This window comes from Megalobrama amblycephala, linkage group LG12 (genome assembly GCF_018812025.1).
Source record: "Megalobrama amblycephala isolate DHTTF-2021 linkage group LG12, ASM1881202v1, whole genome shotgun sequence".
Classification (NCBI taxonomy): domain Eukaryota; kingdom Metazoa; phylum Chordata; class Actinopteri; order Cypriniformes; family Xenocyprididae; genus Megalobrama; species Megalobrama amblycephala.
Window position 1 is genome coordinate 30,737,282 of NC_063055.1, and position 72,089 is coordinate 30,809,370.

The window sequence follows — 72,089 nt, forward strand, 5'->3', positions numbered from 1 at the left end:
AACTGACGTCATTGTGAAAAGGACCTATTGGGTTTCACACAGACAGGCACTTGTCAGTACGGCGGCATGGGTATAAACTTTTCCACAGCATTGAAGACTCTGACACAGCACGAGTCCCCTCAAAAGGGAATGTCTCAGGTTACACATGTAACCATGGTTCCCTGAGTAGGGAATGAGACACTGCGTTGCATTGCCATAATTCCTGCATGTCTGTGATCGTCTTGCGTTAACTTCTAAAAAGCTGGAGCAAGGTCTGGGTATGCTTTATAGTTTCCTGATCATGACATCACCTGCCTATGATGTTCTGTCACGCCATTGGACTAATTTTACACATGCTTCAAGATGCAATCACGCAGAGGCATTCCCACAGCATTGAAGACTTGATTAAGTCGTTCTCTCAAGTGGGAACCACTGCTTACTTCCGCTTCTTAAACACTGACTCATTACTTCCGCCTACGTTAAACGTGACCTTTTCAACATAATTGCGTATTACGTGACGTCACAAACGCGCATCGCAGAACAGAGCAAGGCGACCATTTGTGCTTATAAAACTTAAACCTTCTATAATTTTAAATGACCAATCGTTTCGCTAGATAAGACACTTATTCCTCGTCTGGTATCATTTAAAGCCCTTTGAAGCTGCACTGAAACTTTCATTTGGACCTTGAACCGTTTGGTGCCCATTGAATCAAAATGCAGTCAAATCAGAAAGATCATCTTATTTCTCAAGGATTATATCACAAGGGGTGAGCAGCCCTAAAGTGTTGTTTGCTACCATAGATAAGGTGTTAAACCCGCCTAAAAGTGTACTTGTAAGACCATCTCATGACTTATGCCAAGCTTTTTTGAAGTTTTTTTGTGGACAAAGTGGATCTGATCAGGTCAGATCTGATCAGAGGCATTCCCACAGCATTGAAGACTTGATTAAGTCGTTCTCTCAAGTGAGAACCACTGCTTACTGTACACTTCACATTTTGACATATTTAATAGACCCTCCGGGTATTCAATGCATGCTGTGTAAATCGTTAACACTCACATAACCTGTGCACAGTATACAGTAAAAAGCAGCAATTTGCAGTAAAAAAGCAGTAAAAACATTTTGTCACACTCACTATTGTTAAAAAGTGTATTTGTTGCTTACTACTGAAAAAACTGCACTATTTAAAAGGACTGTCAGTAATGTTCTAAATTTTATTTTAATTAGTTACTCTTCAACAGTTAAAATAACAGTCAATTCAAAGCACATCAATCTTTTTTGCATTTTTGTTCTTACACTTGCATATTTAAAGAATCATAACATAAGATTAGCCAGAAGCTTGGCAGCTAAAAGAGGAAAAACTTTTATTCTTCCTAGATACAGCAGCATAACAGTGTCTAGTCAACCTCTGAGTGGATAAACGCCTTGAGAGGAAATAATTATTTTTTATTTTTTTCACCTCAGTTAAATATTCCTCTGATGTTAGTTCATCTGTCATCTATCAAGATGGAGCTGCACAGAACCATTCTCACCCTTACCATTGTTCTCTCAAATAGTGCTGCATGTAAGTTTTTTAAATTAATTGCTTGTATTATTAATTAGAATTATTGTATTAAAGTAAGTGTTAAAATAGCAAACGTCTGTTGTTACAAATGTTCAGTTACTAGTCATTCATCAAATGTTGTGGATTTGAATGTTTCCTTCAGACTGTCATTGTTTAAAAACAGGTTATTATGTAGGCAAATGTAATCAAAATATTTGTATATATTTTTTAATCACTTTGGTGTTATCCACAAGTAAGTGGTACTTTTTAAAACTCTCAGTATAAATATGTAATGAGAACATTAGACTTAATCAGTAAAATGCAATAGGGAATGAAGTTCATTCAGTTTAATACGGAGCCCCGCACGTCACCCATAGGAGAAAAAAAAAACAATCCGTGCCGACGGTTTTGCAATCCGTTCCCTCAGTTTATAAACCGTGCTCACGGATTCTTAAACTGTTCCCTCGGTTTAACAAATCGTGCCCACGGATTAATAAACCGTACCCACGAATTTCCAATCCGTGCGCTCAGATTTCGCAAACCCGTACCCTCTGTTTTTAAATCCGTTCCCACAAATTCATAATCCGTGCGCACGCTTTCACAATCCGTTCCCACGGTTTTGTAAAAACTGCCGGATTTGTGGCCCCGCCTCCAATCTTTGCCGGCAGATTCAACCAGGCCACCTATTTAGGTGCGGGATGCAATAAACTTTATTTTATTTTATTTTACAAAATGGAGAATTTCCTGAACTTCCATTCAGAATTCATTTGAGAATTTCCGTTATTTTTATCTTTTAAAGTCCATTTTGGGTAAAAAGCTTAGTATAATAAAACCACCAAAACAAGTCTTCATGTTCAGACTGAATAGTACACAAACATTTCTAAAACTGTAAAAAGTTTTTTTTTTTTTTTTTAAATAAAGCATTCATTAATTATTTTATGATAAACATACTGTCTTAAGTGCACTCATTTATAGTCATAAATAATAAAAATAATGAATGAATAAAAATAATTAATAAAAAAATACATTTAAATAATAAATACAATAAATAATAATAATAATTGTTGTTGTTGTTATTATTATTAGCCTACTGTTACATTTAGGCTACATGCATTTAGAAGAAAAGAGGAACAAAGAAATTAAAAGTCAGTCATAATACACAATGCCAGGTTTATTGGGCGATAATAATAAAGTGCTAAGATTATCACAAATAAACACAAGATTTTGAAGCACAGTTAATATAATTTGATGAATAATACACAATAAAACAATAAGATTCGTTAACACGTACCTGGCCCAGGTGAAAAAAATACTATAGTAATTTATAGTAAATACTATAGTGTTTTTTAACCATATATAGTGAAGTACCTGAATTAATTTATCGTGGTAATTCTATAGTTGCTGTGATAATATAACAACTATAGTAATATAAACAATTACTTTACCCAATATTGAACTAAGTTTTCTACAATATACACTGCAGTTTACTGTAGTAAAGTAGGCCTATACTATGTTCTTCTTCTAAAATGAATCCGTGAGTACAGTTTTTACAAAACCGTGGGAACGGATTGTGAAAGCGTGCGCACGGATTATGAATTTGTGGGAACGGATTTAAAAACCGAGGGTACGGTTTGCAAAATCTGAGCGCACGGATTGGAAATTCGTGGGTACGGTTTATTAATCCGTGGGCACGATTTATTAAACCGAGGGAACAGTTTAAGAATTCGTGGGTACGGTTTATAAACTGAGGGAACGGATTGCAAAACCGTCGGCACGGATTGTTTTTTTTTCTCCTATGGGTGACGTGCGGGGCTCCGTAGTTTAACAATTACAACAATCAGGTTATTCAAAAGCAGTGCAATATCAATGCAAGATATACATTTTAAATCTATTAATTGTGCCCTGTAACAGAGGTTCAATTCACTTAGTTTTGTTGTGGCCATGACATATTAACTTGTGGGAATGTGATGTGAAGTCATGGCCTTAATTATGTAATGCCAGGTGTGCCTAAATTATAAATAAATAAATAAATAAACAAACAAACAAACAAAGAAATGTAAAAAGCAAAAACAAATAATACATAAATATACAAAGAAATGTACAAAAATAAATTATTCATACTTTTATTTCTTTATGTATAAATGTATTTTTTCCACATTAATTTTTTCATTCATTCATGTATGTAAGTATGTATGTATGTGTGTATGTATGTCTATATTTATTTATTTTCATGTTTTTTCTTTTACCTCAGATAGAGCTCAGAATGGCATTTTTTAAAATGACCAATCGTTTCGCTAGATAAGACACTTATTCCTCGTCTGGTATCATTTAAAGCCCTTTGAAGCTGCACTGAAACTGTCATTTGGACCTTGAACCATTTGGTGCCCAATTGAATTATCAAAATGCAGTCAAATCAGAAAGATCATCTTATTTCTCAAGGATTGTATCACAAGGGGTGAGCAACCCTAAAGTGTTGTTTGCTACCATAGATAAGGTGTTAAACCCGCCTAAAAGTGTACTTGTAAGACCATCTCATGACTTATGCCAAACTTTTTTGAAGTTTTTTGTGGACAAAGCGGATCTAATCAGGTTGAGTATATCAGGAGTAGGGCACACAGTGTTTAATATAATAGAGAGATCTTCTCTCCCAGTTTTGAGACAGTTTAAGTTGGTTTCCTTGGAACAGTTGGAGAGCATTGTCTTGCATTTAAAATCTACTACATCCATTTATGATGACCTCCCTACTAAATTGTTAAATGAAGCAATGCATGTCCTTGGCCCTAGCATTCTTTTAATTATCAACAGTAGCCTACAATCTGGCATAGTACCACTTGAGTTCAAGCGGGACTAACTTGGATAGTCAGTATCTCAAAACGTTTAGGCCGATATCGAAACTCCCCTTTATGAGTAAGATTTTAGAAAAAGTTGTCCACACTCAACTTATAGATTTTTTTAACTGACAATAATATAATGAACATTTTCCAATCAGGTTTCAGGAGAAACCACAGTACTGAAACAGCATTAATAAGAGTCGTAAATTACATTTTAATGGGAAGAGATTCTGGGAAATGTGTTGCTTTGATAATGCTGGACTTGAGCGCAGCTTTTGATACTGTTGATCACGGCATTTTATTAGCATGTCTTAGAGATGATGTTGGTATTAATGATGTGGCCTTGAAGTGATTTGGTTCCTAACTAAGGGACAGAAAATGTTCAGTTAGGATTGGAGATTGTCTTTCTGACACTGTGGATGTTTTGTGGATCTATTCTTGGACCAACCTTGTTTTCTCTGTATTTGTTGCCTCTGGGGTCTATTTTTAGATGTCACAATATTAATTACCACATCTATGCAGATGATTTGCAATAATATTTTTCTTTGGATAAGCGCGCTGCATGGGACAGCTTCGACATATGTTTAAATGAAGTGAAGGTATGGTTTGCGAGTAATTTTCTGAAATTAAATGAGAATAAAACTGAGATTATAGTTTTTGGAAACAAATTGTCTATGGGAAATCTGTTTGTGAGTGAGGATTTTGCTCCCAGCATAAATGGTTATGTTAGGAAGCTGGGTGTCATTTTTGACACAGAACTTTGCTTTAACCGACAAGTAAATGCTGTTGTGAAATCATCCTTTTATCAGTTAAGGAAGTTGTCCAAGCTGAAATCTATTCTTTCTAGAAAAGATTTAGAATCTGTTGTTCATGCTTTTATTTCTACGAGGTTGGACTATTGAAATGTCCTATACTTGGGGTTGAATGCATCTCTCAGGCTTTTAATGAATGCATGAATGCATCTCTGCTAGGCTTTTAACTGGCACTAAGAAGAGGGATCACATAACACCTGTGTTAATTTCTCTACACTGGCTTCCGGTGTTATATAGGATAGAATATAAGGTCCTGGGCTCTCATTTATAAAACTTTGCGTAGATTTCATCCTAAAAGTGTACGTACGAGCAAAAACGAGATTCTGCGTACGCACAAAAAATTTCAGATTTATAAAACCATGCGTACGCCAGAACCTGCGCACAAATCCTTTTATAAATACCAGTCAGCGGGAGATTGTGGGTACGTGCTTCTCCACCCCGTCTCCTCCCCGAAATCACCATATATGGATCTTATGACGCCTAGTTTTACTATGCATAACCTCATCTGCATATCATTTCCATACACGTTCCCAACCACGTGACACCATGGTTAACACCGTCAAAGGTACAAGACATTGGAAAATATTAGATATGGACTATAAATGCCATTTGTTTAATACACTACATTGATAAAAATCATTCAATATCCTCTTTATGTTTTCCAATAAATATATCAAAATATCCATAAAAACAAAATTGTATAAAATGCTTCAGATAAAGGTTTTAGAATAGAGTTGATTCATTAATTTCCACTGGCCAAATAGTATTTTAATAGTTTTAAACAATTCGAATCAAATTTATGCAGTTTTGCTGATAAGGTGAACATATCTTTTTAGGAAGTTTATAGCTATTTTTAGTGGAAACAGATTGGCCTACTTATTTATTGCAGTGTAACTGTCTCGGCGCGTCACTGACAAAGTATTTTAAAAAAGGAAATGTGCAAATCTTACTGTTTTCCTCAAATTATATCCTTCAAATATAGTGGTATTTGTTTGAAGATCCTTCACATGACATCAACACCTCGTGCAGCTGCGGTTACACAGTAAGATATTATCATTGGACCTATTCAAACTGGACAACGGACCGTTTGACCACCAAATCCAACAGTGTCTTCCATAATGTGAAGTTAAGTGTGCAAAGCTTACGGTGGCTGGGGGATTATGGCAAAAAAGGAACCGTTCGACAAACAATAATAAATAATCCCGGCTGCCGGCCAATAGAATTGTTGTGAGTTGATATTGTTTTCAGACACCAGTTCACAAGGAGGCATTCCCCAAAGCGTTTTCTAACGCAGTGTTGAGTTCCCTTTTGAAAGGGAACTTACTGGAAGCTAATTTCTAGAGATATCAACCTAAAATTTGGAACATAACTTGTAAAATATATTATATATATATATATATATATATAATATAAAATATAATATTTGTACATTTTCATAAACTTAAACTTCTATATTTTTTTGTTTCTCTTACATAATTTATCAATTGTAGAAGTGAAATAAAGTATTATATGAATTACAACCAACCTAAGTATGGATAGTGCATTTTCATGTCTAGAAAAAAAAGTGGGGGTGACAGTTAACAGGTTAAAAGAATCAAAGACTTAAAGTACTTCAGTCTGTGTGCATTAAATTTATTTAATACATGAGTTCCACAATTTGAGTTGAATTACTGAAATAAACTTTTCCATGACATTCTAATTTATTGCGATGCACCTGTATATGCGGTCTTCCATAACACAGGACAGTATGTGAGTCAACTGAAGCTTGATATACTGATTGCCACACCGGAGCCAATTCATGTGCAAAATTCTTTAAAAGACCTGCACTACACCCATCTGGACCAGCAGATTTTTTCATATTTATAGACTGAAATGTTTTCCTAAAATCCTCAACCTCTATAAAAAATTTGTTCCAATGACAATGGAGCCACAGTATCTATTATTTCATTGCATTTGACATGTTTACCTATTGATTCAAATCTGGTAAAAAAAAAAAAAAAAAAAAAAAAAAAGTGTTTAATTCATTCCCAAAACAAAATTCATTATCAATAACAAAATATTCATTTGAAGATGACAATACAGTCATTGTTTTCATGATGTCCCAAAACTTTTTCGTATTTTTCGTCTTAAAGGCTTCCTCCAGATGTCTCTTATAAACTTTTTATTGTTTCTTTTAATTTTAATTTTAATTTTAATTTAATTTTAATTTAAGACCGTAGTCAAATAGGCAGTAGGTCGATCACCAGCAAACAGTAACAGGAAGGCAAGGCAAAAGAGTAATCCAAAAACACAGGCAAAAGTAAAGGTAGGCAGCAAATGATCAAACATTGAACAGACAGGGTCAAAACACAGGCAAGGCTAGGCAAAGACAAGGAATACAGAGACAAGGAAGAACAAAGGCTATATATATATATATATATATATATATATATATATATATATATATATTTTATTATTATTTTTTTTTTTATGTATTATATTTTTTATATATTTTTTTACTTCACCGCGTGTATTTATGAAAATGAGTAGCCTTTGTGTTACATGCTTTGTCAATGTTAAGATTATTTTTTATATTCCAATAAAAATACTGCAAGCTTTCTTCAGATTATCACTTTATTAAAATTAAGCAAAACAAACTGTTTACTTTCACAAGCCGTCACATATTTTCGAGCTTGTAATGGGAATCTCATAAGTGAGAACAAGAACTTTAAAGCTTACAGGTTTTCCGTATGTCGACCGACCGCAGCGTCTTCTGGGATTTTTTTAACGGTTCGATTCTCTCAAGTTTGCATTCAATACATCCTCTATATCAAGAACACATCCGGGTACTTTCATGCATCCTCTGTTCTTGCGTTCTTGAGTACTGGAACTGTACTTCGACAGTTGATGATGACGTAGAGCAAGAACACAAGGACGCAAGATCGCTGAAGAACGCATTTTGAGAAACAGCCAAAGGCTAAACAATACTCAGCCATGAGTGTGTGTTTGAGTGCAGCTTATAAAGTGTCACTGATGGGAAACAGGTGTGAGTGTGTGATTAGTTCCTAGGTGGGGAATTTTGAGAAATGGAGTCCATATAATCAGAATAAAGCACATGACAAGGGCACATGTAACAAATATCCTAATTCCTAAATGCTACAGTACTTTACTCAAATTATTTTATCTAATTATTTAATATCATTAGTCACATATGGTTTGTTATTAGGATACATTTTAATCTCTTTGTAGGTATGAACAACTCAACACAGAAATGAATATAGTCATTTAACATTGTAGTTCTTTCATCCAGTGAGCCTTCCTCAAAAATGTCCTAATTTGTCCAGTAGAAACAAGCTTTCAGTTGTTGTATACTTTTGTTCAATCTCAATCTAATCAATTTCTTTTCTGTTGTTTTTTTTTTGTTTTGTTTTTTAAGTTTAGCCCTGTAAATAGGAATCATATGTGCTACATTATTATAGGTGTGTGTATATATATATATATATATATATATATATATATATTACTTTTACCCAAAACTCTGTCTCTACCTCAAAGAGCGAGTCAGGCATTGTAGACTGCAGCCAACTTTCCATAAATCAGAGCAGAGATGCCTCACAAATTACAGTACCTTGTATGTGATCTTATCATATCCAGTTTGTCTTTTAGAGAACGCAGATTACTGAAGATAATAGACGGGAGAGGAGGCCGATTAAATTTTCTTCACGGTCGACTCCGAATGCCACCTTTTCTTCCTCTTTTCTTTCAATTTGTTCTCACCAGCTTGTGAGGAATGTTTTCAAACAAATCTCTGAATTGGCCTGTTCTCATCTCTTGAGACATCATAAAGTTTAGCTCCAGCAATGTTTCCTGCCTGTACAGGCATGCAGACGGCACTGTGACTTTGCATATTGTCAAAGGTCCATGTGCAGTTGGAGACTGCATCGCCAAACATAATCCATAGAGGCCTTTTGTTCCCAGAGTCCAAATCAAGAGTGAAATTCTCCCAGCCTTCATATTTCCACTTTAACAGGACCACTTTTAAAAGACCAAACACTTAACAAACCATGAATAAACGTTGGACCAAATAAACCAAATAAACCGCAAACATAGTATACTGAGACACAGTGCGCCACTGAGCAGCACACTGGAATGTATCAGTATCCTTTCAGCTTTCCTTTTTTTAGGCCTTTGATACCTAAGTTCCATCTCCTTTTGTTTATCTTTCCTGCTCTTTACACTTTTCTGTTTACTTCATTTTGTCAACTTGCCGTTCTAACACTGTTTTGTTTTTGTAATTTTGTTTACCTTAATATTCTGCATGGAGGAACAATATTAAAAATGCCTATTAAGGGGTGACAAGGGCTAAACAAAAAGGCTACCTTGGTTCCAAATGCTGTAACTGTTTGGTTACTTTATGCTGTCACCACAAAATTTGATCCAGATGCAGCTCACATGTAGGAGAGCTTCATTAAAAAAAGATATTTACTTGTAGATATTAATTTGTAGATATTACTGTACTTGCAGCAGATGTTTAAACCTCCTTTGTAGAAAGACAAAATGGGGGTAAGGATGTCACTGAGTACATCACCTGGTTTATGACAGTACATACCCATAATGACAGGGTGGACAGCAATGCTCCCTCTAAGCTGCGCAGGTGTGCGACCACGCACTTCTGATGCCGCTGCCATGCAGAAAGAATAAATGCAGCGCAGAGGACAGACGCAGAACCGAAATGTGTGGGGAAATCACTTTAATTGTAGTTTAAATGAGAAATAATCACAGTGCTCTGGTCAACCGCTATAGAGTTATTGTCGCTATAGAGTTAGAACATTTTACAGGTTTCATTTATAGAAAGAAAATGATGTGAGCGCGTGTGAGCAGGCCTGAGCCAAATCAGTTGCGGTAATAACATTTCAAAAGTATGTTATTTTGTGTCCTTTTTTTCTTGTGCCCTACTTTTTACACTCACTGAAGAATTACATAATTACATTTGAGTTACATTAGAGTAACCCAAGCATTGTTTAGAAAACTAGCGTATCAGAATAGGGCTAAGGACTGTAATTGGCTCATAGACCTTATGTAGCCCCGCCCCTTTTCCACGCTGCGCTCGTTGTCTTTTGACTTCCGGCTTGTATTTCCGAAGCGATCTTGTATTTATGAATGAACTGCTCATTTTAAAATCTTCCCGGTCTACTGACATTTGTTAAGACATCTGCTTTAAACATAACAATGCTCGTGATAACTTTCATTTACTCTACAACAGGTAAATCCACTTCACCAGTTAATTATTCTTATTCTTATTTCCATAGAAATATACAGGGCTACCGCAAAACCGGAAGTTCAAAGACAATATTCTAAAGATGGCGGCGCGCTTGTTTCTCTGGAAAATAAGGTCTATAGCCAAGTACAAAAGTTACCATAGCTTGAAAATGCCTTAAAGGGGTGGTTCAGTGTTTTTTTTCTAGGCTTGATTGTGTTTTTGGGGCACAGTTTAACATGTCTTAATGCTTCGTTTCTTTTGAAAACGCTGTATTTTTCATATATTTTATCTTTATTCTACACCTCTCTTTCCACTGTCATAAGAACAGCTCGTTTGACTTCCTGCTTCTATGAAGCTGCTCCCTCCAAAATACACAATGTGCTCAGATTGGTTAGCAGGTTGGCAACTGGCCCAGTCTATCGTGATTCGCTGAAGCGTCCGGAAACGCCACGCCCCTTACCATCCGTTGTTACGCGCTAAGGTCGAGATGTAAATAGAGTGCCCCAGGGATGACGCGTTTTTGTAGGCCAACCCGGAAGTTAGCGGCGCGCGGGTTCCCTCGACTGAAAGCCTATTCATTTTTCCCATAGACTTTTGGAAAATCGCAGAAAATAAGCTCTGTGTTTAACAAAGGGTTATGACACTTACACGTTTTGTCTATCAAGATAATCTTTACAAGTTAACACAACATTTATAGATTTTGAAGCCTAAATAAAGTCGTCAGATATAAAAGGCTAACAGTAGGCTATAAACGGACTACAGCACACCATGGTCGCGGATCAACGTCGTCACCACCAAGCGTCCTCAAACTTTATTTAGAAAACAACTCTATTTAAAAACATGCTCACTGATTATGATCTGCGCTGTGTATGAATACTTATCCACTTTTTCATGAGAAATGCTGTCCAAATGTCCCGTTTTTAATGATGACGTCTAAAGTCCCCGCCAAAGGAAGTAGTCCCTTTTAGCAATTTGTTAGCAACCGCCGATTTGAAGACGCAGTAAAAGTTTAAAAAATCACAAGTGGGTTATATCTGGTGTGTTTTATGTCATAGATCAAAACGTGAAAGTATTTAGAGGCTTTGTTTACCACAGACCTTATTTCAGGCGATTTCGCAAAAACCCATTCAAAAAACCCATAGACTTTATGGCGTTGGAACCGGAAGTCCTAAAATGCTAACTCGCTTCCGGGTTTTGCCTACAAAAACGCGTCATCCCTGGGGCACTCTATAATAGCGCCTATATTGCTGTATCAAATTGAGACGAATCAGACCCAGATGAAGAGGAAAAAGCAGAACCTCTGCAATCGCGTCTTTTAAGGGAAGTTTATGCATGGTATTTCATTTAGTATTTGTGTCAAAGTGTTTGGATGCTGTCACTGTTGTTTGTTAGCTTTCAATATACGGTTTTATCCTGATTAAAGCTTTATTGTAGCCGAATGCATGACTGAGTAGTCGCATTTTTGTAAAGGTAGCGTTTAATTTATAGCATGAACAACTGTTTGTCTATGAACATAGAAGTTTGTTGGTGTTTGTTGCACTAGAATTTAGCTAACTGGCTAGCAGAAACGAGTTGCTCTTTGTATATGTCCTTGATGCATTAAAAATAGCAACAGAACTATAACATTACGTTTAAAAGACAAACAATAAAACGTACTTACAGTTTGGGGCCGATAAACAGCATCTTCTGCTTTTAAAGTGGGAACTGCTTCATCTTTCAGTAAAAGCCTTTGTGCAAATCCAGCATTGAACTCGTGTAGATTCTGGAAGCTGTCTTCAGCGCCACATCCAGTGTAGAAAATATCACAGATTATTATTATAATGGGTCTATATCTTTTGATGCGTCGCGCCGGTATAATGGAACTCTTCCGCTTCCATTATACTGTGCAGCATGGCCTCGCCCACTTTGTTGCGTGTTCCCGGGGGCAGTGTTTATGTTAATAGCAAGGGTTTATGATGTCACCAACCCGGGAAGAAGCTCGTTGTAGTCCAAACCACCCGTTTTTGTAGGCAATAAACTGCCATAACTTTAAAAGACAATATCTCCGTTTGCACTGAACTTTCAGCGCTGTAACTTTGCAGATACTGTTTATGCTCAAGCAGCAACATCACACACTAACTAAAGTTAAAAAAGTGAAATCGCATTGAACCACCCCTTTAATTCCTCTAATTTTTACATGATATATATGGGTGGGCGATATGAGCAAAATCTTAAATCCCAATATTAGTAATTTTACTAAATGATATATGTCACAGTGTAGCTGGAAACATAGGGCTGTTAGGAAATCAACATTTTAGATAGGCCTACCAGTGAAATTCTCAATACCAGACTAAAAAATAATACTAGGCTAACCAATGAAAGTATAACAAATACATTTTCTCCTTTAACCATGTTTCTCACAAAAACGTTTCAGTAACTTTAAGAAGTTCTACCTATTGCAAGCTGTGCAGATGTATTTCATATCGCAATATTGCAAAATTATATTTACATGAAATTTTCTCAGATGTTTAATGTAACTAAATTGTTAACCTCAAAAAATAAGTTTGGTGTTTTATTTATATTTTATGATGCTCAATCTATTTCAGTTGAACATGAAGCTTACCTATTTGAAGCATGCGCTGATACAGAAGAAGAGGTTTACATTGGATATGATGAAGAGGAGATGTGGCACATCGACTTTGATCAGAAGAAAGGAGTAGTGACATTCCCTGAACTTGCAGGAAATATGACATTTCCTGGATTTTATGAACTCGGTGTTAGAGATATAGCAATATGCAAAAGTGACTTACAAACTTACAAAAAAGTTTTCAAGAACCCACCACCACAACTGGGTAAGACATTAGAATGTGCTAGCAACTTCTACCATTTTTTAATGAACATCAATACTGCTTGTGTATTAGACATGGGTAACACTTTAATGTTCCCTTTATTATATTAGGGGTTTATAAAGAGTTTCCATAAACAATATGCCAACCATTTGCAAGAGCAGTGATGATATGCAGCCATTGAGGACAGGGGAAAATGTTGGGTCCTGTTGCCCCATCATATTTTTTATTTTTTTTTTTTTTTTACTCAGCACTTAAAATTTATGTTGCTGAAAAAGCTGTGTGATGTGGCACAAAGGTCAAATATGTCCATCGTAGCATGGCCACACAAATAATTTAAAGTTTTAGTTTGGGCACCAGGCAGTTTAAATAACTGGGAAAACCAAAAATGTTCCAAAAATAAGTTATTATTTCAGTTCGTTCATGCATACAGATAATGAAAGAACTCTTTCAGAGCAAGAGCAAGAGCAAAAAAAAAAAAAAAAAAAAAAAAGGTATTTAATTTAAGTTTTTATAAGGTTGGTTTCTTTTGTATAGGGCTAGACTAGGGCCTATAATCTTTGTATCTTTGTAAAGGAATGAGAGATAATAGTATATGGAGGACCAAATTACTCAAAATGAAATAACTGAATAAATAAATAAATAAATAAATAGTGAATTCAATAAAAACAGTTAAATCTATCAGTTTATTCTGAAATAATTTATTTTACTAATTATTAATTAAATAAATCAACAAATAAATGTATATATTTATTTTGTAAAATTCCATGAGAAAACAACATTTATTGTTTAATATATTTCACAGTATCCTCTTTCACACACTATTATTGTCTTTAAATATCTATTTTTTCATAATTAAATGTTCTTTTTCAAAAAGCTGTTTTTCATAATAATGTACTGCGTTTATGAATGGCACCTATTTGACAAATCATGTTTTTCAAAGCACTATTTTCCCAAAGATTCTTTTCATAATAATAGAGGACATTTCACAGATGCCAGACAACAGGCAGTGGGCAGTGCTTGGCGCTGATTGGTTGAAAATTGAAGAGCGGACAGACATGACATGACAAAACGATCTTCATGTGGCTGGTGACATTAGTCACTGAATGCTCCACCCTCATATAGTTTTTTTCTCCTCATTAATATCAAAGATGTTCATTAATGATTGTTTTTCAAGAGCAGTTACACGTTTGTGTGCATTTTGTTTTGTGATTTTACCAGAAAAAATAGACCCTCCGCAACGGCATTAAGCAATAGATTCACGCGTGTTCATCTGAAGGCTGTGAACAAGCCAAAAAAGAACATCCTGTCTGATAACGGCGGCAACAAGCACTCAGCATTATTTAAAAAAAAACAACACATTCCTGCACAAGATCACCTCTTATTGTAAGGGAACACTCCTTTTTTTTGAAAATAGGTGCAGCAGGCGCAATGATATTACACAGTGCCTCTCTCAATTGTCTCCATGGTTGCAAGGCACACTCCCTGTGCAAACAGGGGCTCACAGGCACTGTGTAATATCATTGCGCCTGCTGGACCCATGGTACGGCAGCAAAGTTGCTTGATTATTACGCCAGAATGAGAGTATAGTTCCTAGCCATATCGGCCTAGAAAATCGCAACTTTTCATTTTCCGTCTATATTAGTACATGATGTAGCTACAGAAGAGTCAAGTTTAAAATAGGAAAAATATCGAAACTCTTTGGTCATTTTTGAGCAAGATGCTATTGGTCTCATCAGATTCAATGAACTATGCTAAGCTGCAGCTAAAAGTGCTACCACCAGACCCAGAGATCGCCTGAATGGATTTGAAAACGATAAAATTCAACTGTTTAACTCTAGGGGAGTTTGAAAATGAGCCTATTTTCAGTGGAGTGTTCCTTTTACGATAAATTAATGTCAACTGGATATGTTTCTTTTGCATTAGGTAACAGATATCCGTACAGCGAGATATAAAAAAAGGACATTATCGACCGTGGGAAAATGTGGTGGAGACATCACGCAAATTACGCATGCCACATAACTACTCATCTACAAGAACTCTGCGTTCAGTTGCTTGTAAAGTGTTCCATATGTAGTCATCAATTTCTAGATCCCCTGATGCACTTATTTGCAGGTCCTTTATGTCGTCTAATCCAGATAACAGAGCATCACTAAACAAAACATTCCCTTCTACTTCATTTGCAAATGAAAGCAGTGCGTTTTTTTATTGAAGTCCCCATTCTATACTCAAGTCTTACAGTCATATTTGTTTGCAATCTTTTAGTTCACATCACCAGACCTAAGTAATTCATCAGAAAAGAAAAGTTTTTTCATAGTAGTATGCTGCGTTGTTCTATTGACACATTCATAAACGTAGCATATTATTATGAAAAAAAGCTCTTAATTATGAAAAAATAAATATTTAAACAATAATAGTTTAAAAGACAATGTGAAATATATTAAACAATAAATTTTGTGTTGTGATACATTTAATTGCTGTTTTATTGAATTCATTATATATTTAATTTTGCATAATTTGGTCCACCATATTATGAGGATTTAAAGACATAGAAATAGTGCAGTTTGATCTCTCATCAAGAATAGTTATGCCAGCATTCGAGTTAAAAGGGAGTAGAAATAAAATCCCCAAACCTATTCAATGTGTCCTTGAACTTCAGTATATTCCATTTCAATAGCCTTAACTCGTCCTTGTGCATGATACATCCAAAGATTCCAATGTGATCTTCCTGGTGTATCCCCCAAGGTTTGAAACTCAAGCGATAATAGTTAAACCCCAAAGACAAACACAAACTCAGTTCCACCATTTCCGCAGGGCTCTCACTATCTGCGACTCCTCACCTCTATGATTGTCTCCTTTAGCAGACCACATCCTTTTTTTCATCTTATGATTTTTGGTCAGATAAATAATGAAGATCATAATTAATTGGTTTAAAATTCGTTAAATACTCTGCTTACTCATTCATTTGAAGGTGACGGCAATGATAGAAAAATCAGAATTGCCGTTAAAGTGTAATGGCCCATTAAAGGATTAGTTCACTTTCAAATCAAAATTTCCTAATAATTTACTCACCCCATGTCATCCAAGATGTTCATGTCTTTCTTTCTTCAGTCAAAAAGAAATTAAGGTTTTTGATGAAAACATTCCAGGATTTTTCTCCATATAGTGGACTTCAATGGAGCCCAAACGGTTGAAGGTCAAAATTAGTTTCATTGCAGCTTTAAAGTGTCTACAAGATCCCAGATGAGGAATAAGGGTCTTATCTAGAGAAACCATCGCTCATTTTCTTAAAAAAAAAAAAAAAAGAAAAAGAATACGTTTTAACAATAAATGCTCATCTTGAAATAGCTCTCTTCTTCTTCTCCTTCTTCTTCTTCTCCTCTATTTGAATTCTAGCAGTGTAGACACTGCTAAGTGTATTACTGCCCTCCACAGGTCAAAGTTTGAACTAATTTCTATATACTTGCTGTATAAAAGGCTCCTGGAGAAATTAAAGGGGACCTATTATGCCCCATTTTACAAGATGTAAAATAAGTCTCTGGTGTCCCCAGAGTGTTTATGTGAAGTTTTAGCTCGAAATACCTCACAGATCATTTTTTATAGCATTTTAAAATTGCCACTTTTAGTGGTTGAGCAAAAACGAGCCATTTTAGTGTGGTCCCTTTAAATGCAAATGAGCTGCTGCGATGGCCTAAGAGGGCGGAGCTTCAAGAGCTCATTCTCGGGTGACAGGATTCAGTTAGGACGCACTATAATGTCAGAAACTGCTAATATATGCTGCATGGAAATAGAACAGGTATAGTTTAGTTAAATTACGGTCATAACTTATATTGTCTCCTTGTTTTTAATCCACTTTATTAGTACAAGTCTGTTGTACCGTCCGAATGATGGCCAAAACTATACAGATGAGTTTTATGATGTTTATTGTACTTAACAGAAAAGATGAAGCGTCTGTTTTCAGAAAATCTCTGTAAGAGCTTAATAAAACACAGTGCAAGTGTGCAATAAAATGTTATCCATAAACTCTCTCTCTCTTATCCTTGAATTATCACCAACACACATTGCGAAGAACACAGAAACACTCGTTACAACTAACAGTAAACAAATATATAAAGACCTTATGCATTTCGGGTGGTGCTTAATAAACTTTATACCCGTAAATAAACTCAGATGAACTGTAATAAAGTGCCCTCACCTTCATTACTGTCATATCCAGTATCATTCTGGAGACTGTAAGCTGGATCACGAACAGTGTTTACTTGTACAGGTATATCCTTGAGTAGCACATTTTTAGCACAGTCTCTGTTTTGTATTATCCCTTTGTATTGATATTCGTTCACAAAGCAGTCCGGTGTGGAATGATTCACGCAGACATAAATGAATTTCGGCAGAACTGAGGGAGACTTTTCTGGAAAACCAAGTTAATCCACCTCGTTTTCAGCAGCTCAGATTTAGGTGGTAAATGAAGAGAACTATGTGGATTAATCCATCCAGCTACGGAACACCAAACACAAAACTCTTGGGAGAGATTCTCGTCAGTGCAGCAATGGCGGACTCAATGGCTGTGAACGCGCTTAGGGCGGTTCTATGTTCAAACGGCAGTGTCTGTCAACATTCGTGGACGGGGCCTGTGGCTTTTGTGACGTTACACTGCCAGGGGATCTGGAAACGGCTTGTTTTGAGATACTGCTTATGATTTATGGGGATTAAAAAAAAAAAAAAAAAGGAGTGGGTGGATTTTTATCACTATAGGGTGGTTGTGTGCACACGCTGCCAACACACTTTTATGTCCAAACACCATGCAAAAGTGAATTTTGCATAATTGGTCCCTTTTATTGATGGACTCCTAGAGTGTATTTCCCGATGCATCCAGTAAGAGGCATTATTGTTGAAGTTTGCCGTCTGCTGAGTCTGTGCGTCATCATATTATTACTGAGAGAACGGTGTTATAAAATATTCGGTGTCTGAGATTTTCGGTGATACTGGGCGGAGCTTACATGAATATTCACGAGTTTTCTGTTTTGTGTCAAAGCGCCACTGAAAATTTTAGTGGACTATCCTTGGAATACAGAACTGTTTTCTGTAACGTTATTGTGTTTCCGCGTCGAATGAATTTATTATTCTTTTTTATTAATAACTGTTTATGTATGCTCAATAGTTTGTAGGTTACATTGTGTCGTGAGATATACTTTAGTAGTGATTACAGCCACTGGTCTATCGTTAGGAAATGAGCCAATATCGAGTTTGTTTGTTTTAGTAGGCTATAACTGTTTTGATTTTATTTTAGTTCGTTTGAGAAGATAACTTATATAAATGTATATGTGGTTGCATAATAAAAGTTTCAGTTGTGATTGTGTCATTCCCTATTGCTTTCACAGATAGCCTGCATAACCTTAACCAGAGATTATTATTTTTAAAACACATTGAGAGTTAGATTTATGTTCCATTTATGTTTTTGACATGCATGAATTAATGTAACCTTCTTTATCCTTTTCTGCAAAACACACAATGCTCGAATAGAAACATGAGACAGTGATATTAGCTTCCCTGCAGCACTTTCACAAGGTTTTATTTTAATGCGCTTTCCACAACAATTAAAATGTTAAAACTGATTTACAAGTGGTTAAATTGATCAGCTACAAAACTAAAAGTGCAGGTACTAATGCAGGTTATTTAAAAATATTTAGGCTATATGGAGAAGACAATTGTCAAAAGTATGAGGAATATTATTGTTATGTGGATAATCAGACATATATACATACTGTGATTGTTCTGTCATTTCTTAATTGCTTGCTCAGTTGGTAAATATTTTTAAAGAGACTTTATTATACCCTAAAGTTAATTGTTATTTTTTTCATATTATTAGGAAACATTCTCAATCTTTTTTTTTCCCACAAAATGATGCATTTCACTGACAAAAAAACATTTTAATGTGGAAAAGTTTCACACAGTGTTGATATGAAACTATATGGAACGTCTAGGTTACTATTGTAACCCCCATTCCCAGAAGGAGGGAACGGAGACGTTACGTCGATACTGACGTAATGGGGTCTCACCAGGGAGCCCAATCACCTCCAAGGGTACAAAACAAGCCAATGGGAATTGGCCTGTGAGATTTACATGCCGGGCCCCTCCCCCGGCATCCGGGTATAAATAGGGCCGGCATACTCACCTTCATTCATATTTTTGCTGAGGAGCCGAGATAGGTATCTGGCCGCTCAGCGGTGACTTAGAGCTATGGCAGGGGAACGTAACGTCTCCGTTCCCTCCTTCTGGGAACGGGAGTTACAATAGTAACCTAGACGTTCCCATTCAGTCAGTCACATTCGACGTTACGTCGATACTGACGTAATGGGGTCCCGTGGAAAACGCCATAGCAACTGAACCACGTTACGAGTGTTAGGGAGGCAGATGCTGGCAGGCCGTAGCGTGCCAAATGCAAGTGCGGCCCATACTCGCAACCCTCCAGCGCCCAGAGTAAGCCCAGGAATGTCTTCCATACCAGTGGGATGGAGAGGACAGGGCGTTACAATGGAACGGTCGAAGCTGCTGTTCCTTACCCACAGGGAAGAGTGCTTCGGAACTCAATTCCCTCGTTTTTCAGCAATGACCAAAACGCCAGGAAAGCGTTCCCCGAGGAGGGGAAAGCTACGGAGACCACACCCTGCCCGAAGGGAGGTAATGTGTGGAAGACACATATGGACTGGTCTGAGAACAGTAACGCATATGGAAGATCTCTGATGTAGGTCCTACCTTCCTTGAGGAACAACTAGCAATCAGAGACAGGGCAAAACGAAGCCGCCCAGGGAAAGACACGGGTTTACCATCAGGGAAACCGTACCGTGGACAAACACATATGGGATTACCTGCGGGGAATCACAGCATATGGGCATCTAGTCCAGTACAAGGGCAGACCAATCGGGCATACACACGAGTACTGGACCTAGCGCCGGACGCCTCCGCCGCGTCCAGCTGCCGCAGGATGCAGGAGGAACTCCACAGGGTTCACCATTACGGGGAACTGAACTGAGGAGCGGGAAAAGTGCTCGCATTCCCTCTCCCGAGGGAAATGGCACAGCAAGCGAACACCCATGGCTATCTACGAGTAGACAGCACACGGGTGGACTACGGTTCCACTCTGAGATTATAATATCTCGCGAATGTATTCGGTGTCGCCCAGCCTGCAGCTCTGCAAATATCTGCAACAGAGGCACCGTGCGCCAACACCCAGGAAGAAGCAACACCCCGAGTGGAGTGAGCTCGCAACCCGAGGGGGCACGGCTCGCCTTGGGACTGGTACGCCAAAGCGATGGCATCCACTATCCAGTGGGCCAACCTCTGTTTGGAGACAGCCTTTCCCTTCTGCTGACCTCCAAAACAGACAAAGAGCTGCTCAGAGCTTCTGAAGCTCTGCATGCGGTCCACGTAAACGTGCAGAGCACGAACGGGACACAGCAGCGCAAGGGCTGGGTCTGCCTCCTCCGGGGGCAGTGCTTGCAGGTTCACCACCTGGTCCCGGAAGGGAGTGGTGGGAACCTTGGGCACATATTCAGGCCGGGGTCTCAAGGTAACGTGAGAGTAGTCCGGCCCGAATTCCAGGCACGAATCGCTGACCGAAAATGCTTGCAGGTCCCCAACCCTCTTGAAGGAAGCGAGCGCGGTCAGGAGCATTGTCTTGAGAGACAGATGTTTTAGCTCGGCTGACTCAAGGGGCTCGAAGGGAGCTCCCCGAAGGCCCGAGAGGGCAATGGAGATATCCCAGGAGGGAATGAGGTGAGGCCTAGGGGGATTTAACCTCCTGGCGCCCCTGAGGAACCTGATGATCAGGTCGTGCTTTCCTAGTGACTTGCCATCGAGCACATCGTGATGCGCTGCGATGGCGGCCACATAGACCTTCAGGGTGGAAGGGACAGCCTCCGTTCCAAACCCTCTTGAAGGAAGGAAAGCACAACACTGACCGGGCATTTCCGGGGGTCTTCCCGGTGGGAAGAACACCACTCAATGAACAGACTCCACTTCATGGCATAAGCGCGCCTCATAGAGGGGGCTCTGGCCGAAGTGATGGTGTCGACTACCGCGGACGGTAGGCCACTCAAGTCTGCCTCGTCCCATCCAGGAACCACACGTGGAGGTTCCACAGATCGGGACGCGGGTGCCATATGGTGCCCTGCCCCTGAGAAAGGAGGTCCTTCCTCAGGGGGATGCGCCAGGGATGGGCTGTCGCGAGGAGCATGAGTTTCGGGAACCAGGCCCAGTTGGGCCAGTACGGCGCAACTAGCAAGACCTGCTCCTCGTCCTCCCTGACCTTGCACAGTGTCTGTGCAAGGAGGCTTACTGGGGGAAATGCATATTTGTGTAGGCCCCGGGGCCAGCTGTGTGCCAGTGCATCCGTGCCGAGGGTCCCCTCTGTCAGCGAATAAAACAACTGGCAATGGGCGGATTCCTGAGAAGCGAACAGGTCCATTTGCGCTTCCCCGAATCGGCTCCATATCAGCTGGACCGCCTGGGGGTGGATTCTCCATTCCCCTGGGAGCGTGAGCTGTCGTGAGAGCGCGTCGGCCACACGATTGAGCTCGCCCGGGATGTAGAAGGCATGCAGCGACCTGAGTCGGCGCTGACTCCACAGGAGGAGATGGCGGGCGAGTTGCGACATGCGACGGGAGCATAGACCACCCTGGTGGTTGATGTACGCTACAGTCGATGTATTGTCCGTCTGGACCAGTACATGCTTGCCCTGCAGCAGCGGTCGAAACCGGCGCAGCGCAAGGAGTACTGCCAGCAACTCGAGGCAGTTGATATGCCAGTGCTGAAGCGTGAAGCCAGTGCTGAAGCAGTCTCACATGAAGCAATCCGAGCGGCGTGACTGCGGCTGTGGATGCCATATGCCCCCAGGAGCCTCTGAAATTGTTTCAGTGGGACCGCTGTTTTCCGCGAGAACGAGTTCAGGCAGTTCAGCACCGACTGTGCATGCTCGTTGGTGAGACATGCTGTCATGTTGACCGAGTCCAGCTCCACACCGAGAAAAGAAATGCTCTGCACGGGGCAAAGCTTGCTCTTTTCCCAGTTGACCCGAAGCCCCAACTGGCTGAGGTGACTGAGCACCAGGCTGCTCTCGGGACTGGGCCAGAATAAGCCAGTCGTCGAGGTAGTTGAGGATGCGAAGGGCCCCCCTCTGCGACTTTGGTAAAGACGCAAGGAGACAGGGACAGCCCGAAAGGTAGGACCTTGTACTGATATGCCTGCCCCTCGAACGCAAACCGTAGGAACGGTCTGTGTCGAGGAAGGATCAAGACATGAAAGTATGCGTCCTTCAGGTCGATTGCTGCAAACCAATCCTGGGTGCGAACGCACGTGAGAATGCGTTTCAGCGTGAGCATCTTGAACGGGAGCTTGTGAAGGGCCCGATTCAAGACACGCAGATCCAGGATTGGTCGTAACCCCCCTTCTTATATGACCCAGAGGTTTCGGAAATTGCTCTTTTATTGACAAAAAGAAAACGGAACACAGGATTCTACCCCGGGCCCTCTCCCGGGGGAAGGAGCGGTGCGGTCACCGTCTCCCGTAGAGCAGCTCCCGAAACAACTGGGTCTCCCGTCTCAAGGCCGCTTCTTGGCCTTCTTCCTTTTGGAAGGAGGCTTGGCGGACTGGGCGGGGGGTGTGGCCTTCCTGTGGGTGGCTCTAGGAGGATGGGAGGGTTCCAATCTCACAGGAGCCTGAGCCGCAGGAGGACGCCCTCGGCGAGGAGCAGACAAAGGCACGGCCCGTGGCGGATTGGTGGCATCATCACGCCGGGGCAGGATGTGCTTTATGGCCTCCGTCTGCTTTTGCACTGCCGAGAACTGCTGAGCGAAGTCCTCGACAGTGTCCCCGAAGAGGCCGGCCTGGGAGATGGGGGCGTCAAGAAAGCGAGCTTTGTCGACATCCCTCATCTCAGCCAGGTCCAACCAAAGATGCCGTTCCTGAACCACCAGGGTGGACATCGTTTGACTCAGGGCGCGCACCGTGACTTTCATCGCCCAGAGGGTGAGGTCGGTCGCCGTGCGCAGCTCTTGCAGCAACCCTGGCTCAGCACTACCCTCGTGCAACTCTTTCAGAGCTTTCGCCTGATGGACCTGCAAGATGGCCATGGCGTGCAGGGCAGAAGCCGCCTGTCCAGCGGTGGAGTGAGAGCGGCCGTGGTCTTACCCGCCTTGGACGGGAGACGTGGACGATTCCGCCAGGTGGCCGCGGACTGCGGGCACAAGTGCACCGCAATCGCACGCTCCACCTGCGGGATGTCCACGTACCCCTTGGCGGCTCCACCATCGAGGGTAGTGAGAGTGAAGGAGGCAGAAGACTGTAGTCTGGCAGTGTGAGGTGCCAACCATGTCTTCTGGAGCTCCTCATGCACCTCCAGGAAGAATGGTACTGGGGCGGGACGCGGCTGGGAGCTGCGCCCCGGACACAGAAACCAGTCATCCAACTGCGAGCGCTCGGGACATGGTGGAGGGTTCCACTCGAGGCCGATGCCCGCGGCGGCCCGGGCAAGCATGGCTGTTAGCTCAGAGTCCGCCTCCGACTGAGCAACCATCACAGAGGGCGGAAGCTCGGAGTCGTCGTCGCTCTCTGAACCGTTCAGCCCACTCCCCGATGCAGCGATCGACATCCGATCCTCCTCCGGAGTGCCGAAAGTGACGTGGGGCACCCCCGAGGAGGGCCCCGCAGCAGGCGTCAGCTCGATGGCACATGGTGTTGTTGTGGAGGAGTGGGAGGTTCGTGGGGACGGACCCGACGAAGTGGCTCCCACTGTAATCAGATCTCCCAGAGCACTAACCGGACCGGCGGCCGCTACAGCCGCCGGCGCTGGGGTAGTGACAGAGGGGACCCTCGCTTCTGTGTTAAAGAAGGAGAGTCGCGATCTCAACATCAACATGGACATGCCCTCGTAATGAGGGCATGTACCATCCACGAGCGCTGACTCAGCGTGCGGTCTACCCAGACACGTGAGACAGTGGTCGTGGCCGTCAGAGGAGGTCAGGAAACGACCGCATCCAGAAACACACGGTCGAAAAGACATCTTGAAAAAGACGCTGATCGCCCGTGCTTGCTCTTTCAGTATACCTCACCTGCCGAAGCACCCAGGGATGAGTGCAGCACCGTCCTGTGGGCAGCGTGCCGTCACACCCACCGCTGAGCGTGCCTTCCCAACCAGCTGGAGAGACTCGAGCAGCCACCGGAACAAACAGTCGATAGCAATTAAAATGGCTGTTTTTCAGGAACTTGTCCTGTAGCAATTATAATTGCTGTTTGCTCTTTTTATGAAGAAATTCGCTCTCTTGAAGAGGTGAATAGTAGATCCGATCTGATCGGTATCGAAGTATGAATGAAGGTGAGTATGCCGGCCCTATTTATACCCAGATGCCGGGGGAGGGGCCCGGCATGTAAATCTCAGAGGCCAATTCCCACAGTTATCACATGCGTAATTCACCATGGCCTATTTGGATAATAAATAAACTATATTTAAAGTACATTAACATGTTTTCTTGCATGTGTGCAATTTTTGAAACATATTACATATAGAAATTTAAGTCTACCCAGATTAGAAGTGCTTCTGCAAACTATTAAAGTTCACTACTGCCTTCACCACAGGAGTTTACAATTAATATTATTATGCTACCATACATTTTGGCAAACTTTCAAAACTATATGCTTAAAAGACTCAAGTTAATACAGAAACAACAAAAATAGGCTACTTAAAACGCTATTGGCTCGTTTAGCGAATCCTAACGACACATCTGGCGAATCATTGGCTGTGTTCATATCAAACATAGCTAACACATGACACAACATAACACAATATAGCTTATATATAAAATCTTGTGCATCAATAACAGTTAGAATATAAGCTTGACTTCGTTTAACGCTGAAACATAGGCTAATTATTACCTTTAATGTAAGCCGAAGAGCGTGCACTAAAATTTTCAGTGGCGCTTTAACACAAAACAGGAAACTCGTGAATATTGTGTAATGTAATGTAAGCTCCGCCCAGTTTCACCGAAAATCTCAGACACCGAATATTCCTGCCTGTTATTTCGGATTATTTTATTTTTTTTGGCGTTTGGTGTGTTAGTTGTGCATAAAGTAAGTTTTCTTCGATTTATATATGTTTTAAATGCGTTTGAAGTGTATTATTTAATTTTGTACATTTGCACGGGCATGCACGGACATGTAACGTTTCACGTGTGCTGTTCGATAGACAAACAATATATGCTATGTAATTTCTACTAAATACAGATTCAAATGTTACAGTTTACATAGTAATCGATCTGTAATCGCTCATGTTTTGATACTTTGGAAAGATTTAACCCGTATTACTGCCTTTTGAAGGTTATTTGGGAAATTGCATTGTTTGTTAATGTAACTGGATTTATTAATATATTAATACCGAAGTCATTTCATGGGACCAGACCAGTAGTTATATTGTCTTCCTTTGCACATCCTCTGCATATTTAACAGTCATTTAAAGATTATATTGGAAATGTTAGTATTAAGGAATGTCTGATTTATTTGTGATTATGTACCTATTTCCACTTATACTGTTATGTTTTGTTATTTGTGGACTAATATTCAATACACTTTGGAAAGAAGCTCCAGTCTCCTCATTCTTTGTGTCCTGACCGACACCCCAGGGGTGTATACTGCTGATAGTTAGAACCAGAGCCTAGCAGTCTCCTTTCCTCTCCAACACTTGCACTAGAATATTGTATATGACAATTTAGTTCAAACTTTGACCTGAGTAGGGCAGTAATACACTTAGCAGTGTCTACACTGCTGGAATTCAAATAGAGAAGAAGAAGAGAGCTAGTTCAAGATGAGCATTTATGGTTAAAACGTATAAAAAAATTTAGAAAATGAGTGATAGTTTCTCTAGATAAGATCCTTATTTCTCGGCTGAGATCTCTGTAAACTGTAATTTTGACCTTCAACCATTTGGGCTCCATTGAAGTCCACTATATGGAGAAAAATCCTGGAATGTTTTCATCAAAAACCTTAATTTCTTTTTGACTGAAGAAAGAAAGACATGAATATCTTGGATGACATGGGAGTGAGTAAATTATCAGGAAATTTTAATTAGAAAGTGAACTAATCCTTTAAAATCTAACGCAAATTTTTAAAGAAAAAACTATTAAAAAGCAGTGACGCTTACTGCGCAGTATTCACATCATCTCCATAAGAACTTTGTGCCCAAAGCAGATTTTTACATCAACACATTCTGACTTGTACATGCTTCTTTTTTTCATACAAGTAATTTACAGTTTATTGGTATTTTTGAAAGGTCCTATTCACAAATGAATTCCTTTATAACACCTTAACAATATAGCTTAATGTGTGTAAAGATATCTACTTTTATTTGAATTAACTGAAGAATGAATGAATAAAGTTTCTATCTGTTATTAAGTTCTATCTGTTTCTAGATGCACCTCAGACTTCCATCTATCCAAAGGATAATGTACAGCTGGGTGTTCAGAACACCCTTGTCTGTCATGTGACTGGCTTCTACCCTCCATCTCTCAGCATCTCATGGACTAAGAATAATGTTAATGTGACAGAGGGTATGAGTTTAAGTCAGTACCATCCAAGGACAGATGGTACATTTAACATATTCTCCACTCTCAAGTTTACACCTGCTGAAGGAGACATTTACAGCTGCACGGTGAACCACAGAGCCCTCCAAGGGCAACCTCAGACCAAAATATGGGGTGAGTGTGATATTCAAATAGAATCAACAGACATTATATTTCAGTACAGTCCAACATAACAATAATAATAATAATAACAGAAAGCTTTTATCATATTCATGCACCCTCCAATATCCTATGCATGTGTTGTCCAGATGTTGAAGTTGCCCTCCCAGGTGTTGGTCCAGCTGTGTTCTGTGGAATGGGTCTGACTCTTGGACTGTTGGGAGTCACTGCTGGAACATTGTTTCTCATTAAAGGAAAAAGCTGCAACTGACCTATGGAACCATGGAAGCACACTTTGAAAAGTTCCAATGGTAAAAGTTTACAATAAGGTTTCATTAGTTAACAATAGTTTTCGTCCCATTGACATCCTCCAGAAAGGGAACGTCTAATGTAACCTCTTTTCCCTTAGAACAGGTAATGAGACACTGCATCTCCCTGCCATGCCTTGGGGCTGCCTGCTGAACAGTCTATACAGAAAATAAGCAGATGACATGTTCTCTAGGCACCCCTTATATACTATACGATTGCCGTGATTTGATAAGCATTTCAGACACCAGTTCACATAGAGGTGTTCCCCAATAGTGTCATTAATGCAGTGTGTCATTCCATGTTCTCAGGGAACAGAGGTTACATTAAAGGGTTAGTTTACCCAAAAATGAAATTAATGTCATTTATTACTCACCCTTACGTTGTTCTACACCCGTACCTTCGTTCATCTTCGGAACACAACTTGAAATCCGATGGCTCAGTGAGGCCTGCATAGACAGCAATGCCACCAAACTTCTCAAGATCCAGAAAGGATCTGAATCTAAACAAAACATTCAAAGCAGTGTTTTAATATCGGCCATCACCAAATATTGTTGTATTATAAAGCAACAAGAATACTTCTTGTGCCAAAAAAGTATTTATTAACTTGTCTTAATGTTCATGTTAATGTTAGCTCACAGTCAGAAACAACTTTTCTAACAGCTTTTTATATAACAGCTTAGAATATTTTTGTTATTTCATGTTAGTCATAGCATTTACTGCATGTTTACAAATGAGACCTTACTGTAAAGTGTTTCCAATCTATTAATGGTGTAATCAACTGAGCAATCTGAAAACAATGCTATATTTCACTTTTGTGTCATTTCAAACAACAGGTGACATTCTTGATGTTAAAGATATAAATACATAGAGGCATAAATCTGGATTAAATCTGTCCTAGCATTTTATTGTATCTTTAATACTTCAAGAAGCATTACCACCTTTGCTTTCTATGTAACACCAAACATGCATGTTAAACCTTATTTCTTTAAGAAAACCTTATTAAAAACATCACATTTGCAATTCAAATTATTCTTTTGAAAAAAAAAAAAAGTGAGATTATCGATGTATCCTATCTTACTAGTTTCTTTCTGGGTGGATTTAAATATTTCATGCAATATTATATATATTATATAATATGTATGTATATGTATATACATACATACACAAATTAAACATTTATTTGAAAATGAGGTATAAATGAATACTAAATATTATTACAGTATGTAATGGTAGTAATCCAATAAAATTAATTTACTCTAAATATACTGGCATTTGTATTTTATGATGCACTTCACATAAAGGAGAATGGGTGCTGCAGAATGTTTCTACTTCTACTATGTACCTTTGTTATTTTGATAAAAACAATGTAAAGATGTATTCTTTTACTACTTGACTATGATTTCTGTTGCTATATTTTCAGAAGCTTTTTTCATCTTCCACAAAAAGACCTTCCACAAAAAGACCATCTAAAAACTAATTGTCACATCACAGAAAGGAACAGACAGGTGAGTAACACAAAAACTTTATTTAAATCAGAGGCACAGATCTGGACAGAGGAGATGAATGGTGAGTATAGAAAGCATGTTGAAGTATGACTTAGCTGAAAGAAACACAATGTCTCTTTGCAAGATTGTTGAGAAGACTGAAGGCTGACAGATGGATCAGGTAAGTAGCAGGGAAGTGGTCTTGAGGTTCGTATGGATGTTGTGGTAACATGTAGACAAGACCAGACAAGGATGGTGACTGGAGATATAGGGAGTGCTGATGAGAAGTGTAGGTGCAGGTGATTCCATATGACGAGCTGACTGGGTGCAGGTTTGGATCAGGTGGGATTCTGGGAAATGTAGTGCAGGGAAGGTGACTGAGCTGGTGGCTGACAGTACTCCTCCCTCCAGGGAGGCGCGCCCTCACACCGTAGATGGTTCAGCCGGGGAGGGAAGAAGGCATCCTGGAGTCGTGACAGGTGATCCGAGTGATGAGGGTAGGTCATCTCCAGGAAGGTACAGGGAGCTTGGATGGATCTGGCAGTTCAGGATGACATGGCAGTTCAAGGGGCCATGGTGGATCTGGAAGTTCAGGAGGTCATGGAGGTGTTGCCCATTCGGGAAGCCATAGCGGTTCAGGCAGTTCAGGACCCACCCCCCCTACGGTAGTCAGGACCTGGAGCCGGCACTGGACGATAGTCGAGCTGGAGTCATTGTGTGCGAATTCTGGGACATGAAGCGGGCTCATTGGCTAGAGCGGGCTGGAGCTGGAGCCATCTCAGGGCTCTCGACGAGGCAGGGAGTTTTCGAGGTGGCCCACAGCAAGGTCTGAGTGTGCATCGCAACACTTACCTGGTTCCACGATTTTTGTCAGTACATCCATGAAAAATTCAGTTATGTGTCGCCACAACACCCCAGCATAAACGCTTCTGATAAAATATTTATTATTAAAGCATAAACATTCACAAACCACAGTTTTAACCAACAAGAAAGCTGCAGCATGCATGGTTTGGTTTGGCAGAGCGCTTCCTTTATAAGGCCGGTTTCACACCGCAACCATCAGCGGCGCGTTAGCAGAGCATGAACATGAACTGCAGCTGCAAAGACATGCAAGTATTCACACTGGAAGCATTTGTACAGCGTCACAGCAGCGGCTCCAAGCTGCATATAAAGTGAGCATTTCTTTAAAAAGACAGCTATAAATGATTTTTTACAAGTTGGTCATTTATAAACTTGATAGTCTTGAAAGTTTGTTAACATGGGGTTGAAGGGGTGGATTCTGGAATCCACTGGCGCTTCAATATATCTTTTAAGTTATTAATCAACATTTATATTTCTGTTAAAATATTTGAATGACTTCTTCAATGTATGTTAAAGCATCTATTTTCCTCTGTACCTCTCACTGAGAGAACAGAACATGTTATCAGTATGTGTTGGGAAAGTTTCCTGCTCAGAGCAGATCTCAGATCAACTTGAAGAAGCTGTGAATCGTGTAAGTGTTTTGTGCAGGTCCCTTTGTACTGGACAACTGGCATTCTGCTTGAGACCAGCAGACACCATGTCATGACCCCAAAAGGATATCCGGTACCTAAATCCAGGGTCCCCCTCGTCATCACCGTGACAAAGGGAGATATGCTACTTACTATCTGTCCATGTGTGGAAAATTTCTAATCTTGTCTATTTTTCTTAGCCAATCAGAATCATTCAACCTGAAGTAATGACGTAGTTAGTTGACTCTGTTAGAGTATAATTGTTGTGGAAATGTGAATGTACGGAGAGCAGCCTACGAACTCCTTGTGAGACTTGAAGCTGGCTTCTGCTGATGAAACTGCAAACTATTCTTCATTAAATTTTTCTTCAATTTATTAATTTTTTTTTAAACTTTGACTCCGGGTCTTTATTCAACATATCTGGTTTCAAGGGTCCTAAACTGTTTATCCCCAACAGTTTATGGTGGAGGAATTGTGAGCAATCATTCTTTGGTGACATCCCTGATTAACCAACAAACAAGGTAGGAAGATTTATTTATTTATTGGTTAGGGCTGTCTGGTTGAAAGAGTTGAGAGAATTGGGAAGTGAGACGGTGGTTACGCACTCAGACGTGAGTGTAGGACACCAGGTCTTTGAATACAGGCTGGTGTATTACCGAAAGCCATCAGAGGCAGACGATTGGTGATAACTACACTCCATTAAGGAGTTGGAAAGCACTGAAAGCCATCAGAGGCAGACAGTGTGGTGGATACCCCACCCCATTAAGGGGGAGGAAAGACACTAGTAAGCTGGGATACTATACTCTATTAAAGGGTTGATAAAGACACTGGAAGCCATAAGAGGCAGACAGTGTGGGGATACTACACTCTCCATTAAGGGGTTGTAAAGAAGTTACTACTAGTGTGTCTCACATAACAAAGCTCTCTGACTCCAATTCCAGACAGGGGCGCCCCGAGTTTAGTGATTCAGGTAATCAGGAATAGAATTGTAGCTTTTGGTTAAATATGAAGAAATAGAGATAGGGATAAGGGTTGGTTGGTCAAGGATGCATCAGGAACGATCCCAATGAAAATAAAGTTGTGACCCTAATTGGACTGGACCAGTATATGTAACTGTGATTTTGGAGTATACTTTGCAGTTTCATCACGCAGAAGCCAAAGCTGTGTTTTTTCAAAGATCGCCGCCTCCATCTATTTCAGGTGAGTATTAACTTTTACTAAGATATGGCTGACAAATGGAGTAACTTGATCAGTTCTGATACAGATGACACAGAAGGGAGTAAACGCTGTAAGCAGCTTTGCTCTGAGGCTCTCACTTCAAAGAAATATGCAGAGCTAATCAAGAAAATGTTGTGGAAGAAAATGCCACAAGTGTGGGAAACTTGGCCATATTCACAGATTTTGTAAACAAAAGAAGAAAGAAACAAAAAAAGAGACTTCCACTCTGTCTGAGAGCTTGTGAAACTATAATAATAAGTTTTATATTAAATGGACAAAAACAGGTTAATGTAAAATGACTGAAAATAAATCTAAAACGTGAGTTACAAATATATATAAAAAGTAAGTAGAGAATGAAAATAGGGATGATTGGATGTTCTGAAAGTTTCAATTTATGGAAAAATATTTGAACAGTCTCAAGTATGTTTTCTTGTGATGAGCACATCACTACTGTGAATGTGAATAACTAAATGATGTAGGACCTCTAAGTTCTAAATATTTGGTTTTTGATGGTCAAAGTGACAGAAGGTTTAAGTGGCAAAAATGAGACTGCCAGTGTCACAGAGACGTGAGTTTGTAATGACTAAGTTCCCTGATATATGGGTGAAAGACAAATATAAAAATAATGTTTATTTGAAAACGAATGTCAATTCTGGCAAAGTCTTAAGTTGGGCCAGAGTTACAAGAAATAGGTAAAGTTTGATGTTAAAAGTTATAAAAAGACAGTGTACCAGTCCTGAAATCCTCAGAGTCTCTCTCTCATTCAAAGTCAGCTAAAAGCTGCTATCTGATTTCACTGCCAAATCAGAAGTGCAATAGAACAGTTTTTTAAATTAAAGGTGCCCTAGAACGTCTTTTTAAAATATGTAATATAAGTCTAGGTGTCCCCTGAATGTGTATGTGAAGTTTCAGCTCAAAATACCCCATAGATTTTTTTTAATAAATTTTTTTAACTGCCTATTTTGGGGCATCATTAACTATGCACCGATATATAGGTTGCGGCCCCTTTAATTCTCGTGCTCCCCGCCCCTGGAGCTCGCGCTTGCCTTTAACAGCATAAACACAGTTCACACAGCTAATATAACCCTCAAAATGGATCTTTACAAAGTGATCGTCATGCAGCATGTCTAATCGCTTAAGTATAGTATTTATTTGGATGTTTACATTTGATTCTGAATGAGTTTGATAGTGATTCATGCCTAAAGCTAACATTACACACTGTTGGAGAGATTTATAAAGAATGAAGTTGTGTTTATGAATTATACAGACTGCAAGTGTTTAATAATGAAAATAGCGACGGCTCTTGTCTCTGTGAATACAGTAAGAAACAATGGTAACTTTAACCACATTTAACAGTACATTAGCAACATGCTAACGAAACATTTAGAAAGACAGTTTACAAATATCACTAAAAATATCATGTTAACATGGATCATGTCAGTTATTATTGCTCCATCTGCCATTTTTCACTGTTGTCCTTGCTTGCTTACCTAGTCTGATGATTCTGCTGTGCACATCCAGACGTGCTGCCCTTGTGTAATGCCTTCAACATGGGCTGGCATATGCAAATATTGGGGGCGTACATATTAATGATCCCGACAGTTACGTAACAGTCGGTGTTATGTTGAGATTCGCCTGTTCCTCGGAGGTCTTTTAAACAAATGAGATTTATATAAGAAGGAGGAAACAATGGAGTTTGAAACTCATTGTATGTCTTTTCCATGTACTGAACTCTTGTTATTTAACCATGCTGAGGTAAATTCAATATTTAATTCTAGGGAACCTTTAAGTCACCAGTAAATTGTATGGCTCCCACAGTAAATGTTGTATTGTCTTATATGTTTTATTTTACCAGTTGTGGAATCCAACCATTCAACCATCTGAGGTAACGTAGTTAGCCTACTTTATTGAGAATTTCCATTTTATGAAACTTTACACATTTATTAATAGTAAATTAATAATTAATAAATTTAAGATCATCATATTTACAGCGATCAGTATATTTCAGACCTAGTGGAGTAATAGTAATAATCTAGGTCTGAACTGAAATAAGCTATATTGTACATTTTAATGGATCACGCTACAAACATAATGATCTTATAATACATGATGCATTGCTGTGTCAGTTATCGCATAATTCCCACTTTTGGACACTTTTGCTTCAATGGACATTAGACAACACTGCAAAATCAAGCTGTTATATTCATATATTTATTGTCCAACATTCCCAATTTTTCTGATCCATGTCATAATTTAATTTCATATGGCGGTATTAATTCAGTCTTTATAAGTCTAATACTAATACTAGATCTTTTAAAGAGTTTTAACCCAAACTGACTGAGAGCAAAAAGGTTTTGTGAAAAAGTTTTTTTTTTTTTTTTTTTTTTTTTAACAAAGCAGCTGATATTGCCATAGAAACTAGTGGACTGCCAAGTCGCCTTCACCCCAAAATGGCGGAAACGCAGGGCTGCTGCTGGTGCAGGTGTTGCAATGGAACATTCTGTTGAGTGTCGCTTCTTGTTAGTGTATATTCTTTGAGGTCAAGGTGCTGTGCATTGTGGTAATTGATGCAACATGACGTCACTTCCAAAGGACCAATGAACATGTCTGACCAATTTCATGGAATGTGAAAATGAATCTCATCGAATAAATAACCTTTAAATTAAACTGGTCATCAGCGCAATTCAATTGGTTTGGTAATAGCAAAGGAAAATAGAAGTGATCTCCAAAAAATAAGTATTTTTGACTGTAAATAAAATTGTAAGGAGTAAAAAGTACTCTTTTTTTCTCAAATGTAATCAAGTAAAAGTAAAAGTATTGATGTTTAAAAGTACTCAAGTAAAGTAAAAATCCCCAAAAATAATACTTAAGTACAGTAATCAAGTAAAATTACTCAAGTACTTTACACCTCTGGATGGGAATGAGCTTTCAAGAGCCATGAGGTGATTGTCCGTAATTTCTGGGTAGACCAGAGTAAAATTAACATGATGTTGGTTGCTCTATTGGCAAGAACTGTATAGTAGTTTTAGATTCAGCAGTACTACAAATCCCTAAATCCACGAGACTGTGTTGATTTTGAACTAATGTGTGTCTATTATAGTTTTTACTTCTGCAGGTCATGGGACATTGCAGAGTATAATTTGTAGACATGGTGGGGGTTAAAGATAAAGACTGACTTTGCAGATTGAGGAGAAAGTTAAGTGCATTCAGCATTTAAACTAAAGATAACCTCAAGAATGGCTGCTAGCATAACATATTTTAGATGGTGGTAATGGCTTTTATTTGGAAGTTAAATATGTACATTTTTTACCTTTGTGAATGACCAAGGTTTCTATATAATAATTTAATATTAAATTCTGTCTAAGTTACAGACTTGTGATTCTGTTGAAAAGATTATTTGTGCAGTAAGAGAGAGAGACTCCTTGAGTGGAGGGCAAGGATGGTGTTTTGTTATCGGCCTGCTAAAGCTTAAACAAAACAATGAGATTAGAACCAAAACAACCCAGCTGACTTTTCTGAAAACAAATTATAGTGAAGAGACATACTTTGAGACTGCATAAGAGTAAAACCTACAGGAAAATGGGAAATTTAAATGTGTTTTTAGAATTAAAACAAAAAGCAAACCTTGACAATGAGCAGGTTCATATTCATGTGTCTAGTGTGAGTGTGTGTGAGGGTGGCTGGACTTTATGTTTTGTATGTGTTAGTTTGGAGAAATAATCTGTCCTCAGTGTGTATATGTCATTAACCTCTGGAATGAGTGTTTTATCATTACAGATGGGTTAAGTGAAACGTCAAATTATGACAAGCCGATATTTCGGATTGTATCTTATGAACAGATGATACAGAACATGGGACGGGCTTTAAGTGGATTGGATATCCAGCTCTGTCTACTAATGGTAATTATGACTTTTGTCATTTATGATGTTGATTTTAGTTATTCTCTGGATTAGTATTTTTAAGAACATTTATATTAATTGGAATTGTGGAATTGAAGATTGCCATCCATGGGTTAAAAACCCTTGTCTAAATTCAACTGATGGTCTAAATTTAAACACTGTCTTCTTTGTTTGATCAGAATGATAAACGTAAATGTTATAAGATTTGACGGCAGAGACAAAGTGACACATTGGCTAAGTCACAAGTAAATTATCCAGAGAAACCCCTCAAATTTATGGAAGGCCGGTGGGCAAACAAAGGAGGAGTGAATATAACTGATAAAAGTTTTATTTTTCATCCATTAAATGGATGCATGACATTAGATGTCTAGAGAAATACAATTTATGTAATAAGGGTTGAAGGTGAAAGAAGCCATTAGGCTGTCTGTGCAACCTAGGGATTTGAGATTTGAGAAAAACAATAATTTGGTTTCTGCAAAACAATAGAGATAAGTGAGACTGAGACAGTAACAATAATATATTTTTAGATCTGCAGACTAACAATTTGATGGGATAGAGTGACAAAATTATAAGCAGTTGAAATTATTGTGATGAAAAAAAAAGAGAAAACTGTTTCAAAAACAGCTTTAAAGAAATTGATAATGTCTTAAAGTACAAATTTGTATAATTTATAAGTGTTATGGAAGAAAATCTGTCCGTTTGTGTTTTTGTTTGACCATTTTGGTGCAGTGAGTAATAATAAAAAAAGATCCCTGCCAAAGAAGAGGGTTAAGATTTTGGTCATTAAGATTTTGGTCAGCCTATGCAGTTATAATTGACAAGAAACTTGAGTTTAAAACTGACTTTAAAGGAAGTCTTAATTATTATTAAATTATTTTGAATGCTGTACTTTTGACAGTCTCAATACTGTGAAATGTTGTGAAAATTGAGTTTCAGATTAATAATAATTAGGTATTGAGTATTATTAACAGTGAATGTCATGATAAAGATATCAAGACAACGAAATTGTTACTCTAACTAAATGTATATGTTTTGATGATTATTTTATTTTGATGAAAGGATTTAAACAAAATGTTTTAAAATTCAAAGGTTTAGGTTTATGTTTATTTTTATTTATATTGTTTATTTTTTGTGGGCTATAATGGATATGTTGTGAAAAGAAATCTTAACAAAAGGATTATTAAGTAAAAGTAACAATTCTCTATTTTATTGAAAAGGATAATTGAAATGGTTATGGTCATGTAAATTTGTTTTATTTTATTTCTATTTTTAAAGGTGTTTAAAAAAAAGAGATTTAAAAGATGTTCTACAATTAAGGTGGTACATGCTATGTCTATAGACTGTAAACTGAACAATGATTTAAGAAACTTAAAATACTTAGATGGATTATGATGGGTCTTATTTATTTATTGTTGTTGTTTATTTTGAATTGGACCACAATTTTGTTTTTAATCTTAAAAATTATCTATAAGGGTATAGTGAAAGGAGTGGATTTACGATCCATCACCTTGTAATATATAATGAATTGGAAATTATATTTTTCTAAAAACCAGTGTATAGATCCTGGTGCTTATGATTACAGGCAATGTCTGTATTTAGTATCTGAGTAGTGACAGAGGGTCTGGCCCATGCCAGGAATGCAGTAACAGTGCTTGCTCATTTAGCCCGGCTTCCAGAGAATAAATATGTATTTGCTTTGTAGTCAAGGAATTTGATGATAAACCAAATCACAAAGATTGATGTAAAGACGACTATGTGTAAGGACTGAAGGTCAATAATGTACTATGTGCTCTATAGAATATTCTGTTCTAGTTAAGCCCTTCGAGGGAAAACCTATTGTCTATTTTATACAATTGTAACATGCCAGGGGAGCATGGGTGAGCAATGTTAAATTTTGAAGCGGCCTAAAGGACATCCGGTACCTAAATCCAGGGTCCCCCTCGTCATCACCGTGACAAAGGGAGATATGCTTCTTACTATCTGTCCACGTGTGGAAAATTTCTAATCTTGTCTATTTTTAAGTATTGACGTAGTTAGTTGACTCTGTTAGAGTATAATTGTTGTGGAAATGTGAATGTACGGAGAGCGGCCTACGAACTCCTTGTGAGACTTGAAGCTGGCTTCTGCTGATGAAACTGCAAACTATTCTTCATTAAATTTTTCTTCAATTTATTATTATTTTTTTTAAAACTCTGACTCCGGGTCTTTATTCAACATATCTGGTTTCAAGGGTCCTAAACTGTTTATCCCCAAAAGGGTGTACAACACTCGCATACAAACATAAAATAAATAAAAATGAATAAATAAATAAAAGCCTTTAGCTGTTATCCATTGTTGGACACGAATGAGGTAAGCTTTGTGTTTTACATCATCTGCCATGTGCACGTTTACAACACAACAAACTCGGCAAAAAAAGCCAGCAAACTCAGGTTTGATTTGGGTATGCTAGAGCCTATAGCTGTCTGTGTAATAACTAAAATAATGTTTATGTATCATATTTTCTGACCAGTTTACTTTAGTTTTTTATAATACACCATATTTTAACCCAAACTGAATAATTAAAAAGTTTAAATGAGTAAATCTAATATTTTTTTAATATTAATTTTCTTGTTTTAATATTAATCCAATTCTTGTTAAAACACACTGAATATGCTTATTCTGTGCATTTTGAACACTTTTTGTGTGAAATCACATTTATTTTGTCCATCAAAGGTGTTCTTTCACTTTAATTGAGCATTAGTAGCGCAGCAAAAATAGACCCAGCGCCGAAACGATCGTGGCACTGCTGCTTCTGCTCTGCTCCTGCTACGCACTGCCGCAAAGCCTCTGCATGTGGTGTGAATGCTCTCATCTGTTAACATAGGCGGCGAAAAAAATATGCGCTGCTTACGCTCTGCTGACGCGTGAGGTGTGAAACCGGCCTAACGACTAAAAAGCTGACATCTCAGTTCATCGCGATCTCAAAAAGCTCTGTTATAACACAAATTAATATATGAACAATGAATCTTTCATAATGTTTACACTTCGTGTGTTATAATAATAGGATTCGTGAGCGCAGAAATTTCAGCACTGCATAAAAATTCTAACAAACACCTGATTGTGTTGCGTCTCCTCCTTTGCGTCTCAGAAATCAACAGATATGTCTCTGATTGGCTACATTGCTCAACACTGCAAACACAAGTTATAAACAGAATCTCGCATATGCTTGTGACTGTAAATCGTTTTTATTTTATTTTATTGTTGCTTTTTTGCAATATATGAATAACAATTTATTAGTTTTTAGATATTTTATGTTTAGATATTTCTATTTTGTGGGAGTTCTGCGAATCATTTGATTCTCCTGCAACGGCACACGAGTAGTGTCTCACCGTCTGCGCCCGCACATCAAATCTTGTCCCTGTATGCTGCATGGAAATGGAAGCTGAGGCAGGGGGCGCTCTCAGTGATGAGCAGACAGGGGTGCTGCAGCTGGTGGTTTCTTGGTGGAGGCAGCAGCTGACCGCCAAGGCAGGATGCACTTGATAGTCTCTGTCTGCTTTTGAGCAGGTAAGACCTCTGGGCAAAACTCTCAATTGCATTGCTGAAGAGGCCTGTTTTTGAATTTCCCTGTCTCCCAGATCACCGAATTCAAAGACCGGATCTCATCGGCATCCCACATCCCACATGTGGACATCACAATAACCAAAGACTGCACAGTGACCTTCGCTGCTCGAAGCATAAGGTCTTGTGTGATGCAAAGCTCTTGGAGAACTTCTGGATCGTGACCACCCTCGTGCAGGTCCTTGAGTGCTTTGACCTGTGGGACCTGCAGTAATACCATAGCGTGTAAGGCAGAGGTGGCATTTCCACAATCCTGGTAAGCCTTGCTGGTTAGACTTAAAGAATGCATACAGGCCTGGGAAGGGAGGCACGGATGCCCACACCAGGTGGAGTTAGGGCACAGTTACATTGCAATGGATTTGCGACCCTTTGCCGCCCAGCCATCGAGGGTGGTGAGAGAGGAAGAGACACCAGGTCTATTTTGGGCAGTAAAAGGCTCCTCATGCACCTCCAGGAAGAAAGGAACTGGGGTGGGGTACTGAGAAGCAGCACGAGCCGCCCTGAGAAACCAATCTTCCAACCTTGAGGGCTCAGGACATGGTGGAGGATTCCACTCAAGCAAAGACGTCACCTCTGAATCTGACTCAGATGACGCTACCATTCCAGAAGGAGGCAACACAGGTGAATCTTCATACCCAGATAGAGTTGGCTTACCCTCAGATGCAGCGGCTGACATCTGATACTCAGTGGGAGCACAGAAGGATACGACTGGTATACACCTTTGAGATGGTCCAGCATGCTCCTCAGGCAGTTCGACTGGCTGCGGAGCGCAGGAGGGGTGAGGGGCCCTAGGGGGTTGGTTCCCCAAAGGAGAAGCCCTCAACGCAGAGATGTTCACAAGTCTTTTATCTGAAGTCCGAGTCAAGTCTGAAGTCTTTATCACTAGAGTCTGGGTCAAGTCTGGAGTCTTTTGTCACGAGTCGAGTCGAGTCTTGAGTCATTAAATTTTTTTTTCTCTCATAATCAAATCCTATGTTTATCCTAGTTGGATTATATAGACAAAATAATATGATCTTTCTATCATGCTTTATTTAAAACAGGGCTTAAAAACAAACAAACAAAAAAAAAAATCAATTGTTCCACTCCGAGCAGAATCGGTATTTTAACGTTTCTGTTCCAGCGTTCCTTCTGTATTATAAATGTTCCGAAACCAGTTTGATTAGAAAAAATAACAGTTTATAACGTTATTTTTATTTTATTTATTTTGTGTGTGTAGCCTACTTAATAATTATAATATACGTACAGCATTTTTTTTATTAAAGAACAAAGAGAGTGTATTTGCCGTCTTAGCCAACAGGCCTACAATTATCTTTTATAAAAAGATTCTGTCAAAATGTAAACCTATTAAACGAAAGGAAAAATTATGGTTTATAAATTAAACTATTTTTTCAAGATATTTTAATGTTTGCTGCATGGTTAAAAATACCGAATACGAAATAGGCTTAGGTCGCATTTTATTATATTACATTATTACATCTTTGTTTATAATGTTTGTAAACATAAATTATGAACAAACCTGCCGTATATTATTTATGTACTCCACAACAAAACCTCTAAAATTAACAGTTGGACTATTCAGGCTTTATAAATGTCAAGCCAAAATTATATTTTCTTTTTTAACCCTTTCATGCACGAATTATGAAAGGCTACTTCAGGATTTTTTTCAAAAGTGTTTTTATTACTCTTTAGGCATGAAAAAAAAAAAATCACCTTCATTTTTTTCAAACATGCATTTTTCAAGGAGTTGGTGAAATGTCCACTAGAGTGGACAACGCGCATTTGAGGAACCAATGAAATATGTGTTTGAGAAAACAATTATTAAAAATAAATATTGTAAACACTATAAAACATGTTTTTTTTTGCTCTTTAACATTGTGTTCATGTATTTTGAACATATTCCAGAACTTTTAACAATCTGTTTTTTTTTTTTTTTTTTTTTTTGCACTTGCAAAAGTTGACCAGTTGGTGGCAGTGTATTGCATGACACATTAGGGTCCACTGCCACTGTATTGACTAAAAAACATGAGGACATCAAGGAGCAATATCATTTTTAAAATATCCAAGTATTGATTTTGTGATTTGAGGAAATTGATTAATCATGTGTGGACATCATGCATCACTGGCTATATTTAGACTACAATTAATAGTACAGTTTATAGAGTTTTTTTTCAAGGATCATCACTCTCATGATAAAACTAATATGCACAAAATATTGCTATAATAAAAATTAAATTGATTTTCTGCCAAACATTACTGCAGATGGCATATTTCAAAAAAAAAAAAAAAAAAAGCAATACTATAAATTGTATTCTAAATATAGCCAGCGATGCATGATGTCCACTTGAGTGGACATATGATTAATCACAATTTCCTCAAATCACAAAATCAATACTTGGATATTTTAACAATTATATTGCTTCTTAGTTGTTGCTTGATGTCCTCACATTTTTTGTACCTGCAAGGGTCTGCTAGAATAGAAGGAATGGACAAACATTCCTCCCCTGCAAGGCACATGTGCTATTCTGTCTGCCATCTTGTTTTAGAGAATTTTGTTTTGCACTTGCAAAAGTTGACCAGTGGGTGGCAGTGTATTGCATGACAAATTAGCGTCCAATGTAGTGACTGATGTGCAAATCTGACATTCAGACTCATTTATATAGGAGAAAACAACTATTGAATAGCTGTCCACTGTAGTGGCCTCTATGCATGAAAGGGTTAATGCCATTCCAGCTTCTATTGCTATATTCAAGGCGAGAAACATGTTTATTTATTGGAAATAAAACTAAATAAGATGCAAAACGAATTAATTTAAAGTGAATCTGTAGCCTACCTTTCTCATTCGTCATGCATCCAACTGTTTTCATTTTCGAGACGAATGCAAAACTATTATTTATTATGAGCTTGCTTCACTCGCATTGCGTAAAACATCCTTCACATAACAGCACAGTGAGGCGGTGGTAAATGGCAGATTGTATTACAGAATTGAATTGAGCAGTGTAACAGTTAGTTGATTATATTTTATTTTAATATTTAACAGGCTGCGATATCAAGTAAGCAATGCAAGAATTTGTGTGCCACGTGAGGCGCCGGCGGGACCACTGGATTTGTTTTCCTTCTATAAGACAGTAAACTGTAGGCTACTCAGTAATTTATGGTCATACAGATAAAAGCAAGACATAATTCATACATTTACAAAAGACATTCAAATAACGAAAACAAGCAAAATGTCTGTTTCCTTTTCTAGATCTTTGGAGTACGCCACAAATAACCACTTTCGTTTTGTGAATCTGTAGACCTAATTATTTAAGTGAAATATTTCATGTAGCTTATAGGCCTAAATATTCCCTTTTATTTTATGTGTTATGTAGGTAGGCCTAGTTTTCTCCGTTCACAGAAGCACTGCAGATGCGTGATGTGACGTTGAAAATTGTACTATCCTGCAATTTTCATTGGTTTCAAAACGCACAACAAGCTGCATTACGTGACATTCATTTTCACTTAAATGTAGGCCTAATACTTGACGGTTGGTGACATATATCATTGGAAAAACTAATGCCAGGGCATTGTCAATGTGACTTACCTATGATGACTTGACAGCTGAGCCTGAGCGTGTCAGGTTGGATGTGTCAGCGTCACATTTTCATAGGCTGTACTTTTTGAATTCGTGATTGGTTGACTGCCAAATCAAAATATTAAACGGAACGATGAAATAACGTTATTAACCGGTTAATGGCCATTTCAAATTATCGTTTCTCTTCAGAACGATTAAATTTGATTCCATTTGTGGTTACATTCCGGTCAAAATTTCGTTTGTTTCCGTTTTCGTTCCTTGAACTGGTTCAGAGTCTTAAAATTAAGGTCCTATGATATAAGGGATATTGTACATCCAGCTTGTTACTTTATAATCCATTACAATGTACAAAACAGTCGTCCTGGCAACTCAAGTAGTCATTTTCAATATAGTCGTTAAGTGGACGCAAGATGGCGCCAATGAGTCACTGTTTGTTATACAACAGTTTGTTATATAGCTTTGTTGTTAGTGATGACAGTCATTATCAGAAAATATCAAACCTCGGAATGTTTAAGAATGTCAATAGAAAACTCTACTCATGCTGATTGTGATACGTTAAAATATGAGCTTTAAGTAACAAATGGATTAACATCTCTTTCTATCTCTCTCTCTTATGGACACACATTAAGAAATAGAAAAGCTGCATATAATATGATTGATTTGATATAAGATTGATAAAAAGTAGTGCTAGATTTAAAGTCTAGATTTTTTTGTTCATATTTTAACAGGCTGGCAATTCAAATTAGCCATGCAGCTACACCACACTATAATAGCTAGCTGCGTGAGTTAATGTGACTAACCTTTGTGGATGTGATGTCTCATAAAATTTGATGATGTTGTTCCAGTGACTTTAATTGTTTTCCCACATTCTGTGCATCTAACCGATCTGACGTGATAAACCCAAACGGAAGAACATATGGCATCCCGAACAAGAACATCCCCTCATGTTTCATGGGACTCTTATGACATTTCGGAATTTACGCACACGGACATACGTAATCAAATTCTATGACAAGAATCCGATCTACCACAACAAATAAGGAAATATATGAGATGCAGATATTATATAACTATTTAAACAACACAAATTCTTTATTTATTTTATCAGTAGTTAAGTCTAAAACACTTGAGTTGTTTTTAAAATATTTTGAGTCTTTTGTGCTGAGTCGAGTCAAGTCTGAAGTCATTTCAGGTCAAGTACGAGTCAAGTCTGAAGTCTGTTAAAATGTGACTTGAGTGCGACTCGAGTCCGAGTCACTAACTCAAGTGCCCATCTCTGCCTCACCGTAACCCTCAGGTCACCCAGGCTACTGCCCTAAGTAACCCCTGTTTAGGAAGTTTAGATCGAGGAAGAGGTGAGGGGACTTTTGAAGTACTGGAATCTAGACCACAACACCAAGATGGTCATCTTCCTGCAGTGGGTACATGACATCCACAAAAGCTACCATCGCATCCTTAATGCCCAGACACGTGAGGCAGTGATGAAGTACACAGGGGTAAATGGCCGCGGCAACACTGCCGAGGAAAAGTGTAGCCTGCAGTGTGCACTCACACTCGTTGAAGGCACCCTCTTACTAGCTGTGATAACAGCTTTTCAGCGCCCTCAATGGCGCACAGCTGTGAGAACAGCCTTTAACCCTTTCAAGCGTGAGTTTAAAATATTCTGACCCCCCAGAGTGATTTTTTTTTAAGGCGACCGTTATTTTAGAACATCTGCCTTTATTGTTTTCATGGCGACGCGTCATGCGTGTCACAGATGCTGAACACAGCCACAATAACACTGTATGACAGATGGATAATTATTTTGTTTTTCCTTTTTTATTTAAAATGTTCACAAACTTGCTTACCATGTCATCATCTATCTGATATTCCGATTCTCAAATATGTGTAATTGAGTGTGTTTTGGCTTTTAAAATCCTTTATAAATGATCTTGATCTATAATGCGAGATGGGCTCCGCCATCTTAGTTTGACCCACAGTTCGCAGAGTCCTGTCAGTTGGATTTACAGCAGGTGAATTCATCAGTTTCTCTCGAAAATATATGCAAGTAAGTGGCTGGTGAACTGGAAGAATAAGAGTAAATTTTTACAGTTACTTAGGCCCATTATGTGTGTCTGATATGCATAAATGTCGGCTAATTATATTTGAATGGATTGTTATTGCTGCTTCCACAGATGTCTGACATCAGTGTGTCTTTTCTAAACTCTAAATCTATTGTTTTACTGGTGCTTATGCGTATTTAACCCTTTTGAGCGCGAGTTTAAAAAATTCTAACTGACCCCCCAGAGTGAGTTTTTTTAAGGCGACCGTTATTTTAGAACGTTTGCCCTTATTGTTTCCATGGTGACGTGTCTTGTGTGTCACATACACTGAATGCTGCAACAATAACACTGTATGACAGATGGATCGCTATTATTTTGTTTTTCCTTTTTTATTTAAAATATTCACAAACTTACCATGTCATTAACTACCTGATATTCTGAATCTCAAATATGTGTGAGTGTATTTTGTTGTTGTAATATATGACAAGCACTGTGTGCGTCCGTCTCACAGTTAAAGTGCGAAAGCACAGTTTGAATCTGGCAGTTTTGTGACGTCTCTGAACATTAAAAATCCCATATGTGGGATTTTACGCCCAGGGGCACTGAAATAAAAATCCCATATGTGGGACCATACCGCTCAAAGGGTTAATACTCATGCTCACTCTAAAGGCACAAAGAAAAAGAGAGCAAAAAAGCGAATGAAAGGCTCAACCACCGCTAAAGTGCCAACTCACCAACACCAACATCGAGGATGCTTCTTTCCAGAAGAGCTTGACTTAACATAAAGAGAAGTAGTAGTTGATTTCAAGTTAGAAATAAGGTCCAGTAACTCAGAGTGTGAAATAGTCTGTAGGCAAAAAAAGGTAGAGGGACTAATATTTGCATATTGACATATTGAGAAGTTACAAAACTTTTCCCTCAATAAACTCCTATTTTACTGCTTATTAATAGTTAGAAATTTAGTTGTTAAGTTTAGATATTGGGAAGGATCAAGGATGTTGAATAAGGTCATGCAGAATAAGGCACTAATATGTGCTTAATAAGTACTAATAAACAGCCAGTAATATGCATGCTAATAAGCAACTAGTTAAAAGACCCTAAAATAAACTGTAATCAGTTTTTTTTTTTTTTTTAAACATATTAGTGAAGACTGAATTACCAACCATAACTAGAGGAGCCAGGCCTACAAAATCCCTCTGAGTGGTGTAGATCCTCATGGTGCCTTCAGACGCCCCCATCATTTTGACTTCATCTGGAAGAGTCAACTCCCACTTGAATCTCTGATTGACTGCTGACATCCTCCACTTCAGTTTGCTTAATCTGAAAATATATATTAAACCCTCTTAATCTTTTGTGATCAAATTGTCAAATGAACTGCATTTGCTAGTTGCTCTGTTTGATTCTAAAAAAAAATGAGTGCAACTATTGACTTTAAGTCAATAATTGTATATTGATTATATCGTCATTGCCACTAACAACCCATTTCACTTGAATAATGTGACATTTACGAGTGAAACAGGATATTCAACATAAAAAATATAGGGCAGCATGTGAATTTGTCCATCGGGAATTGATTAGATGGTGAAAAGTAAATAGGGTCAATTTAATTTCATGTTAAATTTCAAAGATACATGGCTTGTGGTACCAACCTTTCAGCAATCAGCAAGCCATATCATTTTAACCTCTTAGTAGTGCAACCTCATCAATGCCCTGCATAATGCTTTCAATAGAACATGGGATCACCCCTAATCTGATGCATCTGTCTCAAATCTTAGCTTTAAAATGCACAGCTTTCAAGCTCTGGGGATGAACCAAAGAGTTCAGATGGCTATTTTGTGTGAACAGCACATTTGTTCATAGATGCATGTATGGATCTGTTTGTACAACCAAAAAGGCAATTATTTCAAAAATTAGGATTGACATAGAAATGACTTTTGAAGAAATCAAAATGATACTATTCTTCAGACGTATTACTTCAATATGTTTAAATCACTTTTTAAGACAGGATATTGTAATAATAATCCTTCGGGCTTGAATATGGATGCCTACCATAAGATGTTTTTGTTATGCATCACATACTTTATTTAAAATAATAATAATAATAATAATAAAACAGATTACTGACAGATACACTTCTTTGCCTCCGCAGCAATATTGGAGAGAGATTTTGGTTATTCTTTATTCAGAAATGCAATGTATGGAGTGGGCAGGCTTTATTCATAAGAGGCAGGCAGTAGGTCAAACACCAGCAAACAGTAACAAGAAGGCAAGGCAAGAGAGTAATCCAAAACACAGGCAATGGTCAAGGCAGGCAGCAAATGATCAAAAACAAGAAATCAGTCCAGGGTCAAAAAACACAGGCAGAACAAGGAAGACAGGATAACATACGACTAAACAATACTTAGCAATGTGTGTGTGTTAGAGTGCAGCTTATAAAGTGTCAATGATGGGAAACAGGTGTGAGTGTGTGATTAGTTCCTAGATAGGGAATTGTGGGAAATGGAGTCCATATAACCAAGTTGATTAACACAGACCCAGGGCACATGTAACAAGAAATCACTTGCTTATTGGCATACAATCCCTAAGGGATATAAAAATCCCTCTATTGTTCTAACATTAGGTGATTGCTGTAGGGTTGCTTGAGCATATTATGGATTAGTTCTAAGATAAGATTCGTTCTAAGATGTAAATTTGATCCTAATCCTTAGGGGAAGAAAATACAAAATGAGGATAAATGACATTCTCTCAAAAAGATGTAGATAATAAAGGCTTTTACTGAGCTGTGTTAAAAGCATTCTTTAAAATATCTTGTTTTGCATCATACAGGCAATACAGGTTTGGAACGACATAAGGGTGAGTAAAAAATTTTTTTTTTTTTAGTTTTAGGTCTACTGTCCCTTTAAGGGTTATGTTGCATCCCGCTGTACTTTTCTTTTTGTCCACTGAGTTCCCAACATCAACATCACAACATTGCTAGACTCTATTTGACCCCTTAAAAATCTGTAATTAACTAAGATTTAGAAGTCTTAAAAATCTTGATTATTTGATCATGTTTGCTGACAACAGGAGCTGTAGTGAGCTATCTGATGTCACCCTGAATCCTTCACTTAGCAGTTGTTTAAAAAACTAGTTTGTCACATTAAGTATCCTTCCAGCACAGAGCTCTTAGATGCAAGTGTTTTTCCTATATATATTTCAAAGGAAATCACAAAATAATAATGCAGCCAAACATGTGGTGTTTAAAAATCTGGTCAGTCACGCTAGATTCTAACTAATGACTTTGCAGTAAGACTTTATAGTAATGTTTAGTTATTAGTTACTGATGAACTAATCACTTATAAAACATGACTATACATTCATAAATGATTAATGCGTGATATGCTAACATTTAATTGATATTTTGTTAATTCATTTATAAGTGATTTATAAGTTATTAGTTAATAATGAACTCATAATTTACAAAACATGACTATACAGTCATGATTAATGATTAAAAAGTGGTACGCAAGTGATTTACAAATGTGTTATTAATTGTTATATTACCCTCTATGATACGGTGTTGCCTCCAGGCAACATGGTCTATTTTAGTTTGTTTTTAATAAAATAAGGCACCAGTTGATTGATCAAACATATCTCAGGACAGAATAACTCAAATACTAATCAATAAAAGTGCAAAAAAGATCAAAACATGACCAACAGGGATCCATTTTGTGTCTTGTTTTAGCACATGTGCACATGTCACATGACTCCATATTTTCTCCAATGAAAAGTGTTCACTTTTCTCACTTGTTTGTATCCATTTAATCACCCACAAAAAAATGATCACCTTCACTGGCAAGTAAAGAAGTATTTTTAAGAACTTTACATTATATATCATCAAATGTTTTAGAGAAAATAATGAAAAACTTTGTGTTGCCTCAAGTCAATATTGTACCATAATGGAATTGCATATGGCCATACAGGCATAGGCATAGGTTTGAATACAAATGTATTATATTCGCGATTAAGAAGAAAAGAGTTAGAATTATCTAAATATGTTGCTATTTTCACATGATTTTGTAATGCACGGGGCTTATAAGAATAGTAATTCACATACTATATCTGCATATATTATGATCTGCACATTTTCTATAGCACTTCAAAAAGGTATAAAACATGGGAAAGTAGCACTGGCAGTTGATGAGGGTGAGGATGAGGAGTTAATGAGGTGTCATACTGTGATGAGGAAGATGAAATCATAATGGCAATCCGTCAGGAAGAGAGTGAGGGTGAGGGAGAAGATGGAGATGAGGATGAATATGGATATGATAACTTGATATAATAACATAGTAATATGATGGTTTGGTAATATTTGTGTTCCACTATGGTACAATGTTGCCTGAGGGCAACAGCTGGATATAAAATGTTACTTTTTATTAAATATGAAACTTTTAATATTAAAAACTAGATAAATTTGTTCAAGTGTGTAGTTAAAGAATTTGATGTTATCAATAAATATATTTCTTTTTTCTACATGAAAATGCCAAATGTTTAAATTTTTCCATTGTGGTACAATGTTGCCTCGAGGCAACAAACTTATAAAAATTAAATGAATTAAGAAATTCTGAAAATGTTTATTGATATTGTTAAAGTGTCCAATTTTAAGCAGGAAAAACAACACAAATATTTTTTTCCTTATTGATATATTGCGTACCATAGAGGGTTAATAACTTTTTTGTTGTTAAATGATTGTATATTATCTCAACAAATGATGAACAAACCATTAGTAAATGATCAGTATATAATTAATTGATGTATTGTGAATTTGTAAGCTGTGTTTAAAAGCACAAACATGCAAATGTGCTAAAGCAAACTGAATTTTTTTTTTTTTTTTTTTTTTTTTATGTAATTTATTTGTTTTAAGTAAATACACATTTATAAATGACTTACAGTCAGGAGATTCCAGTGGGTTATGTTAAGTCCTTTTTTACTCATCAACAGACTTGGGTTCTGTGTGGAGTCTATGGGATCTAGTGATAATGTGAACTGGTTTTACCTACCAAAGTACTGACTGGGTAGGGTGTAGACAGCTGTCTTCTCTGACAAACATGGAGACTTTAACGGTTGTGTACCTGCATGTGAGCTTCACTGGAAGGATGTCACACACTCCACACAGAACCCAAGTCTGTACTGATGAGTGAAAGTACTTAACATAACCCACAGGAACCCACGTCGATGTGATGCGATGCATCAAAAGCAGTGGTGTAGTCTACATGATACGCAGGTATATGCTGTATATCCACTAGGAATGTTCAAGGATTTCTGTATACCCACTTAAAAAGTGTGAGGATAAATAACCATCCAATAAATCACAAAATATGATTTGTGGTTTGTTGCTTTTGACATGAAACAAAGTCTCAAGTTTCATATCTTGCCCATTTTACTTCGGAATAAATAAAACAAAAACCTATACCGTTTTGGCGCTCTTTAATGTGTAACTTAGTGACAGATTGCAGTATCAGTTCAAGAGAAGCGGCAGCCTGACTCACACGTGAACTGATCCTCTCCTCTGCTTTAATACCAGTTACAGCGTGAAATAAACATGAAGGAGCAACTCAAGGTATGATAAAAGATACAGTTCAACTTAACAAAATCCATATCATGAGATATACTCGCTTAATCAGTGTTTCAACCGCGGAAAGACTTTAATAACCGCTTGTAAACAATGTCACATAACGTCACATTTACCTCAGAAAAACATTCAGTGACCATAAACTCGTTAGTCAGCTAGAAAAATTAACTCTAGAGAGAAGCATTTAGCTAAATATATACACCATATCTATTAATTCCAACCTGCTAGGTAGTTTAATTTAACTCAACTATTGCTTAAAATGACTCTATATACGTCACAGTTCCCTCTGTTCCCGGACTCCATTACCCACAATCCTTCGTGTTTCCACACCTGCACTCACTTCCTCGTCATCTCCCCATCAGCACTCATTTCCTGCACCTGGACTTCATCATCTGCACACCCTTTATAATGGACTCACTCCCTGCAATCCTTGTCTCTTCTTATTGTTCGTTAGATATGTTTTGGTTGTGTTCCTTCTCCTACGTATAATAAATACCCTGTTTTGTTGAAGTCCTTTGAAGCCTCTTCTCTACTACAACCTTTTTTAAAAAGAGCTCATTTAAACAGCAGTAACATTTACAAGTGACAGCATATCTAAACGTATATCAACTTATGATGAATATCACTTTGACACAAGTATAAACGGAAATACTTACCATTTATAAACGTCCTTTAAAAACCGTACTTGCAGAGGTTCTGCTTGACCCTCTTCATCATTACTGCTATCTGGGTCTGATTCGGGCTCAATTTGATACAGCAATATAGATGCCATTTTTTACATTTCCACAGAAGCACATGCAACAACTAATGGTAAGGGGCGTGGCGTTTCCAGACGCTTCAGTGAATCACAATACACTGGGCCAGCTAACCAATCTGAGCACATTGCGTATTTCGGAGGGAGTGGCATCATAGAATCAGGAAGTCATCCTGCCGTTCAAATGATAATGGAAACAGTGGTGTAGAATAAAGGTAAAATATATGAAAAATATGGTGTTTTTTTTTAAAATGAAGCGTTAAGACATGTTAAACTGCACCCCATAAACGCAATCAAGACTAGAAAAAAACAGTGAACCAAAGTGTTACCGACTTTGCTCTTAAGGCATTAAATGCCACATCATCTAATGCTCAAATCAAAGGCTGAAATCCTAGAATCATTCCTGCCGTCAACCATAAATACTGAGGAGACTTAAAGTCAGGCTTTCACTAATAGGATTCTGACACACACCACTGTACAACCCTGACCTTTGTGCTCCCATCTAATGCATGCATAGTAAATCATACATGCAGAAGCTCAGTGGCAAACATACATGTGTATGTGTGTATTGAGGTCTGTTAGCAATTCTCAGGTGTTTCTTTGGTTAATTCACTTGAAACTGAAAGCATAAAAGCAGAGCATAAAAGTTATTTTATTAAACAGATAAGGACTACTGAACCAATTATGGGAATAATAACAGAAATTCACTTTGACCAATCTGCTTAATATTTCCATGGACAATATTTCCAGCCTGGCAATGTCTAATCAGAGGCACCAGTGATAGTTGGTTAAACACCATCTAATCATCTGATTAAAAAGTAATTAAATTAAATTTTCCTTAACAGACACACTCACCTTTTCACGTTTGCAGTTGTCTTTCTCTGACAGATCACTCCAACACTTCCATCTGGGCCTGTGTCTAGGGTAATGTCCCATAGTAGCGTGTTGGTTGGTGTGGCTGTACGGAAGGACACACCCTTTTTTACCATGGCTCTGTTAAGTGTAAAAAAGAAAAATGATTAGATTTGCCCTAGTATCACTTTAAGCAAATGTATTAATTATGAATAGATTGCAGAATCTTTATTAGTAAGCAAAATAGTGGTTAAACTAGTAACACAACAGGTCATCTCATAGACTGTTATGACAAATAAAGTTGAATATTTTTTTTTTTTTAAACAATATAATGGTATACTGTGATAACGTGGTGTCCCCCAAGGCTTGATTCTGGATCCTTTATTGTTTAACTTATATAGGTTTCCACTGGTGTAATTAATCAATGTCCTTTTTCGCATTTTGATTTGTGGGCATGCAGTCTATTTACAAATGATTTGCCTATCCTCTTGCCTATCATGTTCCTCAAACCATTCCTGAACAATGTGTACAGTGTGGCTGGGTGCATTATCCTGCTGAAAGAGGCCACTTCCACCAGGGAACACCATTGTCGTGAAGGGGTGTATCTGGTCTGCAACAATCTTTAGGTACTTGGCACATGTCAAATGTACGTCCACATGAAAGGCTGGACCCAGGTTTTCCCAGCAGAACAGTATCCAGAGCATCACATGGCTTGTTGCCATTCCACAGTGTATCCTGATGCCAACACTTCCCCAGGTAAATAGCACATATGTACACAACCATCCACATGATGTAAAAGAAAATGGGACCTACTAGACCGGAGCGACCTTCTACTGGAAGCAACCCACAAGCCTTACCATTTCAGAGATACTCATAGCCAGTCACCTTACCATAACAATTTGACCCCGTTGAAGTCTTTTAGATATTTTATTCCTGCCCATTTCTCCTGCATCCAACACATTAATTATGAAAACTGATTGTCTGCTCATCATATAATCTACCTATACCTTGTTTGGGGATGATCAACGATATTCACTTCACCTCTGACTGGTCATAATGTTTTGGCTCATCAGCGTACATTCCCAGGAAATCGAACCCTTGACTTTAGTGTTGCTAGAACCATGATCTGTTGTTTGAGGTACAGAAACACCTGTCAGACAGTTTGCATGGTAAAATCATCTTGTAAAAGGTAAGTCTTTACATTTATCCCCTTTAAAGCACCACAGATTTTAAATGCAGTTTTGCTTATCCTTATGTATGTTTTAAAATGTGTTTTGTAGATAACTCTAGTATACTTTTCTTTTTGTCATTTTTTACTGGTTCCATGCGCATTGGAAGCAATGCTCATGTTTCTATACATAGCAGGTTTGCATGTGTAGGTGCACGTGTATGGCAGGGGAAGATAAGGCCAATGATGCTTTGTTCAAGAAGTGTAAAGCTGAGGCTGACAGTGTGGTTTCCAATATAGGGGTGAAGAAAAGTATGTTAGTCTCCGTTCTCTTACAGAGGACAGGAAATCAATGACATCCAGATCAGACCCAGTTAGCCAAGCCTAAACGGTCACGACAACCCCAACCTACACACAGTCACACACACACACAAAACCCTTACAACCTTTGTTTCAAACATTAATTGTTTAAAAGCTCTGTCAAAGAAACAAATAACTGTAATGAGACGGATATATTGCATGATGCAGATGCTCCACTGGTCAACTGAAGCTGCTCTCAGAAGTTCCTGTGAGTATAAGACTATAACTAGTTCCTGTTCCTCCTAAACTTTTACAAACTGTCACACTGACCCTATATCACACTATTATCAGAATAGTATATCAATATATTTGAACATTCAACTGCAACATTATGTACCCACAGGAGAGAGGAAGTTCAGCAGCTCAATAGTGTCAAAACCCTGTTTAGCCCAAGGGACCATTAGAGCTCTTGGAACAGAATATAAAAGCTTCCCAAGAACCAATATAGCCAAACAAAGTGGCATAGAGGATATCAATATGAGTAAAAAAATATGAGTAAAAAATATGCACCTTCCAGATTCCAGGACCCTCTAAGGCTAAGTCTACATGAAGCCAGAGCTTACCCTATTCGATCTTTTGTTTTCCTCGTCTCAATAAATATCTGCGTCCACACGAAACCACTGAAACGACTCAAAACGATGTAGTATACATGCCAGACCATTATGTGGCGCTGTAATTCTGCCACAGAGATACACTTAAAACAGCGAATAAGACTTGGAGCATGTGCATAAACCTTGCACGCTGTATACAAACTATAGTAAAGCTTAGAAATAACGCTTTATTTTGCTCAGTAGCTTCTGCAGCACAAACACAAGCATCTAGAGCAGGGGTATTGCAAGTTCGGTCCTAGAGAGCTGCTGTCCTGCTGAGTTTAGCAGCAACCTGACTAAACGACATGTGGGTGATGAATCAAGCGTTTCAAAATTATATGGCTATAGGCCGGAAAACGCAAAGACGGCTGTTTTAAACACCGGTTTTTTTTCCGTGTGGACGAAACGCCTATCTGATACAAAATTTGTGCGTATTCACAAAAACGCATCTCCATGTGCACGGGGCCTAAATCAGCGGTCTCAAACTCAATTCCTGGAGGGCCACAGCTCAGCACAGTTTTGCTCCAACCCTAATCAATCACACCTGATCCAGCTAATCAAGGTCTTCACGATTACTAGAAACTTCCAAGCAGGTGTGAATTGGACCTGATTGGAGCTAAACTCTGACTGGCTGTGGCCCTCCAGGAACTGAGTTTGAGACCACTGCTCGAAATCTTTTGTAATCTCAAAGCCATATTTGTGTTTTCATCTGTAGCTGAAGGGTCTTTTTTCTCCATGAGTGTCTGTCATAAATACACCACATTCCAAATTATTATGCAAGTGGCATATCAGTAAGATTTCAGTAGAATAAACATTCAGATTTTAGTTTTTCTAAGAAAATGTATGTTTGTTTATTTATCCATGTCTTTTAGATAACTGGTATCAATCTCAGACAAAATAATTTGCCATGTCTACTTAGTTCTATGGAAACCCTACTTAGAGGTTGTTCCACATTATTAAGCAAGTCACAGTTCTCATGCCATATGGAGAGGAAGAAAGATCTTTCTGAAGATGAAAAGCATGAAATGGTCCAATGTTGTGCAAAAGGCATGAAAACAACTAATATTGTGTGAAACTGAATGGAGATTATCAAATTATCATACGATTTGTGAGTGATTTAGAGCACAGCAGAACTCGGTCAGATAAAGGCTTATTAATGAAAGTTCCTGTCAAAAAAAATAATTGTATTAAAAGGGCAGCTATAAAAAAAGCCAGTGTTGAGCAGCAAACAGGTATTTGAAGCTCCTGGTGTCTCTGGAGTCTCAAGATGCTCTCCATGCATGTAAAGATGCATTTCAGCCATCACTAACCAAAGCTCACAAAGAGAAACATTTACAGTGGGTGTACAAATACATTTTCAAACAGTTTAATTGCTGTGGTGTTTTTGCAGCATGGGATAGTGCATAGTGCATTGTATTTCAGAAGGCACTATCCTCCTTTTTATATCATAGCTGAAAATGGCCAGTTATGAACTTCACATATCTTGCAAAAGTCATTTTAATACCCTCAGAGACCCTAAAGGGACCTTCCATCTCACTTCCCAATATTCCAGCCCAAATCATCACCCACCAGCTCCTTGCTGACGTCACAGTCTTGTTGGAACATGGTGGCCATTCACCAACCATCCAGAAATCCATCCGTTTAGACCATCTATTGTAGTACAGCATTAGTCAGTGAATAAAACTATTTAAAAATGAGTCTTCATGTATTTCTAAACCCACTGTTAATGTTTCTCTTTGTGAGGTTTGGTTAGTGGTGTCTAAAATGAATCTTTACGCACAACTGCCAGCCTGCATGGAGAGCTTCTCAAGACTCCAGAGACACCAGGAGCTTCAAATACCTGTTTGCTGCTCAACACTGGCTTTTTATAGCTGCCCTTTTAATACAATATTTTTTTTTGACAGGAACTTTCATTAATAAGCCTTTATCTGACCGAGTTCTGCTGTGCTCTAATCACTCACAAATCTTATGATAATTTGATAATCTCCACTCAGTTTTCACAAAATATTACGGATTGTTTCATGCCTTTTGCACAACGCATTGGACGCCATTTCATGCTTTTCATCGGGGCCAGAAAGATCTTGGTCTTCAATCTCCATATTTCAGGAGGGAACTGTGACAGTTTTGCTTAACCCTAATGTGGAACAACCTGATCCAGCTAAGTCAAGGTCTTCCATAGACCTGGCAAACTTCCAATTTTGTCCGAGATTGGATACCAGATTGGATCTAAACTCTGACATGGATAAATAAACAAACAGGAACTGATTTCCTTAGAAAACTGCTCAAAATCTGAATGTTGTATTCTACTGAAATCTTAACTGTGTTATGTCATCTGTTGCATAATAATTTGGAATGCAGTGTCTATCATAAATATTAGGGTTATAAAATGCCATAGGGCATGACTATTAGTCTCACATGGGCTGTACTGTAAGACCCTAGCTGCCTGCCTGCTTGACTGTTTGGTAATCGGGCCAGATTTGTTAAAGGACAGTTGAACATGCACACATAATCATGTTTGCAAACATATAAGCACAGGGAAGATTGCATTATATTGATTTTTTTAATGAAAACAGAAAGATTTGTGTTTTTCGTGCATGTAATATAGGGTTAAGGTTATGTTTCAGAAGATGTGATCCTTTTGTGTTTAAAATGTGTGTGTGTGTATGGGGCCATCTTTGCTTTCTGTTCTTGTAAGATGTAATCACTGTCTTGAGTGAAGGGCTCATGGGAGCACTAATCTTGGCATTGACAGATGCCAAGAGATGATTCTGGACTGTTCAGACGTAAGATCACTGTAAAAACGACAACTCAAAATTGTTCACCTTACTAAGATTTTTGCATTCACTGACAATAAAATTGCTAGTTGGAACTTGAACTATCTGTTGTAAGCCACTTGAACTCACTTTCAGACGTTTCTAAGGAAAAGTTCATCTTACTTTATAAATTGAGTTGATTTTATTTTGAAGTTGTAGTTGACACCCACAAAGCAAAATCCCCAGTGTTAAATTAACACCCCAAAGTGTACATATGAGTCCATCTTGCCGGGTGTTAAAAAGTAACACTGAAGCAGTGTTAAAGTTAATGAGATAATTGATTGATGATTGAGTGATGATTGACAATTAGTGGAGACACCTGATAAGCAGAATCACTGAAACAACAAGAGAAAAAAAGAGAGACACAACATTACACCTGACTTCCAGCCATTAAACATTATTACACTTATTATTAACCAGTTTGATTTGATTTCTGTCATACATCAACAAAAGTTCTTACTGAGAATTAACAGATGTTTAGATGTTAATGTTTTAATGAAAGTTTAGTTTGAAGTCACCATGATGGTGAAAAGCATTTCCTTTAGTTGGGCTCTTGACTCTATTTATTAACATTAATTTATCTCTGGCTGCTCCAACTTTGTGTTTGTAGAGCACATTTGTTATGACCAGAGAAACTATGAACTGAGCTGTGTTTCCCAAAAGTGTGTGAGCCAAAGTTCATCAATTTAGGTTTACAATGCTTTGGGAAGCTCAGTCATATGGTTGGTTTTCTCATTGTGAAATGGACAGATCATTGGTGACGTCCAGCATTAACTGGTGATATGTTATATTATTTCTTATAGTAAATCGGTACCACTTGAGATCCAGCAGAGCTTCTTAATCTGAGGTTTTTTTTTTTTTTGTGATCACTGAATCAGCTTGACTCTCAACAATGGTGACAATCAAAAAAAGTGCTTCATGTTGCAGTGCATATGGGAGCCACCACAAAATTTAATCAAAATAGTAAGTTATTACAGGGATGGCATTGCTTTTACAGACTTGAAAGTTCCAGTAACTTGAATTTAAAAAACTTAGTTGTCAGACTTGAAAAATTAGCTGACGCAACTTAATAATTGTAGTTCTTCAAAACTTAAAAAAATAAGTTGATATCTTCAACTCAAAAATTCTGTGAGTCGGTTGCCTTGAAAATTTGAGTTGAACTAACTTTTTTCTTTTTTACAGTGATCACAATTGGCCCTCCTTTTCTTGAAATGTTAAATCTTTTTTTCTTTTGTCATCTTTCTGCTGCAAGTTTCTGAATGTGCATTTTCACTTTCAGTACCAGAAGCATCAAGTGAGCCAAGCAAATTTTGAATGCAATGTATTTCATAATGTTATTTTCAATTAGAATGGTGTAGCAATGAACTACTCTCTCTAATTCCTATTTTAAAACACTATGCTTTCATTATATTTGTGTTTGTGCATTAAAATGTATTTGTAAACACACAATTTCATGATATTAATTCCATGTAAGATGCAGATTGTGTGACCCTACCCCTAAAAGTGAAACTTTGCCTATGTTATCATCAATTTTTTTTTTTTTTTTTTTTTTGAAAGGCTGCTGCAAAAATATTTGATGAACGATGTCCCTTCCCAGTACGTTAAGTCCACACTTCCCCTTCTCTGTCATTGACAATCCTGGGAAACATCTGTCCAAGACATTTAACACTGCTAACCAAATCAATCTATTTGACCTATGGAGACCAAACAACTTGTGAAACATCCATCCCAAATCATCTTCTGTCTGTCACTGTTGACAGCCTCACAGTATTATGGTAGAGGATAAGAACGAGCTCGACATCTGATATCACGAATTTGTGAGCCCTTATTTAATTATCCGTCAAACATCACTGACATTTCACATAATGAATGTAGGCTTTGAAATGTCATGCACATACTCAAACAGGTACAGAAAATGCCAAAGCACCATATTCAGAATATTAAATGACCAAGTGGTTGGGAAAACACCCAGGGCCAAAAATGAACACTCACCAACTGCCAAATGTGAGGAACAATGGGATAAACAAAATGGGATTGGCTTATTATCAGATAATGGTGCCATTCGTGGTCCATTTGTATTTGCATTTTTGAGAAAATGCTGATTTTGCTTACCTCTCCCCCATTTGGAAATAATGGTTTGATCTTTCTGCATCATAATTGAGAAAGTGGCTTTCTATAACAGTGTTAAAATATGCTTAAGGTTTGAATATTGACTCTTGACTTGTCAATGTGGGAATGATAGTGTGAATCAAAGATTCAAAAGGTCTACCAAATAAAGACCAGGTTTCATGATGCTAAGAAATATTTGTAGTGTTTTGAGTTTTGCGATCATTCCAGCAAACTTTGTCCTCCCTGCCAGAAATAAATTAAATCTATTTCTATATTATTTTTGTGTTTCTGCGCACATATTGCCATTCATATCCTATAAAGACTATAGGAAAAATGTAATTTTTCATTTTAAAATAATATATTGAGTTATATGTTTGAGTGACGTCATTTCCATTTGCTGAGTTGTCCAATCGTGTCTCGCCCAAAGCTTAGAACAGCTTCGGATTTGAGCGAGACAGGTATGTTGTAAATGAGCTCTGAAGTAAAGGGTTTAAATATAAGAGATCAATATTTTATATATTTTATATCAATATACAAGTCAATATTTTGATCAATATCGGTGAATGACATGTTTTAATGCTGAATTGAGTCACTTAGTGTGTTTGAATACTGTTATTTTTGTGCATATTTGGGTTTCGTGTTAATGAGCTCTTAATGTGCTGGTTCAAGTTGCCGCCCGCACGCCATTTTGAACAGCGGGTTTCTATAGTAATATGGTTCTTAAGTATAATTAAAAAGGGTGGATTACGCTCATAAGATATCGTGCAGTTAACTTAGAGTATATTGTCTCTATCGGTCTAAAATTGTGTATTTGTAGTCACGTGTGTACTTGAAATATTTGATAGCAGATGCAGTTATAGTGTTAATGGGGGCAGGGGTTCACTTTTCTATCTTCTCACACTCCTCACAGAGACCACAGAACTGAGAGTGTGTTGATGCTTAATTCCTGTCCTGTCTTTAATAAACTGCAGACGAGGTCCCCCAAAGAGTTTGGTGTCGGTGGTTCATTTGTGGTGCTGGGCGAGATCCGCTACAAATTTGGTGCCGTGACCCGGATTTCAAGAGATCAGCCATCGCAGATCGCCGGAAGAAACCTCCGCTGACATCACTTTTAAAGAGAACTTTGGGGAGCAGATAAGCAGTGACACTTAAGCATGGACCATTACAGTAATACACACACCAGATCACATGAACAGTTGCAAGATGCAGATGTTGACCATGTGAATGTTACCCCTCTGAATGTTGTTCCAAGGTTACCAAGGGTTTCGACTGGGTTGGGGCGGGGGGCATTAATGAATAGTATGCTAGAGCATGACATGATTGCTACCCCAGTACACCCCCCACAGACCAAGAACACAAGTCAGTCAGGTGTAAGATGTGACTCACCAGCCTTTCATAGTGAAAGACAAGGTTCTTTAGGAGGTGACCAACCGAACAATGGCAATGGCTAATGAAAGTTACTATGGTAACCATTGCTGAGCTTGTCCTAGGGCAAAATACCCAGAGAGAAGCCCAACAGTTAGCTCAGCCACCACTGGTCGAATCTCAACCTGTAATCAAATAGATATCAAAGAACCTAACAAGGTGACAAAAGATAGATGCTATTGGTGAATGGGAGGAGTTGATGCAAACACCTGCAGGAAGGGATTTAGTTGTCGGAACAAGGCCAGGAAATCTTGATAGTATGGGGGCTAAAGATGTTGTAAATACATTCCAATAACCCCCTGATTAATAGAGAAACCCGCATGTTATTTTCTCTATCCTGAGAACATTTTGGGGATTCGATTTCCTCCTACCCCCTTGAGAGACTTCTCGAGACCTTGCCACGATCAGAGAGTGGGTTAGATTATTGGATTGACTCAATAACTGGACCTTCGAATCTACGGAGACAAGAAAAAAAAGTTGAAGACCCTAGTCATGAAGTAACTATGTTCGTAGGCACTGTCGGAACCTGCATTGTATGCGGCCCTGCGGAGTAAACCACTGGAGAGTTGGACTGCTAGGGAAGTTCAAGCGCTAATAGACAGCCATCATAGAGATAAACAGTCAACCAATGCGGAGAGAACATTACAAGTTGAAGAAAGACCCTCTGGTGCCTGGTGTATGACACAGCAGCAAGCTTCTGGCAGTAGTCAGTCCAGTGGTCTTGATCCAGCTCTTCTTGGTAGAGCGGTGTCTCTCCTGGAACAAATTCTCATCTCACAGAAGGGACAAGAGCCAAAAGCAGAGCAAGTCAAAGCTTCGTCTGGAGAGCTGAGTGCATATTCAGGTTCCTGTAGAGTTTGCAAGGCCCTTGATCACACAACAAAGACACACTGCTTCAAAGAAGGGCTATGTTTCACCTGCTATGAGACTGGACACAGAGGTTTCGAATGCCCCAAAAGAAAACCAATCAAACGGGAAACAACCAGAATGTCTTCTGAACCCAAGCGGCCTTTAAACTAGAAAGCCCACACTGTGAGGGGAATAGTGTGGGTACCAGCCAATCCCCAGAGAATTTTGTTAATGTCCTGGAAAAAAAAACTGATGACAGTCTGACTTTAAAGACAAGCAATGAGAGTGAGGCAAGTACCCTTGAGAATAGTTGCTCACACATCCATCAAGATCCGATCTATGCAAAAGTGAATGATGAAGATGATCTTTTCCGTGCTACTGTGTTAGTAGAAGGAAAAGTAGAACTCTTAGCCCTTGTAGACAGTGGATCTGTAACCTGTACCCTGAGTGAGTCAGCTGAGCGCATACTTCAGGATCACAATCTTATTTGTGATAATTTAAGTAAACCCACAAGGAAAGTGCTGACTGGATGTGGAGGCAAGCAGACAAAGCCAAAATGTGCATATGAGCTGAATGTGGATTTGCTTGGATGCAAGATGACTGTGAACTTTTTAGTTGTTCCAGGTCAAGAGGATGACATGATAGTAGGCTCTAATGTTTTAAGACATGTGACTCAGCAGGTCAAGAATACAAAGTGGTACTGGGAGAAAATCTCACAGCTGTTAAAGGAAACAGTAATGACCCTCTCCTCAGTCTACTCTCTAATGTCGACCGTTGGCACGGAGATAGGATGCCCGAAAGAGTTGGCACTGTGTTATTAAGACAGTGTGTGACACTGGAGCCGCAACATGAGCATATAGTCTGGGGAAGGTTGAAAGAAGAAGTTCCATTGTCTGTCGGAAGTACTGTGATGGTAGAGTCCTCAACTTCCAAATCTTCACCACGGAACATCATGATTGCTCGTAGTGTGTGTCCATTGTGGGCTGATAAGTGGATTCCTGTGTGGCGAGGGGGGCGTGGTTTAGCGGGGTCTGCAACAGGAGGGAGCGTCTGGGGATGTGCGGTGATTGAACGGGTTGAATGTAAATCACGAACACCTGTTTCTTGTTCCAGTAATTGGCGTGGAGACAGGATAAAACGCCAGGAGAAGCAGGAGCGTGGGAGAGAGAGAGGGACTGCTGACAGTCAGACTGAGTGAGCCGTGCTCGTTTCATGGAGTGAAGCCCGTCCTTGGATGTGGAATTATTGAGTGTGCGTTGCACCGTCTTTTTGTTTATGTGTTTGATATTTTCTCTGGTGAGAATAAAGACTGTCAGCAGCCCAAAGCCGATCCCTGTCCTCTTCCTTCCCATTACACAAGAACCTTTACCACATCCTGTAAAGGTGATAAATATGTTGGATCGACCAGTGGTGCTACGTCGGAATGCAAAGATTGCTCAGGTGCACCCGTGTCTTGCTCTTGAAGAGTTAGAGCTTATAAAGCACATTAATTGTGAGTCAAGGGAGGTGGTTCAAAATGTTGTTCATGTTCACAAACCTGATGAAGAAAATAAGATGTTGCTAACAGACTGTGCAGCTGAGTTGCGAGAGCTGGGACTGACACAGATTGATATTGACTCATGTGAAGTGAATGACTTCTGGAAAAGGCGATTGTCAGACCTCATTGTGCAGTATGAGAGCATATTCTCACGTGATAAGTTAGATTGTGGAGAAGTCAAGAATATTGTCCACAGGATACGCCTGAAAGACGAAAAACCGTTCCGATTGCCTTATAGAAGGGTTCCGCCGGCTCACTACCACAAGTTGAGACAGACCCTGGATGAAATGGAGGCGCGCGGTATCATCCGGAAGTCCAACAGCGAGTGAGCCTCACCTTTAGTCCTGGTCTGGAAGCCCTCTGGAGAATTGCGGATATGCACGGACTTCAGGTGGCTTAACCAAAGAACGGAGAAAGACGCATATCCACTGCCACACCAAGCTGACGCCCTTGCATCCTTGGGAAATAACTGCTATTTCAGCACCATGGATTTAACATCAGGGTTTTATAATATCCCAATCCATGAGGAGGATCGCAAGTACACAGCATGCACAACGCCCGTGGGTCTCTATGAATACAACCGGATGGCTCAGGGATTATGCAACAGTCCTGCGACGTTCTCTCGAATGATGACTGCAATATTTGGAGATCAGAACTATCTGTCTCTTCTGTGTTACCTAGATGACTTACTGGTGTTTGGGAGGACTGAGAAGGAAGCACTCGACCGCCTTGAGATGGTGTTTTCTCGCCTTAGAGAGCACAACCTCAAATTGTCCCAAAAGAAATGCTACTTCATGAGGAAGACTGTGAAGTTTCTAGGTCACATTGTATCAGAGAATGGTATTGCAACTGACCCAGCAAAGGTATCTGCAATCAGTGAGTTCAGGGTGGCGGATTTGATGGAGGAAGATGGAAAGACTCCATCACCCACAAAGATCAAATCTTTCCTTGGAATGGCGAATTATTATTCTCATTTCATAGAGGGTCTATCAGTGTTAGCCAAGCCACTGTTTAAACTTACCGCTGAGCAGAAGATCAGGAAGAAAGGTGGGAATGGTCGCTCCTGTTTTCCTAAACCCAAACGTTTGAGCCCTGAAGACTGGACTGCAGAATGTGACCTTGCTGTGGAAAAGATCAAACAGTCGCTCACAGACACAGTTACTCTAGCACATCCAGATTTTAAGAGACCATTCCTCTTGTCTACTGATGCATCTATGGATGGGCTAGGTGCAGTTCTGAGTCAGATACCAGATGGGGAGAAAAAGCCAAGACCAGTAGCCTTCACGAGTAAGACCCTGTCGAGGGCTCAGTCACATTATCCAGCTCATAGATTAGAGTTTTATGCTCTAAAGTGGGCAGTTTGTGACAAGTTTGCTCACTGGTTGAAAGGGACTACGTTCACAGTGCTAACGGATAACAATCCTTTGACATATATCATGTCTAAGCCTAAGTTGGATGCCTGTGAACAGAGGTGGGTATCCAAACTGGCTCCCTTTGACTTTGACTTGAAATACATACCCGGAGCCCAGAACATTCCTGCTGATCTGTTAAGTCGACGTCCCTTTGCCAGAACTCTGGAAGTCTGTGAAACCTTGGAGAGCAAGGCTCATCATGTAACTTCAAAATTGGTTCAAGAAGCTTTTCGATTGTCTGTGAATGTACTCCATCAAAATTCTGAGGATAGTGTTCAGAGTGTCCAAATTGGGAGCATGAGTCAGATAAGAAGTGAAGGTGTGAAAGCTATTTTTGAGTCTTGTCTAGATTGGGAATCTAGCAGACCTGTACGTGGTGCTCAGTTGACCCACTGTGCCAGTAATTTGGTTCATGGAGGAGTGGATACACTCCCAGTCTTTTCGATGGAGGAGATACAGGGGAAACAGAGAGCTGACCCCACCATTGCCCATGTGTTATCCTTTGTTGAGAGGAGGAGGAGACCATCACGCAGAGAGAGGGATAATGAATCCACCTTGGTATTGAGACTGCTGAAACACTGGGAAAAGTTGAAAGTCAAGGACAATGTTCTCTACCGCAGATCCAAGGATAGGGTGGGAAAACTCAGATACCAGCTTGTACTTCCTCATCCTCTGAGAGCTGCCGCCCTGAGAGGGACTCATGATGATGCCGGTCATCAAGGACAAAGTAGAACTCTCCACCTGGTGCGTCAGAGATTCTTTTGGTCCGGTATGGATGCAGACGTCAAAAGATATGTCTCTCACTGTAAGCGCTGTGTAGTCGGGAAGACTCAGGAACCTGAGGCTAGAGCACCTCTTGAATCTATTAAGACAAGTGTGCCGCTGGAACTTGTATGTATAGATTTCTGGTCTGCAGAAGGGAGACATGGGGAAAATGTTGACGTTCTTGTAATAACGGACCACTTTACAAAGTTAGCACATGCATTCCCTTGCCCAAACCAGACAGCCAAAGTTGTGGCTCAGAAGCTGTGGAATCAGTTTTTCTGTATATATGGCTTTCCGCAAAGGATACACTCAGACAAAGGAGACAATTTTGAAAGTAAATTGATTGCTGAGTTGCTGTTGGTGTCTGGTGTCCGCAAGTCCCATACTACTTACCACCCGATGGGCAATGGGCAAACGGAAATATTCAACCGCACCCTTGGAAATATGATTCGCTCCTTACCCCCTCGACTGAAAGAGAGATGGCCACAGATGATACAGACTCTTACGTTTTCCTACAACTGTACCACTCATGAGACGACAGGATTTGCACCGTTCTACCTGATGTTCGGCAGGGTGCCTAGGCTGCCTGTAGATATCATGTTTGGGAGTGCCCTGAGGAATGATGATGTGCAGACCTACGATGAATATGTGGAGACTCTTCAGAGGGATCTTAGGGAGGCAATAAGGATTGCTGAAGGAAACACCACAGGAGCCCAGAGAAGGCAAGCACAGGAGTACAACAAGAAATCCAAAGGTGTTGCCTTGGAAGTTGGAGACCGTGTCCTTCTGGTGAATAAGAAAGAAAAGGGAATAAGAAAGCTAGCGGATGTGTGGGACTCAGTGGTTCATGTGGTGACATGGAAAGACCCAACATTACACATCTACAGGGTTGAAGATCCAACCACAAGGAAAAGTAAGGTGGTTCACCATAACTTCCTCCTCCCTGTAAACTTTCTGCCCTTGGAGAAGCCAGAAGTTGAGTCCACAATGTTCTCCACAGTCTCTGAAGAAGAAATAAGTGAGACAAAAGACGAAGAACACAGATCTCTGTTAAGTTCTGAATTGAGGAGCAGGAGGATAGCTGCTTGGGTCTTACAAGGCCAGGGCCCAAAACCATCTCAGCCTGTTGGAGCACATTCTGTTCAAGGACAGGGCATTTGGCAAGTCCGAGGAGTTCACGCTTCAGCTTCAACAGATCACATGAGACATGGAGGCCCTTTGATCACCAATGAAGGGAGCAAACCCAGCAAACTGTCTAGTAATTGTGATACAGATGACGTCCAAGAAAGTGAGTGGGGTGTAGATGATTTGAGCAGTGCATCCGAGACAGATTCGGCCAGTGAAGGCATTGATGAAGAAGACAGGCCTGGAGGGTCTGTGAACGGTCACAGTGTACAGGCAGAACCAGTTACTATGCCAAGAGAATCTAGCTTTGAAAACAGATCAGATCATTGCTCAAGGTTTCAAGCCCCAAGTAGTAGATCTAGAGTCACACTGAAAGCTTCCCCAAGAAAAGTGACAGGGTCAGACACAATTCGAAAAGCAAATGAGGGAACTGTGAGAACCAGGTCAGGCAGGTTAGTGAAACCTGTTAAAAGACTGCTTGAGTGCATGAGCATGATAATATCTGAGCCAACTAAAAGAGACCCATTAGCAGAATTGTTAAGAGTTCTTTCCAGTTTTGTGGGGAGTTAGATTAAGCAATACAAGTATGTTTTCCTTTAGAGAAGTGATCAGAATTGTGTAGAGGAAAATTTTAAGAGGATTTGAGAAGTACTTCATTGAGGAATGTATGGTTATATGTATAAGGGCATATTTCTCCCAAGCAAAATGTTTTGCTATTCGTTTGAATGACTGAAGTCTGGGTATCCCTCTTTAAAGGAAAATATCTCACCTACGGCCTTAAAGTTTGCTGAAATTTAGGAGGGGAGAGTGTAGTGTTTTGAGTTTTGCGATCATTCCAGCAAACTTTGTCCTCCCTGCCAGAAATAAATTAAATCTATTTCTATATTATTTTTGTGTTTCTGCGCACATATTGCCATTCACATCCTATATAGACTATAGGAAAAATGTCATTTTTCATTTTAAAATAATATATTGAGTTATATGTTTGAGTGACGTCATTTCCATTTGCTGAGTTGTCCAATCGTGTCTCGCCCAAAGCTTAGAACAGCTTCGGATTTGAGCGAGACAGGTATGTTGTAAATGAGCTCTGAAGTAAAGGGTTTAAATATAAGAGATTAAGTCAATATTTTGATCAATATCGGTGAATGACATGTTTTAATGCTGAATTGAGTCACTTAGTGTGTTTGAATACTGTTATTTTTGTGCATATTCTGGGTTTCGTGTTAATGAGCTCTTAATGTGCTGGTTCAAGTTGCCGCCCGCACGCCATTTTGAACAGCGGGTTTCTATAGTAATATGGTTCTTAAATATAATTAAAAAGGGTGGATTACGCTCATAAGATATTGTGCAGTTAACTTAGAGTATATTGTCTCTATCGGTCTAAAATTGTGTATTTGTAGTCACGTGTGTACTTGAAATATTTGATAGCAGATGCAGTTATAGTGTTAATGGGGGCAGGGGTTCACTTTTCTATCTTCTCACACTCCTCACAGAGACCACAGAACTGAGAGTGTGTTGATGCTTAATTCCTGTCCTGTCTTTAATAAACTGCAGGTATGTCATATTGCAACAAAAAATATTACCACTATACGATCATATGTCATTGTGATGTTAGATTGAAACATACTGTAATGTATTTTCAAAGAATCAAATAATATATATATATATATACACATCGAACATTTTGTTATATGCATTCATTATATCTATTTACCTGATTTAATGTGTCTAAGATGTGTAGTATGTAATTTGTGATGCATTTTGTGAAAGGAAATGAACGAAAAGAGACATTGTAAAAAGAAAAATGTTTTATTAGTAAATGTTATAGAACAGCTTCGGATTTGAGCGAGACAGAGACCACAGAACTGAGAGTGTGTTGATGCTTAATTCCTGTCCTGTCTTTAATAAACTGCAGACGAGGTCCCCCAAAGAGTTTGGTGTCGGTGGTTCATTTGTGGTGCTGGGCAAGATCCGCTACATATTTATGCCTGAAAATTTTCTCGATTGATTGCGCACATGTTCAGAAGTTCTCAATTCACAGGAATCCAGGTTTGAACACAAACTGGATCCTTTTCTGCATTTTCTATTTACCCTTAAATGCATACCTCGGGTTTTTAGTGACCCGGGACACCATTCACTACTCTCCTCCTCGTTCATTTTTTAAAGTTAGACATCAACCTTCTTGGTATTCCTCAATCAATTCATTATAAAGAATATAACAAGAAAAAAAAATCATAAAATTATAAAAGAATGCCTATTTTTGTATTCTTTAGGGTCGCATCGGGTCGTATTGTATAGGGTTGTAAACGACCCGAGGTGTGTATGAGTGTAAGTATATTTTTTCTGCACAACAATAATTGAATCTTAGATGACGGAATAAGTGCAATTCACCTTTATTCCACAAGGTGGCAATGTCTGATACACAATGCTGAAGTGACGACTCATTCAGACAGAAAACGAAATAATAAGAAAAACATGAAATGGCTCAGCAATTTACTGCAGAGCAAGTACTGAATGCAATGAAATATGACTGTAACTGTTAATTGGATGGATCTGGTGAAGCTGTTAGCGATTGAATTATTGATTTTGAAGATGTTGAAAATTATATAGTTTTGAGAATACGTTTGAGATCGCGAATGGGCTCATATTTGCGACCTCAAACATAAAAATAGCCCATTATTTGCTGAATTTACTGGGAAATGAGCTCTGACGAGGACAGTGGTGATGTCATAAAACATCTGCTCAAACGGAGCCTTTTCAAGCTCCAAAAGGTAACAAAATATGCTTTATTTTATTCTTCTGTAATTGTTGCTCTAATATCAGAGGAGTTTTATATTATTGCGACAGGGAAAGATCCTTCCGTGTTAGATACTGATCCGGGTCGATAAAGACCTGAATATGTAAGAATGATTGGCGAAACAGTCATGCATTTAAGGGTTGACAAACTCTTCCTGAACTCTTCCTGAAAAGCCCTACCGTGGAATTTAGTGAGACAATCAGATGACAAACCCAAATGAAGACACAGCATTTTAATTATGAAAAGTCTAAATTATGAAAATTCACTCATTTAATCAAAACAATCACTGAGCAACAGTTTATCTTTCCTGCCTCACAACCTCCTAATTTATGACCACTGTGTTACGTAACTTTCTGTGTTATAAAATATGAGTGTGACTACAGGTGAAATTTATCATGGTGATTCCTAACGGGCCTCCTGACAGATTTATGTGTGACGAAATTCAGATGAGCAGGAGCTATTTTTTTACAAGGCCTGATTGGGTGAAGCGTTGATTGATTCCTGTGTGATTTAGTGGTTAAAATGAACTGCTGAATGTACTGACAAGCATTTATGATGTCACGTTCCCAGCCATTCCCAGACTCCAATTCCCAGAATCCTCCCTGACAATCACCTGCACTCACTCATCCAATCAGTAATCACTCACACCCAGCTGCAGCACATTACCCGGACTATATAAGCCAGTCACACACACTCACACATTGCGAAGTCTTGATTTACTGAGGTTGTCATTTCTGAGCGTTTCCCTGTCTGTTCTGCCTGTTTCCAGACTGTTATCCTGGACTCTTATTCTTGCCACCTGCATGTTCCTGGTTATCTCTGTCTACCGCCTGCCTCAACCTCTTGCCTGTCTTTGTTTACCCTGACTGCCGCCTGCCTCAACCCTCTGCCTGTTATCTGGTTATATGATTCCTGTACTGCCAAATGTTATTTAATAAATGCTGCAAATGGATCTCCCTCTTGTCGTCCAATTGTTACATATGGTAACTAAATTATACTTTAATGCCATTTATTTTGAAACGTGCATGTTATGTATTTAAATGTATTTGTAATTACACATTCTGTAATGATGAAGTTTCAAGTTATACATTTAAAATTCACTGATGAGCCAAACATTATATGATCAGTTACAGGTAAGGCGAATATCATTGATAATCTCCTAACAAGGCCACATATTAATGTTTGGGTAGATTAGATGGTAAACAAAAAATCAGTTCTCACAATCAATGTGTTTGATGCAGGAGAAATAGGCAGGAATAAACATCTGAGTAACTTTGACAAGGGCCAAATTGTTATGGCAAGGCAACTGTGTCAGGGTATCTCTGTAACGGCAAGGTTTGTGGGTTGCTCACAATCAGCAGTGGTGAGAATTTACCAACAGTGGTCTGAGGAGGGACAAAACACAAACCTACAACAGAGTGTTGGGCAACCAAAATTCAATCTGTCTGGTCTGAGCCAACAGAAGGTTTACTGTGGCACAAGTCACACAAAATTTTAATGATGCTTATGGGAGGAATGTATGACAACACAGTGAATCACACTCTGCTGAGTATGGAGTGCATATATGACCCCTATCCACCATCAAAATCGTCTAGATTGGGTATGTGAGTATCGGAACTGGACCTTGGAACAGTGCAAGAAGGTTTTGTTTTACACTTTACAATAAGGTTCATTAGTTAAACGTTAGTTAATGTATTAACTAACATGAACAAACCATGAGCAATACATTTGTTACTGTATTTACTAATGTTTGTTAATGTTAGTTAATGAAAATACAGTTGTTCATTGTTTGTTCATGTTAGTTCACAGTGCATTAACTAATGTTAACAAGATTAATAATGTATTATTAAATGTTGAAATTAACATTAACAAAGATTAATAAATGCTCTATAAGTGCAGTTTATTATTAGTTCATGTTAACTAATGTTAACTAATGAACCTTATTGTAAAGTGTTACTGAAATATGAATATTACATTTTAGAAAGATTGAAGATTGTTGATTCCAAATACCAAATGTAAATCTGCAATATTGCATCCAATGCAGCCTATTTTAATCCACCTAAGCTTCAGCCACTTTCATCTTATAGGCATAATATCAATTCAATATTCTAGTATATTCATGAAAAACTCCTGCGGATTGGTAAACTCAGAGAAGTCTGAGATCCCGCATTGTGTATTATATGCCAGTAAAAAGAAAAAAAAAGAAAAAAGTAAACTCCAATAACATGGATGAGCTCAAAAGAGACGGTTCAAAATTCCTGGAAATAATTTTTAAAAAAGCAGATTGAGTGGTAGGGTCATGCAGTCAATATAGTGAAGGCCAGCTGACTCAAACTAATCTCACACTGAACTCATGCACATGACAACCCCTACACTCACATTTACAGCTGAAACAGAACATGCAAAGGAGAGAAGATTAATCTGAATTGGATAAAATTCTGCCTGACTGACATTGTCATTGAAATTATTCATTTTCTGTGTTTTGCACAGTTGTTGGGGGAAAAGTAATTGAACCCTTTGGACTGGATTTGAACACAAACAACAACTACAGCAACAACAATGAAATTCATTTGAATCTAAAAGGAAGGTTTGAAATGACAAGAGGGTGAGTAAACAATGACAAAATTTTCAAAAGAATATCCCTCAAAATACTGTTTGTGGAATCAAGACTCTAAAAACACTCACTTTCATTTACCTTTCATTTGCTTTACCTTTTATTTTTCACTTTTAAATAGTGGCTTACACTTCCTCATAATCTCTTTAGAATGAACTTCACACTCATTATGACTACTTAAGAACATCTAAGAGCAAGGTTACATTTTTGAGCATGAATGTTAAATTATGTGCTTCTGTAGTGTTTTAAGATTAAATGCTTCGTTCATGTCAAAATGTGTATATTTGTTAGAGAAATTATGTCTGGCGAGTTGTTTGTTTCAGATTTGCATTTGGCTTTGAGTTCATATAAAGGTCTCTCTGCTAGCCATCAGCAGGACTGGATGCATTAGCATGAGCAGTTGTGCAGGTCAATAGGTCAACATCCATTCTATTTACCCTCCATTTCAGCAGATGACATAGATAACATCTGGCTGGATTCAGCTCTAATCCGTAGGTATGATGGGCTAATAAATCTGCTAGTCACACTATGGGGAAAACAGTGTTAAGGATGCATGCTAAACACTGAAATAAAAGCTCAGTATGTTTAATGTGTGTTTTTAAACACTGAGATATACATTTAATTTGCATAACTGTATACTGTAAATGGGGACTTACATGGTAGCATTTTAAACTAGGTATGAAGTCATAAATAGCATTTTAGCAATTAGATGCATGACTTTGGCAGGTCAAAAGGTTGTCATTG

General features: G+C 38.7%; 2 protein-coding genes across 2 annotated transcripts; both read left to right on the forward strand.

Moving 5' to 3' along the window:
* Window positions 1-1,421: 1,421 nt before the first annotated feature.
* On the forward strand, window positions 1,422-30,003 carry LOC125280190 (H-2 class II histocompatibility antigen, A-U alpha chain-like). Its single transcript, XM_048210537.1, has 4 exons — window positions 1,422-1,541; window positions 12,988-13,233; window positions 26,682-26,966; window positions 27,101-30,003. Exons 1-4 carry the CDS (start codon window positions 1,457-1,459, stop codon window positions 27,220-27,222), a joined length of 738 nt encoding a protein of 245 aa, XP_048066494.1. The 5' UTR covers window positions 1,422-1,456; the 3' UTR covers window positions 27,223-30,003.
* LOC125280192 lies at window positions 21,150-24,612 on the forward strand. The gene is made up of 2 exons (XM_048210540.1): window positions 21,150-22,221; window positions 22,617-24,612. Exon 2 carries the CDS (start codon window positions 22,914-22,916, stop codon window positions 23,580-23,582), a length of 669 nt encoding a protein of 222 aa, XP_048066497.1. The 5' UTR covers window positions 21,150-22,221; window positions 22,617-22,913; the 3' UTR covers window positions 23,583-24,612.
* Window positions 30,004-72,089: the final 42,086 nt, after the last annotated feature.

Bases quoted from the DNA above. Each gene is read 5' to 3' on its own strand.
- LOC125280190 (XM_048210537.1), top strand. From the start codon at position 1,457: ATGTTAGTTCATCTGTCATCTATCAAGATGGAGCTGCACAGAACCATT. The intron at 13,234-26,681 runs GTAAGACATTAG...ATCTGTTTCTAG, and splicing joins GAACCCACCACCACAACTGG to ATGCACCTCAGACTTCCATC. The intron at 26,967-27,100 runs GTGAGTGTGATA...TGTGTTGTCCAG, and splicing joins ACCTCAGACCAAAATATGGG to ATGTTGAAGTTGCCCTCCCA.
- LOC125280192 (XM_048210540.1), top strand. From the start codon at position 22,914: ATGGGAGGGTTCCAATCTCACAGGAGCCTGAGCCGCAGGAGGACGCCC.